A 58310-nucleotide genomic window follows, 5' to 3' on the forward strand; every position below is an offset into this window, starting at 1 on the left:
TCTGGGTCATGCGACACCCACGGGAATGATGTCGTCCACCTTGAGACGAAGTTACGCGTGGGGGTGAGGGAGGGGGTAGTGTCTTTCTTCGGCTCCGATGTTTGACTATCGCGATCGACATTCTCACCTGGGCGATCGGGCTCTAACTGCTCTGGGGCTGGAGGAAGCTCAGTTTCCGTGCTACTGACAGGTGATGAGTGAAGGGACTTGAAGTGTAATTTCTTCTGTCCCTTTTCTGGGATCAGTTTTCGTTTAGGTGGCATGTTTGTTATTTTCAGGGAAAGCGCGAAGGGAGGCAACTCTCAACTGGCTTCGAGCATTCAGAGTTGCGAGCCTTGGAAACTCTTTGGTACTAGAGGCACAAAGTGTCTAATTTCGTCTGCTACACATCGCTTCGCAATACATCGATAAAATAGCATTCAAACTACTGTAAATTGAGAAGTACTGACGATGTCCGGATCAAATGATAGAATAATCGGACATTGACCACTTTGTGACAAAAACAATAGGACATTTGTCCTCCTGCATGAAAAATGTACAGGACATTTGAAAAACATATCCTCATATGTCCGACTGATGTCCGACATGGATGTGAGGCCCTGACAAAGTGTGAATATAACCATCCTTTTCAAAGAATTGACAGACAATTGTAAAAGAAGTATAAGTCATATTGTAGTTGTCTGCAAGAAGGGGATGGGCCCCCAATTATACAAAGGATACATACTTAATTGTCTTACTGGGATTGGATTACTGGGATATTTTCCCTAGTGACCATTTTCGGGAATTCCCGAGCCTCCGCCTCCGTTTCACTTTTGGCAACGTTAACTCGAACTGTGACGCTCAAAACGAACTAGTTTCTGCCCATGAGTTGATCAAGCACACAACGGGGTCCGGGGCCATGCCGGGAAAAAAATGTGTCCAAAGAAGCCAAACAGGGCTATCTGAGCTTAGAAATTGCTCAATCTTTCTTCTTTTTTTTTTCTCTCCATTTTTTTTGGGCGGAAGCAAATTAAAAAATTTGATGTTAACATTTTTTGGCATGAAACTAACATTTCAATTTTAAATTCCACCGTTCTTACTGCTTTGCCACCAGAACTTTTTTTTTTTTTTTGGGGGGGGGGGGGGGTCGCAAAGAGTTGTATTTTTTTTTCCAAGTGACCTGGGGCTTACTATAGATATTCAGTGTCCTGAAAATCTCCTGTCTTTTGCAATCATATTACAATTGTCTTTGGCGATCCCTTTTGTGAACGACTTGAACCCTGTGTATGTTAAAACATTAAGTCAAAACTTGACTAAATGTGGAAAGAGGGAAATTAAAAACACTGAGAAAGGAAACACCTGTTGTATAATCAATGACAGTTGGTAAACAAAAGTTCCATGGCACTTTGATGAGCTGCAACAAGGCTTGGTGAGTAATAATGTATTCTGCCGTTGGTAATAATATATTCTGTGTTTAAAATAATGTACTCTGTCTGCAGTAATAATCTATTATGTCTGCTTTTCAGAGAATCCCAAAAAATATAAGGAAGAGCTGACTGCTCTGCGAAAGAAATGCACTGGTGGCTAATCTTCTGGTATGTTTAATCAGAAAGATGATATACTCCTTTTGCCATAACAAAGCTCTCTCTCTCTCTTTCTCTCTAGGGGGAGGGCCAGATCAAGAAAAGCTTATCTATGCCTATTCTTGTTACTCTCGAAAAATAAACAATTCTCTCTCTCTCTCTCTCTCTCTCTCTCTCTCTCTCTCTCCTCTCTCTCTCTCTCTCTCTCTCTCTCTCTCTCTTTCTCAGCTCTCAACCGGTGCGGACGTGTCTGCGAGAGCTGCGGTTTTTGATGTAATTTACCTAGTTCAACTGTGCTTCAAGTTCCCAAAATTGATGTGCATGGATATAACGGTGTGTATGTTCTTCTTGTGAAAGATGAACTTGTGAATTTATTTTTCTGTGGAGATACCAGCATCTTTCTTTGTTCTGTTTATGTGTGTATTCGCGCACTGGACATTGTTCAAGCTGTGCTAACATCACGCGGCTCCAGCTAGCGTCAGCATGAAGCAACTGGGCGCCAGACAGTGTCTGTGACTGTACTTCAGACTTGTATCCGGTTACCAGCCTCGCTGTCTACCCTGCTTAGTCATGGTTGACTGACACTAATTGTTGCCATCTGTAACTTTTGTGCTGGCTGTGTGGACACAGTGTGTGCTATTCCGGGTAAAGGCCATCATGGAGATTATAACGAGTATAACAAGTTACATACACTTGGCTTGATTTCATATAATGTAATGATGTCAAATTCCGATGGGGTCGTTCGTGACAAAATACAACTAAAAACATGTCTATAATTACTCGCTCAAAACTACAGAGATCTTTGGAATTTATCGAACACAAAAAGGATCACAATGAGGTAACTTTCACATGTAACCCCTGTTGCTTCCCGACATGGAGGGCAGTCATCCGATACAGATACGCGATTGACTTGCCTTCCCGAGGTTACTCCACTACATGGACAGATTACAAACGCAAGAGCGGACATGTTGAAATTATTGACCGTGAAGATGACTACTCGGCGTCATCTATCGTCATCACCCCCACCCCAGCGCAGCTGGACCAAACCACTGTTCGTCTGCACCATGCGAGCAAGAAACTGCTGACCATGCATTTCTATCCTAAGACCAACATGTTTTTGGTCCAAGGCAAGCTGTGCCAGGACTGGGTGAGAGATGACTTTCAACGCTTGCAGGGAGTGGTACACGGGCTGATGGACCTAGACAACATGTCTGGCAGTGCGTCACACGCCGTGTACAGCACCGTACCTCTGGACACGCCCCCTACTGCTGTCAATGCTTCCAGCGCTATCGCTGATGCTACTGAAGGTGGCGATGACTCGGACATCAGCGTCTCAAGCGACGACAGCACTGTCGCAGCTGCAACTGAAGGCAGTGACAACATCGTCTCGAGCGACGACAGCACTGTTGCAGCTGTTACTGAAGGTGGCGATGACTCAAACATCAGCGTCTCAAGCGACGACAGCACTGTCGCTGCTGCTACTGAAGGTGGCGGTGGCATCAGCGTCTCGAGCGACGACAGCACTGTCGCTGCTGTTACTGAAGGTGGCGGCGACATCATCGTCTCGAGCGACCACAGCACAGTCGCTGCTGTTTCTGAAGGTGGCAGTGACATCGTCTCGAGGGACGACAGCACTGTCGCCGCTGCTTCTGAAGGTGGCGGTGACATCATCGTCTCGAGCGACCACAGCACTGTCGCTGCTGCTAACAACAGCGCCCCAAGCATCGACAACAAACATGCCGCTACTTCTGACATTGATGGGGACGGTGACGCTTCCACCGATAGTGCAGACACTTGTGTACATGACATGCTCCGCGCCATGGTTGAGAAATTAGCCTCTGAACGAAGAGATCTCAAGGTCCAAACGGACAGAAAGATAAAGGCAAATGAGGATGGGCGTGACAGAGAGGTGAAGGACTTAAACGAGCGACTCACAACTCTTTCCAGAGACAATGAGGGCTTAAAAAAGCGCTGTCAGGCTCTAGAGAGCAAGGTGAACGACCTGCAGAAAGAGAATAAGACTGTCCAGCGCTCACCGTCTCCCGAAGCCCCACCCCTGCAACAGTCACCTCAAGGCAAAGTCGCTCATGCTCAGCCAATTAGCGTGACCACGAACTACGGCCGCTACGCCCATCACTCACTTGACACGGCAATCATTACCGAGCCTGAGCCCCAAGCTTGTAGCAGTCAGTCATCCCCGTCCTCCATGGTCCGCCCGCGGACAGGTGCTACCAAATCAACCGAGACGACAGACACTCAGAGGCAGACAACTCTCCGCCTCCCGACCTCCTGCACGTGTCTGCTTATTGGAGATTCCAACCTTCGACGCGTGTCCAGGAGACGGCTTGATCGGTCAGGACAAACGGAGGTGAGAACCTTAAGTGGGATTACCACCCCTCAACTTACCACCGTCATTGCCAGCAGCAACACTTTTCCTGACGTTAGGAAGATTGTTCTGCATGTCGGCACGAATGACGGCATACAAAACACGAGTGAACTTCAAAGCAACTATAAGACGCTATTATCTGAAATATCGCTACGCTTCCCTAATGCGGTCATCTTTGTCGCAGCCATCCCTCCACAGGCTCAGCGCAAAGTTACACGGCAGATTCTGCAAGTTAACACTAAGCTCGCGTCGCTATGTGATGGTGTAAAGGTGCAGTTCTTGGCACTGTCGGATATCTGGCGCATTGACAGTGACGGTCAAACTGACCCAGACATATTGCAAGACAAGGTCCACTACTCTGCAAGGGGCCTGTCTCTACTCGTAAAGGACATCAAAGCCATCGTTTTTGAGAAGCGACTAGGCAGAGCTTCGTTTGCAGACGTCGTTCGAGGCGGAGCGCCTCAGCCCATATCACACCAACCACTGCAAGAGAAGCAGCAGCAACAGTCACCTCACCAACAACAGCAATGGACACCTCATCAACAGCAGCAGCAGCTGCCACATCAGCAACAGCCGCCGCACCAGCAACAGCGGCAGCAACAGCAGCAACAACAGCCGCCGCACGAGCAACATCGGCAGCAGCAGCAACAGCCGCAACAACAGCAGCAGCAACTGTGGCAGAAACAGCCGCCGCACCAGCAGCTGTCGCTGCAGCAACAAGAGCCGTTGCTTCTCCCTCGGCTGCAGCAGCAGCAGCAGCAACAGTCTCATCAACCACCACTACAGCAGCAGCAGCATCAGTCTCATCAACCACCACTACTACCGCCACCGGCCAACCAACCATTTACTCAACAGCACGTCAGCCATCCCAGTCTCCCCTTGTCTCCACGTGGGGAACATCAATATCCTACAATGTATTACCCCCCTTGGATGAACGCCTTCAGGCAATATCAACTCAGCCCCTTTATGCACCCACACACCCAGCCGTCCTTCTATGGGCAGTGGCCCCCCGGGATGCACCAAGCATCCTACTAAGTAGTTTCAAAAGGCTAATTCAAGCATGTACGTAGGGCGTGAGTGTATGTGCGTATGTGTGAGTGAGTGTGTTTGTGTATTTTATCAATTGCGGTGTCTAAGCTCATGTAACAGTAAGTACACTAATAAGTGTACCTAAACGAGTGTGATTTCGCACATGTGATTTCATAACTATTAACTATGCCGTTCAACACCTCCAGACATTGTGTTAATTTTGTCCACGACCCCCCAAGTATTCTGCTGCTTTTAACTGTGTGAAAACTTCTGCATCCAAACACGCGTGTGTTTCTTCTTTGTGTGTGTTAATCTACGATTCAGACCCGTTTGCGGAGAGACTATGAATGCCTCTGCTTAAAGAAAGTGAAATCGTGTTGGCGTTGTGGGGATTTAATGTAGCGCATCGTTCATCCCTGTTCGAACTGTTCAATTTTATTTTATCATATTCTGTGTGTGTATGAGTGCAGTGCTAGCAGGAACTATTATAATTGCTGTGCATCGAACGCTTATAACACTTCGCAGAATTTTTTAAATTCTGATTTACTACTTCTCACTTGTTACTGAAGTCGTAATTTGTTTGCTTCACTTTTTACTCTTTGTGCATTAATTTTTCTCCGTGTTTGTTTATTGATTTCATCTCTGTTTAATTTGTTCTCAGATTTTTGACTCACATGCGAAGCAAAAGTGAGTCTATGTACTCACCCGAGTCGTCCGTCCGTCCGTCCGTCCGTCCGTCCGTCCGTCCGTCCGTCCGTCCGGAAAACTTTAACGTTGGATATTTCTTGGACACTATTCTGTCTATCAGTACCAAATTTGGCAAGATGGTGTATGATGACAAGGCCCCAAAAAACATACATAGCATCTTGACCTTGCTTCAAGGTCAAGGTCGCAGGGGCCATAAATGTTGTCTAAAAAACAGCTATTTTTCACATTTTTCCCATTTTCTCTGAAGTTTTTGAGATTGAATACCTCACCTATATATGATATATAGGGCAAAGTAAGCCCCATCTTTTGATACCAGTTTGGTTTACCTTGCTTCAAGGTCAAGGTCACAGGAGCTGTTCAAAGTTGGATTGTATACATATTTTGAAGTGACCTTGACCCTGAACTATGGAAGATAACTGTTTCAAACTTAAAAATTATGTGGGGCACATGTTATGCTTTCATCATGAGACACATTTGGTCACATATGATCAAGGTCAAGGTCACTTTGACCCTTATGAAATGTGACCAAAATAAGGTAGTGAACCACTAAAAGTGACCATATCTCATGGTAGAAAGAGCCAATAAGCACCATTGTACTTCCTATGTCTTGAATTAACAGCTTTGTGTTGCATGACCTTGGATGACCTTGACCTTGGGTCAAGGTCACATGTATTTTGGTAGGAAAAATGTGTAAAGCAGTTCTTAGTGTATGATGTCATTGCTAGGTTTAGTTATTTGACCATGTCAAGGTCAAGCATGTGAGTCGTATGGGCTTTGCCCTTCTTGTTTTCGTTTTTTTGATAAATGTCTTTGATGACGTCATATCCGGCTTTTAGTGAAAGTTGAGGCGGCACTGTCACGCTCTCATTTTTCAACCAAATTGGTTGAAATTTTGGTCAAGTAATCTTCGACGGAGCCCGGACTTCGGTATTGCATTTCAGCTTGGTGGCTTAAAAGTTAATTCATGACTTTGGTCATTAAAAACCTGAAAATTAAAAAAAAAAAGTTTATAAAACGATCCAAATTTACGTTCATCTTATTCTCCATCATTTTCTGATTCCAAAAACATATAAATATGTTATATTTGGATAAAAAACAAGCTCTGAAAATTAAAAATATAAAAATTATTATGAAAATAAAATTTTCGAAATCAATTTAAAAACACTTTCATCTTATTCCTTGTCGGTTCCTGATTCCAAAAACATATAGATATGTGGCCATTTCTGCGAAAAGGGACCTTGTTGACAAATTTATCGATTTTGAGTTTTGGATTTTATTTGACAGACTGTTATATTTAGAACGTGATGTGAGAATTTCAGACCTTCAAATTGATTTTTCACGGAGTTATGACCCTTTTTTGGAGATACCCCCAAAATGACTTAAAATGGCCAAACTTTTAAAAACAAACTTTTGCTGGGAAATAGTAAGTTCAATCATCTGCCGTTATTACTTGTATGGTTTTAGGTCAAAATAATGTTTAATTCCAGAGTTATTGCCCTTTTTGTAACGTTACCCTAATTTTTACTTTTTCGTCTTTTTCTATCATTCTCTCCTCCCATGCAGAAGAAACAAGTCGCGTAAGGCGAAATTACTACATTTAGTCAAGCTGTGGAACTCACAGAATGAAACTGAACGCACTGCATTTTTTTCACAATCACCGTAGTCCGCCGCTAGTGCAAAAGGCAGTGAAAGTGACGAGCCTGTTCAGCGCGGTAGCGGTTGCGCTGTGCTGCATAGCACACTTTACTGTACCTCTCTTCGTTTTAACGTTCTGAGCGTGTTTTTATATCTATATGTTTTTGGAATCAGGAACCGACAAGGAATAAGATGAAATTGTTTTTAAAACGATTTCGTAAACTTAATTTTAATCATAATTTTTATATTTTTAATTTTCAGAGCTTGTTTTTAATCCGAATATAACATATTTATATGTTTTTGGAATCAGAACATGATGAAGAATAAAATAAAAGTAATTTTCAATCGTTTTATAAAAATATATTTTTAATTACAATTTTCAGATTTTTAATGACCAAAGTCATAAATTGATTTTTAAGCCTCCATGCTGAAATGCAATACTGAAGTCCGGCCTTCGTCGAAGATTGCTTGGCCAAAATTTCAATCAATTTGATTGAAAAATGAAGGTGTGACAGTGCCGCCTCAACTTTTACAAAAAGCCGGATATGACGGCATAAAAGACATTTATCGAAATAAAAAATAAAAAATCTGGGGATTTTATACCCAGGAACTCTCATGTAAAATTTCATAAAGATCGGTCCAGTAGTTTAGTCTGAATCGCTCTACACACACACAGGCACAGACACACACATACACCACAACCCTCGTCTCGATTCCCCCTCTATGTTAAAACATTTAATCAAAACTTGACTAAATGTAAAAACAATCAGCCATATGATTTTTTTTCTCGAATATTTCTTCTTCGTTCATACTACATACCCCGCCATGTTCTATTCTTTCTTCACCCACGCACATGTATACAAACACAAACTATTTGAGGCTGTCTGCTGAAAACAATACACACACACTTGTCGACTTGAAGTTGTGGTACTTCTAAATTTCATAACAAGGATTAATTGTTCAGTTTCCTTGGTAAATACAGCTTCCAGTTGTAGAAAGTAACATATGATGCTGTGTGTCCTTGCACACGTGGGTCTGTCAGTCTGTCCATCACTTCACTGAATTGAAAATGTCATCCGTGCACTCTGCTATCGAACGTCTCCCTTTACTTTCAACAAACTGAAATGCCAATCAGGGTCGAACTTGATGTGGCCGACGATCAAGACATTTTCAAAATGGATTTGTGCTGTTCATTCACACACAAAACTGCATGCCTAAGTATTGATGCACCATGCCGAAGACTGAAGTTGCTACCCTCCTCTGTACCCCTGCCTCATTCGCAAGGTAGACGATTTGCTTCTCTGAAACAAAGGCAACCACAGAGTTGATCAACATATTATTTACTAACCACTATTTGCACAGCTCAAGTCTGGTTTTGGGTACCTGTCCACTTGCCATTTCTTAGCTGGTATGGTATGGTGACATTATCGAAAATGTATTGTGTGTGTGTGTGTCTGTGTGTGTCTGTGTGTGTGCTTCTTTGTTGGAGAAAACAGCACATAAACACAAATATAACTGTATTGCTCCCCCTTTTTGACTCACATGCGAAGCAAAAGTGAGTCTATGTACTCACCCGAGTCGTCCGCCCGTCCGTCCGTCCGTCCGTCCGTCCGTCCGTCCGGCCGGACGTCCGGCCGTCCGGAAAACTTTAACGTTGGATATTTCTTGGACACTATTCAGTCTATCAGTACCAAATTTGGCAAGATGGTGTATGATGACAAGGCCCCAAAAAACATACATAGCATCTTGACCTTGCTTCAAGGTCAAGGTCGCAGGGGCCATAAATGTTGCCTAAAAAACAGCTATTTTTCACATTTTTCCCATTTTCTCTGAAGTTTTTGAGATTGAATACCTCACCTACATATGATATATAGGGCAAAGTAAGCCCCATCTTTTGATACCAGTTTGGTTTATCTTGCTTCAAGGTCAAGGTCACAGGAGCTCTTCAAAGTTGGATTGTATACATATTTTGAAGTGACCTTGACCCTGAACTATGGAAGATAACTGTTTCAAACTTAAAAATTATGTGGGGCACATGTTATGCTTTCATCATGAGACACATTTGGTCACATATGATCAAGGTCAAGGTCACTTTGACCCTTATGAAATGTGACCAAAATAAGGTAGTGAACCACTAAAAGTGACCATATCTCATGGTAGAAAGAGCCAATAAGCACCATTGTACTTCCTATGTCTTGAATTAACAGCTTTGTGTTGCATGACCTTGGATGACCTTGACCTTGGGTCAAGGTCACATGTATTTTGGTAGGAAAAATGTGTAAAGCAGTTCTTAGTGTATGATGTCATTGCTAGGTTTAGTTACCCTAAAGGTCTAGGTCAAGCATGTGAGTCGTATGGGCTTTGCCCTTCTTGTTTTTTAAAGTACTGACAAATTGTAAAGTATTAATATGTCTTTACCTACTGAGCAAAGTCCCAAGGGTAAACCATGCTGATTTCCTTGGAACTGGAACCGGCTGGACATTGCTGTTGCCCCATTCTGTCGAACACCTGCTTTGTGGCCAGGCACTTCTGTCTTTTGTTGTTGCACTGTCCGGTGAATTGCTGGACTTGTTTGCTGTTCCACGCCAGCAAACTGAGAGAAAGAGAGTAACATTGGTTAAATAAAAAAAAAAGAGGAGTTTTGTCGCGGACAGTTGTATGTAGTTATAAGGTTCCTTGGTCGGGCGTTGCTGACAGGTACCTGTGTCAAGGTGGGAAGACCTGTAGCTGGGCTTAGCTCAGTGATTCGCGCCTTGCACGCTTTGCACGCATTGCACGGGACGTTCACGGTAGGCTGCGCGCTATTTGTAGAGTTCACCGGTTACCTGGTTGCTGACTGTGAAATTCATAAGCATTCTTTTTTCTGTCTCGGCCGAGACCAGATGTTTGTCGAACGGCTTCGAAATTCGTGTGTGAATTGTCGTTTGAGTTCGAAGTTATTTTCAGTAGTAATGTACGTCTACTGTGGACTTTGTTAAAGTCGGTTGCGTAAAGTGTACGCGATGATTTTCATTAGCCTGTGTGAGGTAAGTCATATTTCTTGGTCTAATTGGATAGACTTTTGTCAGTTTTTGCTGAAGGTGAATTAGCGGCCGGTGGCAGGGGACAGGGAACCTACATTAGTTACCAGTTGTACTGTTTTGTCTCGTCTTTGTGTTGTTGTAAATAGTGTTCATCATAGTGTTTAAAAGGAAATCATTATAATGGTAAATTATATGGTAGAAGGAAACCAAAGTCTAGTCATTGTGCTTCCTCCTCATCCCTAATAATGATGTCTATTGGAGGAGGAAGTCACGTGTCTTATATTTTTGGGGAGATTATTGACTTTGGCCTTCTAGGCTTTCAGTGTTTACTGTCGAAGACAGACCGGACGGGAAGGTGCGAACCCTAGCTTCACAGCATGGAGGAGGCACCACCACGCTGCTGCTTGAGCAGCCAGTTTGGACTCTCGCATCGTCACCCCCACGCTGCTGTGTGAGCAGCCCCTCTGGATCTTCTCCGAGGCTTCATTACGCTGTTTTGAGCAGCTATCTTGTAACGTCACAGCGGCGCAACCACGCTGCTGTTGGGCAGCAACATCGAACCGGCGCCGTCGCTGCAGAGTGTGTGCCGTGTGACAGCTCTTAACTGGGCTGATTCTCTCACCCCCGCGACAGAGACGCAGGTGTCGACCCGAGGGCGCACCCCCCCCCCCCCCCCTGAATTCGTCGAACGTGTAGATAAGTACTTTCTTACGATAGATATCATTTATGGAATGAGGAGGCCCTTTATGACGTACGTGCTTTGTGTTTGACTATCCTGATTGTCTCGTATGTCGTTTGTTGACATTATTTTGACTGTTGTGTACTTTCTCATGTTCATTATGTTCATCTTCATGTATTCGTGTTAACCCTTCCATTGTTCCATCCATCGTCACCCCCATATTTCACCCAACTGGGAACTATTAAATACTTTCATTTATTTACATTGGTGTTCTGTGAGTGCTGTGTGGTGTGGCCAAAGTTTTTGTGTGAAAAACTAAACATGCAAACGTGCATGCACGCGACAAGTTTAAAAACATACTACACGTACACACATACCACCACCACCACCATCATCATCATCATCATCATCATCATCATCATCATCATCATCATCATCATCATCAAAATCATCATTGTCATTATCATCTCTCTTCCTCTATCTACCCCTCTTTCTCTCTCTCTCTCTCTCTCTCTCTCTCTCTCTCTCTCTCTCTCTCTCTCTCACACACACACACACACACACACACATACAGAAACCCTCACACAACACACACAAGCTGCGCGCGCGCGCACACACACACACAAAACACACACAGCAGTCTCTATATATATATGGTAACTTACCTGAAATTGTAGCCTGTCATAGATCTAAGTGGAGACAGCAAACGGTAAGAGCAACAGGTTCTCATTTACGATGTCCGGGCATTCAAACGATCAGGAAGAGGAAGACCTTGCTTCGCAATAGGCCTATGCTCTTGGAGAACTCTTTAACCGATTAGTAGTGTGCGTTGTCATCATGAACCTTTACAACACCATCGTGATCAAAGTAGATCTGCTTCGACTTCGGAGTCACAAAATAATGTCCGGGCGAAGTGCAACAAAATTATTCTGAATTAACAGCATTGACCTCGTCAACAAAATCGTTGTCTTATCCCAAAGTGACTTCTGTCAGCAGAACATTCCGTGTTCAACTGAGAAGACTGACTTGCCCTTCCACTATCAGAATTCACAGCTGCAAAGAACAGAATGCCCCAGTCAGTAACCACTGATCTAAATATCAGTAACTTTAGCAAGGGAAGCAACTAAAGATGTAAACGGGGAGTAACTGTTCTTCATCGGGCAACTGCATTTGTCGTCTGCTTTTTCGTACAGTGCTACGGTCGCGTGAAAGTCAGATCTACCTGAACTATGCGTATAGCTCTTTCTCACAAGCGAGGCCGGAGGTGTGCACGAGTTTCGTCCCTTTGGTTCGGTAAGTTCCGGTGAAGATGGAGGCGGCAGTCGAGCGCATGAACGTGAAAGAATTGAAAGATTTTCTTCGGAAACATGGCCAACTTGTCAGCGGAAAAAAAGAAGAATTAGTGCGCAGAGCAAGAGGCACGTTTCAGCTGCGAAAAGATGGCAAGGATGCTATCGATAATGCTGTGGAAACAAATGATTCAGGTAAGCATTTGACAGACCACTTCGACTGTCAGTGTCACGAACTTGTAGCCTTTGTTTGTAAAATTCGAACTGATCGTTCGTAGTTTGAAGTTTGTAATTACAGTCAAATTCTAATGTTCTTGACTCTTTATTCATCCGTCCTTATTCATACACCATTTTCATTGTAAATTGCGTGAAATCTCATTTGTTTAGGTCGTTCATGGATTAAGTTCAATTCTTCAGTTTCACCATTTAAAATGGTTGCATTTTTTTATTTTTGTTGCCGTCTTATTTTACTGAAAAAATGTTTTTATACGAAACAATTATTTTATGGTGTTTGGATGTTGTTGTTTTTTTTATTCCAATAGATGTACCAGGAAATTATTTTCCTTCCATGTCTGTCAACAGATTGTGACATGAAAGTCTTCAGCCTGCAAGGTTGGTGTAACCCAGAAGCTGTTGCTTTGGCAGACTGGCCCGACATCACTGACAAAGAGCTCTACAACTTTATGGTGTACAAGTGCAACAAAGCCGTGGATAAGGGGAGAAAAAACGCACGGAGGCAGCTGAAAGCCCATGTGTTCTATGATGATCGTCATGTTCACTCTGTCAGGTTAGTAAACTATTTGCTTATTATGCTTGATGTGGACAACAATCTTGCTTGTGGTGAAAAGCAAAATGTATACATCAGTGTTTAATACATGTATTATGCCCATGTATATGCTGTATGCAATGCAGGCTGTTCTGTAGACAACACCTCAACATTATTACTGATCATTGTGTTCTGAAACTTCAGCTCAGAACTATAATTGAGAACAGAACATAAATGCCAAGGTTAGGTTGATACTTTAGCAATCCAGGTTTGTTGTAATAGTTGTGAAGTATACTATTGATATTATTATTATTTTTATTATTATTATTATTATTATTATTATACTTTGACGTGGTGTACTGTTGCAGCTATCATCCAGTCGCCAAGGACTCTGACCAGTGCTATCTGAAGTGTCTGGTCATTCCCAGTGCTGCTTCATCCAACACCAGCAAGTACCCTGACAGGAAGGTGTGGCTGAGTGCATCTAAAGTCACCGGCCAGATAGCTAAAGCCTACTGTGACTGTACTGCAGGGTAAGTTATTATGTAATCACATTTAGTTGACAAAAAATTGGTTTTTCTCTTTGGAGTAACAAAGAGGCAAATACTGCTGTGCGTTTGTTTTTTAATGATTTTTCCCCTTGTTGCCATACAGCTCCAGTGTTTCCTTCTTTTGGATATGAGTCATCTCCAGGGTCTAAAATAATTACATACTACTATTATTATTTTTTGCAGACACAATTGCGTCAAAGTAGCAACAACAACAACAACAACAACAACAAAAACACGGCTGAAAGCTGGTAATTTACCAGTCATTTGACTGTTCTTTCAACTCCAACTTCCACATTGTATGTTTCAGGCGTGAAGGTTCCTGTAACCACGTGTCCGCTTTCCTGTACGCGTTGGTGGACATCACTGCGCACAAGCAGAGTGGACTGGATGCTTCGACATCTGCCCAGTGCAAGTGGAATATGCCACGGAAGAGGAAATTGAGCCCGAAGAAGGCTGCAGATCTCCAAAGGAAGAAAGCAAGACTAACTGCAACTGTCTCCGGAAGCAACGGCATTAATTTGCATGACCTTGCTGCAAAGCTTAAAAGCTGCAATCCGGATTGTGGATTCGTTGTAAACTTTTTGGCAAAAGAGATGCCTGCTGCACAACCCAAGTGCATGCCATCCAATCCTATGCCGGACTTTATGTTTGCGGACTCTGTGAACTTGAAGGCGGAAAAATGCACGGCAGAATTTGAGAAATTTGCAAGTGAGCAAAGTGTTGGTGAGGAAGACATCTTACTAATTGAACAAGAAACCCGCCAGCAGTCTGAAAGCACAACCTGGGCAGAACTTCGTCATGGGAAGCTGACATCAAGCATATTTGGCCAGGTCTGCAAGAAGAAGGCTACTACCCAGCCTGATGGTCTGCTGAAGACCATTCTACGCTACAGACCAGAACTAAGCAACGACCACATCAAGTGGGGTAAGAGTCATGAAGCGGCAGCCAGAAGAAAGTACACTCTGCAGATGAGAAGCCAGCATCATATCAACCTACAAGTTCGGAAGTGTGGACTTTTGATTGACAGTGATATGCCATTCCTTGCCACCAGCCCAGACGGACTGGTCCATTGTCAACACTGCCAGCCGGTTCAGGGACTTTTGGAAGTGAAGTGCCCTTCTGTTCACAGAAACAAGACCCCAGAAGAAGCGTGCAGTGACAGTGATTTCTGTTGCCAACTGATTGATGGTCAGGTGCGCTTGAAAGAAAATCACAACTATTTTTTTCAAGTCCAAGGCCAGATGGGTGTTTCAGGAAAACTGTGGTGTGATTTTGTGATTTGGACACTGAAAGGAATGTCGGTTGAAAGAATCCCTTTTCAGCCTGATGTCTGGGTCACAATGAAAAGCCAGCTGAAATCTTTTTATGTGAACGCAGTGGTACCAGAGCTGTTTACCAACAGAGTCAAGAGGGGACTACCTCTCTTCTCATGAGATCTATCATTTGGCAACAAATCACTGTCACTGAACACGTGCACTGGTACCATTTGGAGAGATGATCTTTTCACAGAGACATTTGTGATTTGTGACTAGTCTTGGCCTGTTTTGTATTCTCTGTGAGAATTGCTATTTGCTGATATTTGCATGTCCACTTGTTGGGTTTGAAAGGTTGAGTAAGCTAATTAACCCTTTGTCTGTTGAGCACAGCTATACTGTTTATACACGCGCTAGAACCTCCATCAATATCATTTGTATGTTTGCTGTCCACAGGCTCTGCTGCTATTTGTTGGAAAGGGCTGTTGCATTTAGGAATTTTTTTTGATCGCCAGGAATTTTTTTTTTTAACTTTACAGTCATAACTAAATACAAATTCAAGAGCTTCAATTATTCAAGCATTGTATGTTTAACTTACATGATTATGAAGGACATTTTTCAAAATAAAAATACATATTTTTGTTTGTTTGTTTTGGTCAAAAGGCATTATGATGTAAGGGTGACCGAATAATATTTGTTCACTGGGCAGGGAAAGGGTTAAAATGGAAAGTCCTGTTTAACATGTGTTAAATGTTATCAATAATTATTGAGCACACGCGGAATTTGTGCGTGAATCAGTGAGTCCTTTTGATGCTTGGTAGTCATGCATTTATTGTTGTTAACTGGATGTGCGTGTTGTCTAAGGCTAATGTCAGACGGAGCTCACGAAACACGAAAGAAAAGCAAAACAACACACAAAAGCAAAACAACACACAAAAGCAAAACAACACACAAAAGCACCATGTTTTGCTTTTGTTCGGCTTTTGTTTCGTGTTTTGCGAGCTCCATCTGACATTAGCCTAAGAACAGTTTCACATTACCAGTTCATGGCTCTTTAATGTTACTTCAGTTGTTTTACTTTACATTGTTTACCAACTTTGTTAAACTGTTATTGTTTGTATATGTTTTAGATAAACAAAACCCAAACTGTATCAACTGCGTCTGTTGAAGTGTGTGTGATTATCTGTAAAACAAGTCATTCATCAAGCTTCAGATTCATCATGTCTTTATTCTTTGAATACATAATATATAATTATATAATACACTGCATTGTCGTTCCTCGGCAAATATTTCAGCCAACTGTGATTAAAAAACAAAATGTAATCACACACAGGTAATAAATATTTTTCCCTTAAAAACATAAAAAGCATAGATACACACCACACAAACCCTATTTATAATTTCATGTACATAATCCCACGTTACAAAATAGTGCACTCCTTACAACACACGCTCACACCTGGTTGGTTTGCGTTCAACTTCTCAGACATACTTTAACTGGATACAAAAATTTGGAGTACAAACCAGCATCAGTTTTCATGCATACTAGTTTTATAATTTCTGTCTTCCATGCATTGGGAATGTAAGCATCAGTGAGTGACATACACAGAGTCAATGACTGAGATTTATAGTGACACTAGAGACTACAGTCATACTGAGACACGGCAGTCCTTCTTACAGCTCATGTGCCTGTTACTGTTTCACACAGACAAGAGCAAAATGCACTAATGATTGAAGGAAGTATGTTGTACAACAACATTCTTTTACACTTTTATGTACATGAACAAATAATACCCATCTGATTAACTAGACGAGAAAGTCACTCTGTCAAGTTGCACAATATCTTGTCATTTTCTAAAAGAAAGAGTAACACACTGTCTTTGTGTCAGATCTGTGGGCAGGAACTATCAGACTGAGAATAATAGCGTCAGGTACAGGTCACAGACATGTATGTCAACAAGCACATCACTGCAGAGTAGGGTCATCTTCATCAACATATTCATGGGGATGAAGAGGAGGCAGTAAAGTTGTCAAACTGTTGCAAATTCTCCAAACTTTAGACACATTAGCTTTCATTGTGCCTGTGAGTGAATTAAGAATTCTGTAATTTTTCACTCTTTCCATGTGCCTTTCAACATGAATTCTGACGTTGGCAATCCTTCTAGTCAGAACAAGATCTACAACCGACATCTGCTTTGCTTTGTTTTTCTTTGGAGGAATTATCAGCTGCATACCCCTGGGTGTTGTTAAATCTGAAATCAGAAACCCTTTGTCACCCATGATGGCATCACCTTGTTCACACAAGTCCAACATCCCTGATTTGGCAACAAGCTGTTTGTCACTGATAGATCCTGCCCACAGATCTGACACAAAAGACACAACCCCGTTAGGAGTCACACCAACTAGCGCTTTCCAAGTCATGTGTGATTTATAGTGGCTGTACATCAAGGACTGGTCAGCCAGTGACCGTGGTGTCTCTGTAAAGAGCTCTGTGCAGTCAATGATCACCCGCGTCATGGGGAATCTCTCCTTTACATCACTGGGCATGGTAGCATTCACCTGACCTCTGGTAGGCCAGTAGATGAGACTGGAGAGACGACTATGCAGGATGTCCACCCATTTGTTAATGATCCTTGAACATGTTGATTTGGGGATGGAAAATCTAAAACTCAAATCAGTGATAACAAGTCCCAATCTCAGCCTCATAAGAGTCATTAAAAACTGATCTAACAGTCGCAGGCTACACTTTCGAACACCTGATTCACCCTTGATGACCTCTTCAAAAACAGCTACAGCTGTCCCTGTATTTGGCATGCCTGTGTACGCCCTGAACACTTCTTCATTTTGACTAACATGTTCGTATCTTAATGGAGTATAGTTCTGTGAGCAAAAATCTGTCTGAGTTTCAGCTGAATTGCCTGGCATTCCTACGCACACAAATGGTTCTGTCTGCACAGATGCATCCACAAAAGTAGTGTCTGGTCCAACTTTTTTTGTTGAATGCGTGGGTCTAAAAATTGTGGAGGTTACCACTGGGCCGGCGTAGTCATGCAGCGAGACTGAAAACGCAGGCAATGACAATTCACCTTGCAGACAACTTTGTTGTTCCTCAAATGAGTCCAAGGGTTGTGCAGCATCAACTTCAGGCTCTGGGATTTCAACTTCAGCTGCAGGTGCCTCATCATCTCTGTTTATCTGTCAACATAAAAAATAGCGTCACCTCAGATTACTTGGTACAGTACACCTTGGCTGCCATACACATAATTTGCTGAATAACACATGGAAAAACTGCCTTTATATCAAATAAATGTAACAGCAAGTTAATGCAGTAATTGCAAACTATAAACTATAAAAATACACAACTAAACAAGTAGAGTGTGCAGTGAGAAATCTCAAAGTGTGATCGGATGGCAAACTAAGACTTCCAAAGAAGAGGTTGGATAGTGCACATTTTACACAAGTATATTCTTCAAATATTTTACTAACCGTGGAGAGTGGAAAAGTTCGATTCGGGAAGACGGATGGGACATCGTCACCAAATACAGGTCCACGTTTGCCAACGAAATGTTCAGAACAAAGACGGGGATTCTTGACCGTGTTGTAATCTTGTCGGATCAAACGTAGGCGCTGCTCCCAAGCTCTTTTCAGTTGCTTGTTTGTTGGAAGTTTATGTAGCCTGACAACTCTTCCTTCAATAATTTTTCCACGGTAGTTATGGCAAATGACACAGTACTGCTTTCCACCACCACACACTCTGAGCGAGCTTTCTTTCAGTGCAGACGCCATATGATGTAGAAGATACCGGAACTAACCCAGCGTTTCTCCTTCGTTGAAGAGCATGGAAAGATAACTCGTACTTGACCAGAAGTGAGAAAGTGCTATAGATCCGTCTAGTGAAATGTAGCTGTGTGATGATTTGGCTACATCACTTTGCTGAATGTGCTTCTAGATGAAAGTTTATATTAAGCTTACTGTCAAACATTAAAAAAAAAAATAGGTAAGTTGTTTTAACTTGACCAAAACTAGCGACGAATTTTTTTTTTCTCGAAGCACAACAAAACACTCTGTCGGCATTTTCGGCATCATCGCAGTCAATTTGTTCGATGTGTTTTTCCTGAGGAGGAATGGACATAAACATTTGTAGAAGTTTGTAATGTTGATCCCAAGACTATTTTCCATTACTTTAAATTGCTGTTCATTGTACTATCGCTGATAATTCATTGAACATTTTAGAAATTCAACTTGAAGTGGGCATCAGTCAGCACAGCAAAGTTTGTTTACATTTTGCTCTAACTTTGACCCCGCGTTTCTCCAATCAGAGGCTTAGCTCAACAAGGTCCCTTTTCGCAGAAATGGCCACATATGATATGTTTGGATTAAAAACACGCTCAGAAAGTTAAAACGAAGAGAGGTACAGAAAAGCGTGCTATCCTTCTTAGCGCAACGCAACTACTACCCCGCTCTTCTTGTCAATTTCACTGCCTTTGCCATGAGCGGTGGACTGACGATGCTACGAGTCTTGCTGAAAAATTGCATTGCGTTCAGTTTCATTCTGTGAGTTCGACAGCTACTTGACTAAATGTTGTATTTTCGCCTTACGCGACTTGTTAGCTGATTGTTTTTGTAACTTGTGCTGACTTTAGTGCTCCTACTGATTAAAGTGTCAATCATATGAGCGGTCAAAAACGCTCCGTTTGTTTTCAATCTAGAACATTGAAACTGTGCACCCCCCTAGGGTCTGATGATCTCCCGACGTGACTCTAGTTCGGCTGATCCTTGTAAAATGTTGGGGTCACATTGGGGTCATGTTCGATTAAAAAAATCTTGTCGTGGAGGTTATCCCAGGCGGTTTTTGAGTCACTTGAGAAAAAGTGACTCTATGTAATCGGTCAGTGTTAGTCTGTCCGGCCGGCCGTCCGGCCGGCCGTCCGTAGACACCACCTTAACGTTGGACTTTTCTCGGAAACTATCAAAGCGATCGGGCTCATATTTTGTTTAGTCGTGACCTCCAATGACCTCTACACTTTAACGATGGTTTCGTTGACCTTTGACCTTTTTCAAGGTCACAGGTCAGCGTCAAAGGAAAAAATAGACATTTTATATCTTTGACAAAGTTCATCGGATGTGATTGAAACTTTGTAGGATTATTCTAGTTCTTTACATCAAAGTATTTACATCTGTAGCCTTTTACGAACGTTATCAGAAAAACAAGGGAGATAACTAGCCTTTTCTGTTCGGCAACACACAACTTAACGTTGGGCTTTTCTCGGAAACTATAAAAGTGACCGGGCTCAAATTTTATGTGAACGTGACTCATTGTGTTGTGAATAGCAATTTCTTCCTGTCCATCTGATGCCTCATATAATATTCAGAACTGCGAAAGTGACTCGATCGAGCGTTTGCTCTTCTTGTTTTTAAAGCTAGAGCTTTGAAACTTTGCACGCTCCAAGGGTTGGATAATCTGCCGATATGACCCTAGTTTGGGTTACACTCGTTGGATATTTTGGATGCAAAAGCATCCCAATTTCACACAATTGTAGGTGATGTTAATCAGCAGACAGTAACAAAATGTCACAGCGTGAAAAAGTTTACTGGAGAAGATTTTTTAATACTAAAAATATACACTGAGCTATCAAGAAAATAAGTCTTGATCACATCAAGCAATGACATTGTTTAATTTGGTCACAGCTTTGTGTCTGTGTATTTTAGGCTTGGCTAGACTATTGCTAATGATATCATGTTATGATGGCATAGTGTCAGAAAAGAGGTCATGCAAGTGTCTGGGTACATCTATTTTGGCCTGGCCAGCCAAAAATAAATTTGGTCAAGCAAATGCTTATTATGGTTCAGCCATATTGGAAAGACACGTTACACTAAATCAAATAAAAGCACATCATCACAACAAACGTACAACCAGGGATTAATACCATTTTCAAAGGTTATGTGAGAGTAGTTAATGGGAAAAATACACCCTTCAATTTGTTTGTCCGATAGATTTCTCGGGTAGGAAGGGAGAGAGTTATCTGTTTTATCTTAAAGTCTTTTTTTTTTTTTTTTGGGGGGGGGGGGGGGGGGGGCGGTCCGCTGTAGTGGAACCTGACGAAGGCGAGTCGTGGAAGCATTTGCTTTTCTTTTTGCATACTAGGTTTTCACTGATAGCCCCACAAGCAAAATGCTGAAGGATGTTGGTCTGCTAAGCGTGTTTACCGCTCATTGCCAAACCTAAGAAAGCTTGTTAATTTCAAAAAGGTATTTTAAAAAGTCAAACCATTTGACCTACAAATTTGGCACATTGTGACACGATCACATCTTCGCTGAAAGTCATGTATTCCGCATTTGAATACAATTTGCTGATAAAAGTGCCACTTCAGATATGAAATACTTGGCGGAATACATGTAAACGTTATTAGCTTTTTTGTGAGTGGCATTTTGGGGGTCATTCTGCGCATGTGCACTATGTTGCAGCACCCAAACCCAGCACAGCGCCCACAGACACGGAATCGAGTTCACCGAGCACTCTGATCATCGGTCTGGGTGTGGCAGGAGCTGTATGTGCCGTCATGGCAGCAGCTGGTGCTGGAGTTTACTTCAGGAAACGTAGGTCAGGAGGTATCCAGACAACGCCCCTCCAGACAACGCCCCTCCAAACAACGCCCCTCCAGACAACGCCCCTCCAGACAACGCCCCTTTAAACAACGCCCCTCCAGACAACGCCCCTCCAGACAACGCCCCTCCAAACAACACCCCTCCAAACAACACCCCTCCAGACAACACCCCTCCAGACAACCCCCCTCCAGACAACGTCTCTCCAGACAACGCCCCTCCAAACAACGCCTCTCCAGACAACGCCCCTCCAAACAACGCCCCTCCAAACAACGCCCCTCCAAACAACCCCCCTCCAGACATCGCCCCTCCAAACAACGCCGCTCCAAACAACGCCCCTCCAAACAACCCCCCTCCAGACAACCCCCCTCCAGACAACGCCCCTCCAAACAACGTCTCTCCAGACAACGCCCCTCCAAACAACCCCCCTCCAAACAACGCCCCTCCAGACAACCCCCCTCCAAACAACCCCCCTCCAGACAACCCCCCTCCAGACAACGCCCCTTCAAACAACGTCTCTCCAGACAACGCCCCTCCAAACAACCCCCCTCCAAACAACGCCCCTCCAAACAACGCCCCTCCAAACAACCCCCCTCCAGACAACGCCCCTCCAAACAACCCCCCTCCAAACACCCCCCTCCAAACAACGCCTCTCCAGACAACGCCCCTCCAAACAACGCCCCTCCAAACAACGCCCCTCCAAACAACCCCCCTCCAAACAACGCCTCTCCAAACAACCCCCCTCCAGACAACCCCTCTCCAGACAACGCCCCTCCAAACAACGTCTCTCCAGACAACGCCCCTCCAAACAACCCCCCTCCAAACAACGCCCCTCCAAACAACCCCCCTCCAGACAACGCCCCTCCAAACAACGCCTCTCCGGACAACGCCCCTCCAAACAACCCCCCTCCAAACAACGCCCCTCCAGACAACGCCCCTCCAAACAACCCCCCTCCAAACAACGCCCCTCCAAACAACGCCCATCCAAACAACGCCCCCCCCCCCCCAGACAACGCCCCTCCAAACAACCCCCCTCCAAACAACGCCCCTCCAAACAACGCCCTTCCAAACAACCCCCCTCCAAACAACGCCCCTCCAAACAACGCCCCCCCCCCAGACAACGCCCCTCCAGACAACACTATCATTATCAACTTTTGATATGCTGTGAATTTTTTTATTTTTCCTAACCAGTTTAACCAACATGAGCATATCTTTGTCATTACACAGATATTGAGTATTTGGAACCATTCATATGCTGTTTTTATTGACTCACATGCGAAGCAAAAGCGAGTCTATGTACTCACCCGAGTCGTCCGTCCGTCCGTCCCCGCCGTCCGTCCGTCCGGCCGGCCGTCCGGAAAACTTTAACGTTGGATATTTCTTGGACACTATTCAGTCTATCAGTACCAAATTTGGCAAGATGGTGTATGATGACAAGGCCCCAAAAAACATACATAGCATCTTGACCTTGCTTCAAGGTCAAGGTCGCAGGGGCCATAAATGTTGTCTAAAAAACAGCTATTTTTCCCATTTTTGACTCACATGCGAAGCAAAAGTGAGTCTATGTACTCACCCGAGTCGTCCGTCCGTCCGTCCGGACGTCCGTCCGTCCGTCCGGACGTCCGTCCGGACGTCCGGAAAACTTTAACGTTGGATATTTCTTGGACACTATTCAGTCTATCAGTACCAAATTTGGCAAGATGGTGTATGATGACAAGGCCCCAAAAAACATACATAGCATCTTGACCATGCTTCAAGGTCAAGGTCGCAGGGGCCATAAATGTTGTCTAAAAAACAGCTATTTTTCACATTTTTCCCATTTTCTCTGAAGTTTTTGAGATTGAATACCTCACCTACATAAGATATATAGGGCAAAGTAAGCCCCATCTTTTGATACCAGTTTGGTTTACCTTGCTTCAAGGTCAAGGTCACAGGAGCTCTTCAAATTTGGATTGTATACATATTTTGAAGTGACCTTGACCCTGAACTATGGAAGATAACTGTTTCAAACTTAAAAATTATGTGGGGCACATGTTATGCTTTCATCATGAGACACATTTGGTCACATATGATCAAGGTCAAGGTCACTTTGACCCTTATGAAATGTGACCAAAATAAGGTAGTGAACCACTAAAAGTGACCATATCTCATGGTAGAAAGAGCCAATAAGCACCATTGTACTTCCTATGTCTTGAATTAACAGCTTTGTGTTGCATGACCTTGGATGACCTTGACCTTGGGTCAAGGTCACATGTATTTTGGTAGGAAAAATGTGTAAAGCAGTTCTTAGTGTATGATGTCATTGCTAGGTTTAGTTACCCTAAAGGTCGAGGTCAAGCATGTGAGTCGTATGGGCTTTGCCCTTCTTGTTCCCATTTTCTCTGAAGTTTTTGAGATTGAATACCTCACCTATATATGATATATAGGGCAAAGTAAGCCCCATCTTTTGATACCAGTTTGGTTTACCTTGCTTCAAGGTCAAGGTCACAGGAGCTCTTCAAAGTTGGATTGTATACATATTTTGAAGTGACCTTGACCCTGAAGTATGGAAGATAACTGTTTCAAACTTAACAATTATGTGGGGCACATGTTATGCTTTCATCATGAGACACATTTGGTCACATATGATCAAGGTCAAGGTCACTTTGACCCTTATGAAATGTGACCAAAATAAGGTAGTGAACCACTAAAAGTGACCATATCTCATGGTAGAAAGAGCCAATAAGCACCATTGTACTTCCTATGTCTTGAATTAACAGCTTTGTGTTGCATGACCTTGGATGACCTTGACCTTGGGTCAAGGTCACATGTATTTTGGTAGGAAAAATGTGTAAAGCAGTTCTTAGTGTATGATGTCATTGCTAGGTTTAGCTGAAGGTCAAGGTCATGTAAAGGTCAAGGTCAAGCATGTGAGTCGTATGGGCTTTGCCCTTCTTGTTGTGATTTGCTATATTTTGAACAGGTAATCTTTTTTCTCTGATGGTGTTTGTAATGTCGGAGGATGAGCTTATTGATTTGTTCTTATCCATTTTGAATATTGTATTTTCGACAAATGTGTGCCATAAATAGTTGTAAAAACATTTCCAAATTTGCTGTGTTGAAAGTTTCAAGATTTCTTAAAAATGTGTCACGTAATAGTACATGCGTTAGAAATTTGAATATAAATAAGTTTGAAGTTTTATGTTATGTTATTGTTCGATTTCATGAGCTATGTTTTAAATTTAATACATATTATGGTAGCAGGAACAAACGTTTACAAACTTTTGAGGTTACATATGTTATAATTTGTTAAATGTTCTGAGTGTCTAAGAATGTTTAAAAACTTTGTTATGTTGAAAAAATATGTTTCAGACCGTTAGATACAAAATAAATTTAAAAATAAAATAGATGTCACAAGTTCATGTAGTACTGTTCAGTTGCTGCTCTTCTTGCTTTTCTCACTAGCTGGACAAACAATTAGCAATGGTTTAGTTGAATTTTTGTTTGGACATTGATGTGCTTTTGTGAAGTAAACTCAGAAGGACTGAAAAGTCTCATCTTTTTTCTGTGTGTGCCCAAAAAGAATGATAACACAATTTTGGTCGAATGCTTCGAAAGTTCAGAGCAAGAATGTTAGTGATGATGCCAATGAGAAATAAGGGTGTCACGACAGTACCGCCTCAACTTTTGTGAAACGTCGGACATGGCGTCATCAAATGGTTAACAGAAATGAAAATAAATGTGTGGAAATATCACCTGGCAAAATTCAAATAAAAAGTTTCATGAAGATCATTCTGTTCAGTAGTTGATGGGAATCACCACACACACACACACACACACACACACACACACACATACACACACATACACACACACACACTCACTTACACACACACCCACATATTCATACACACACACACACACGCACGCACGCACGCACACAACCACACACACACACACACACATTCATGGGGATGCATCCTGGGTTATTTTCCTGTGTCATAACCCACGCAACTCGTGCGTGCTCGGTCTTATGCTTGCGTGCACAAACAAAGAAAGATAAGGTACTGGCAAGTCTGCACATAACAAAAGAAAATAATAAGTCTGAACACAATCATGTTGACCCGGGAGATCAGACAACTCTTCGTCCTCAACCCAATAGGCGAAGCCGATATTCAAACACAGATCCCTCCAAACGGAAGGCTGGCGTCCTACCCACGAGACTAAGCGCCCGTCTGTCTGATAAGTTAGCATCTCAAACAAATATCAGTTTTCACCAATACTCCCCAGCGCTTGGTTCTTACCTAGTTGGGCACGTCGTCTTGCACACCTCATTTACAATGCAAGCCTGTTTATGACAAGCTGCGATTGCTCTACTTGCTAACACTCCAAACAATCTCAGTGTTATAAAGCAATAAATGTTATTGCTATTTTCCACTCTACTTGTCATTTTTGGCTCACGTAAGTGTAGCCTATGCGATGCTAAACTGTGTCTGTCTGTGCGTGCGTGCGTGCGTATGTATGTATGTACTAGAATGAATACCCGCTTCGCCGGGTAGCCGGCTTCGCCGGGAAGAAGTACTTAGAGCCGTACGCCGGCTTCGCCGGGTCCGAACAATGGACCCGCCAAGCTTAGGTCCCTCCCAGATTCGTGGAATGGGAACAGCACGAAAATGATTCAGTGGCCATAATGCCATTCCTGACCATATCGAGTCCCATCCTTGTCGACGAATGTAACCGTGTTAATCACCTTTGGAGGCGAACTCCACTCAAACAGGACTGAGCAAGTTATGGCTTCTAAAAGGAAGGCCAGTACATAAATTTACACAAAAGCCGCCAGACCACATCACAAACAGAACTGAACAATGCACATGTGTTGCTCACATAGAGACACACACACACACACACACAAAAACCCACAGAGAAGCCGTATCTATAGAGAGATAGATGACAGTGTATTTTTCGCGTGGCTATAAATTGATTCGACCTTTGCACTTTTACAGTGAGGATAATTTACGGGTCCAATTTACGTTCTGGATACTGCGTTGACCTTCTAAAAATAGTAACAGTAACAGAACGCCGGGAATATCCGAAGACGCTCCACTCACACTATAGTGCACCATTACGAAGGAAGGGAGGTAAACGCTGAAAACCTGGAGAATATGAGAAGATAAGGAAGAGTTACTTATAATGGTGAAATGAACACAAAAACCAAAATCGATTCAGCGCTGCGCGCTGAGAGCACGTGTTGAAATATCTCATCGATGATATTGTGTCCGGGGTGTAGCTGAATACGGTGTCCAAATTTGAAAAAGATCCACCGAGAACTTTGGCTTTGGTGTGTCGGTATGGGGGCCCGGGTAGCTGAGGTGGAACCAAAATAGCTGAGGTGGAACCAAAATCGGTTCAGCGCTGCGCGCTGAGAGCACGTGTTGAAATATCTCATCGATGAGGTTGTGTCCGGGGTCTCTCTGAATAAGCCCACCAAATTTGAAGCAGATCCATCGAGAACTTTGGCCGTGCATGGCAAATACACAAATACACAGACACACAGACAGACACAAGTCGTATATATATATATATAGATAGATGTATGTCTGTGGTAGAAACTTTAACATTTGACTAGTCGGCATGTGTGTAGTTAAAGCGTGTATCCAAAGAAAACGGGTGGTGGGGGGTTTTGAAGGGGTACAAGCAGTTGACTGGTTTCTGTCGTGTGTGGTATGTAGACCAGGTCAGGTGTCAAGACCAGGTCAGGGGTCGCGCGAAGGATTGTGGTATAGATTCACTTCTCCAGTTCTCACTTCTGCATTCGCCGATTCGGGGAAGACGATTTTATGTTGTTCGGTTTCTAAGCTCCAGAAAAGTAAATAAAGAAGATGCCAAAGGGAGATTTCCTACAATTTGATCTGCACAGCGTTTTTCCAATGTCCACGCGAGGAAGAGCTGTCGAAAGCGCAGTGTCGATCTGGCAGCCGTATCCCGGTAAGTACAGAGACAGATCTAGTGTCTCCCACTCTGATAACGTGTCACCTACTGTTAATCCGTTTTGTTTTAATTTCTTTTTATTTCAGCAGACACGGATGTCAAACACGGTGCTAGGCAGTCACCTCTAGTGAAATGAGTTGATCTAAAGTGCCTGTAATGTTTGGATGTCTTTAATTGTTCGTGGTTCGATTTATGTTAATTTCAAGACTTGCAGTAGAGTCTCAAGTTAAGTTTACTCTGCCGGAAAAAAACTGTCCATCATTTACTTGAACATGCAGATATAAAGAAACGGAATGAATCTGTTCTCAAAGTCAAAATGATCACGATTTTTTCCTCAGATTCAAAACATGCACTGTCATGGTTTTGTCTGTACAATTTAGTAAGTCTTACCTTGCAACAACTTCCTTGAACTTGAAAGACAGTTTTTGAATGCTAGATCTGTATCGCGTTTCATTCCAGACTCGATTCTCTCTTTGATTGTACTGTTTGCTGTTTACGCACTATCATGATTCGCTATGTAACGTTTGGTAAGCTTACCTTGCAACAGCTTTCTTGTCTTTGTTGGCATTTTCTTTCAAGGCAGTACAACGTAAGATTAGATTCTTTCGGACAGAAGGTAGAATGTGAGTTTTGAGACAACGACAGTCCAAAGAAAGCTTGCTGTGGCATTTGTTTGTAAATCATGGTACATGTGTCACAGTGATTCTGTATTTTGTCTGCGGTTGATATGGTTTCTTTTTTCCTCTCTTGTTTTTTCCCTCCTGAGTTGATCGTTATCATTTAAACAAGACGCTCAGAGAGTACCTCCGTTGCTCCTTAAAATGGAATGTGAATAGTGTGTTGGTTGTGTTGACCGTCAGTATTATTTTAAGAACCAGGCTGCTCCAGTCAGTTGACATGTTTCGCATTTTGTAGGGTTACCATGCTGCATAGGTAAAGTGGCTTGTATAACCTGACTATTCTGTTTCAAAACACTGTTTATATTTGTGTAGGTTGTAGTCATCATAACTAATCCCATTTTGCCATTTGTTTCAGAAAGGAGGTTAACCTACAAGATCGACGCTATGTCAGTAGTGTCCCGAGTAGCGTCCCGAGTAGCGTCCCGAGTAGTGTCCCGAGTAGTGTATCGATGAAAAATTACTTAAGCTAACACTGGACTTGCAGATGTGTAATTGCTAATTAGGGCAGTAGTGTACGTGCTGAACACTGGTAGTGTGAACAAAGCAAAAATAAATCTACTATTCAGACTACCTTGTGCTGAGTGACCAATCAAGTTCCTTTAAAAAAAAAAAAAACTTTTCCATCCTGAAACAAATTGATCACATGTGAACTTAAAAGGGGCATTACTTTTCATAACATGATCATGTTGATTAACACATATCTGTTCAGCTATTTGTATACAGGTTTAAAAGTAATCCCAATAAAAAATGCATTTAACAGATGTTTTGATAATGTCCATTTATGAAGAGATTCTCACATCTACATAAAACAACTTAGTTTTTTTTTTAAGCAACACGAGTGACAGCAATGCACAGCTTCTTCTTCTTCTTCTTCTTCTTCTTCTTCTTCTTCTTCTTCTTCTTCTTCTTCTTCTTCTTCTTCTTCTTCTTCTTCATGGGCTTAGACTCCCACGTTCACTCATGGTTTTAGCACGAGTGGATTTTTACGTGTATCACGACCGTTTTTACCCCGCCATTCAGGCAGCATACGCCGATTTCGAGGGAGGCATGCTGGGTATTTTCGTGTTTCTATAACCCACCGAACTCTGACATGGATTGCAGGATCTTTTCCGTGCGCACTTGCATGGTCTTGTGCTTGTGTTTACACACGAAGGGGGTTAAGTCAATGGCAGGTCTGCACATAAGTTGACCTGGGAGATCGGAAAAGTCTCCACCCCATCAGACAGCAGCGACCGGGATTCGAACTCACGACCTCCCTATTAGGAGGCCGACGTCTTACCACCACACCACTGCGCCCGTCACAGCAATTTTCAAACACAACACCCACACAGCAAAACGTATTGAAACTGTTTAGCAAAATAATTGTTTGTACATATCTAATGTTATATTGTTTTTTAGGTGCACCCAGGCGTTTCGGTACAGAACTACCAGGCCTAACTTTAACATCAACACCCACTTCGGTGCACTTTCACGTCACAGCTTATCCACTTCCTGACAAATTCATTTTTAAATTCGTGTGGAATTCAGAGGTCAACATCACCAACATCACCACCCCCAACCCTGACATCAAGTTCACTGGATCGTGTCGGGAGGAGGACAAGGTCTACCTGTCCAGGTGTAAGGTGACTGTGGTGGACATGGTGCCATCGGCTGCAGGGCTTTATGAAGTCACGCTGGACAATGGTCAAGGAAAGGGTGTGTTCTTCATGCAGATCAGGTTTGGTGGTATACAGATCATGTTCTTTTGTACCTCTGTTTTCTGACAAGTTAACACACCAACAGGCACAGATACACTGACACATACCGACACGCAGACACACTTACGCACACGCGCACACACACACACGCTCTCACACACGCACACACACGCACACACACACACACACACACACACACATGTGTGTGTATGTGTATGCGCATGTGTGTGTGTGTGTGTTTGTGAGTGTGTATACATGTGTGTGTGTGTGTGTGTGTGTGTGTAATTAAATCATCCATTAAAATCATTATACATACATAGAGAATACTACATGGCTTGCTGTATCGTACCAGATTTACACAAGTTGTTTTTTTAAATATTGAACTGCGAGCGATTTTTTTTTTTGGGGGGGGGGGGGGGGTTGTTTTTGTTTTGCTGTTGTCGGTTTTTGTTCTTCTTGTTTTTGTTTTTCTTCTTCTTCTTTCTTCCATACCCCATACCCCCCTCCTACAGTTTGTTCTTCTGGTTAATAATTGTGTTGTCCACCATCATGAAAACTTGTGTAACTTAGCATTGTTATGGTCACGCCAAATAATCATTTGCTTGAGTTCGTGTCCTAGCTGCATTTTTGTCAATTGTTTCATGTCATGTGTTTTGAATAAAATTGTGTTTAAACCATCAGCAGAATAACTCCCCGACACTCATGTTGACTGCCTATGTATGCATACATAATATCTAGCCACAACCACTTTCTTTTGAATTCGCGATCAATCATGTCGCTTGGCAGTGCTGTGGAATTTTCGGTTCGCATAACAAAAGCGAATGTATCAGCTCCAGACGACAGCATTGGGAATGTGTTTCGACCCAAATCTATACCCACCCTTACTCGACAATATAAATCAGTATACATTAAAGCAGAGGGGCATAACTATATCCCATGCCCTCACAGAAAAAAAGTCTCTCAGTCACAGCGGGAGGTTTCAACGTGCATGCGGTAATTTCTTTCTGTGCTCTTAGCCGTCCATTCACCGGTGATCAGAACTCTCATGGAAATCGTTGAATTTCTTAGAACCAAGTGATGGCTTCAGGCACCAAACGTCGACGCTCGAGCAAAGCTGATAGCGAGCTCGGTATGTCGGAGGTAAGTCTTTTCTCTGGTGGTACATATTATTTCAAAGCAGACCAACGGACTGCATTGATTTCAATTTCAAAAATTGATTTCAATTAAGGTTAAGTACACGTAACTTATTTCTGTTGATTTCCACTGTAATTACTGTTTGAAACCACACATTAACAACAACATCATGGGGCGTATCTCCTCAAAGCTGGCTGTCGGATGGACATGCGGACAATCAAAACATTGTTTAAATCACATACTCATTAGGGAATAACTGGTTTCAAGCCCAAATCGTGAGAACAAAGGTCCACTAGGAGGGGTATTTTGGAGGATGTAATCTTTATTCTGTGTATGTTCGTGGTAGTACAGATTGATTTGTGGGTTGATTTATTGATTGAATATTGTTGTCATTTATTCCAAAGAAGATCGATCAATGATTGATTGATAAGTTCATTCATCCGTTTATTCATTCATTCATTTGTTCAGAGCTGTCGAAACACTGTTAATCAATAGACGAATCGATCCCAAACCACAGGACTTACAGCCGGCGAAGCTCCATGTTCTCTGTGCGAAATACCGGCACGGTTAACGTTGGCCTAGTGGTAAGGCGTCCGCCCCGTGATCGGGAGGTCGTGGGTTCGAACCCCGGCCGGGTCATACCTAAGACTTTAAAATTGGCAATCTAGTGGCTGCTCCGCCTGGCGTCTGGCATTATGGGGTTAGTGCTAGGACTGGTTGGTCCGGTGTCAGAATAATGTGACTGGGTGAGACATGAAGCCTGTGCTGCGACTTCTGTCTTGTGTGTGGCGCACGTTATATGTCAAAGCAGCACCGCCCTGATATGGCCCTTCGTGGTCGGCTGGGCGTTAAGCAAACAAACAACACATCTGTGCGAAATACCTGGGAGGTTCAGAAATACAGGCGAACAACAAAACGAACAATTCCACTTCTCTTTGGATTTAAAATAAATTCTATATTCTGCCTTATCTAGTTCATTAATTGGACCTTATTTTTTTTAAACTGATTCCTTAGTTTTGTTGTGGTGATTTTCGGGACACTCGTATATCTGGGTGGGGATGTAGCTCAGTCGGTAGCGCGCTGGATTTGTATTCAGTTGGCCGCTGTCAGCGTGAGTTCGATCCCACGTTCGGCGGAAATTTATTTCAGAGTCAACTTTGTGTGCAGACTCTCTTCGGTGTCCGAACTCCCCCCCCCCCCCCCCCCCCCCGTGTACACTACATTGGGTGTGCACGTTAAAGATCCCACGATTGACAAAAGGGTCTTTCCTGGCAAAATTGCTTTGGCACAGTTAATAATTGTCTACCTATACCCGTGTGACTTTGAATAATAGGCCGTGGAAGGTAAATATGCGCCGAAATGGCTGCACTTACTGGCTGTATAAAATTTCATCTCACACGGCATCACTGCTGAGCGCCTAGAACTGTACCCACGGAATATGCGCGATATAAGCCTCATTGATTGATTGATCTGAACGCTTTGCTAAAAGCTATTGAACCTATGCAGGCTTTAGTTATTGATATCTATTGTTGTGTTGATTTTGTATGGTTGATTTAAAAAGTGCCTGTTGTGTGAGTGTGAATTCTTATTTGTGTGTGGACGTCAGTGTGTTGTTACTAAAAGTGCAGTCCTTCCCATCAAAACTGCTTGGCTCAACATCGTACATCTGGTCAGGGTTTTACATGGAATATATAAGATCATCTCTCCACGTTGACACATACATTTGTGACCCTCCACCACGAAATGAGTCGCATGTCACCTCACGCGGTTCTGCGCTAGGCATAATATAAGTCCGGGGGGTGTCTAGTAACAGTGTGAGGGTCACCATAGTCACATGCTTATAACTCGAAAAGTGTTCACTCTTTTGTAAAGCGGTTTTCACCAATCAATCAATCAATGAGGCTTATATCGCGCATATTCCGTGGGTACAGTTCTAGGCGCTCTGCAGTGATGCCGTGTGAGATGAAATTTTATACGGCCAGTAATTGCAGCCATTTCGGCGCATATTTACCTTTCACGGCCTATTATTCCAAGTCACACGGGTATAGGTAGACAATTATTAACTGTGCCTAAGCAATTTTGCCAGGAAAGACCCTTTTGTCAATCGTGGGATCTTTAACGTGCACACCCAATGTAGTGTACACGGGGGGGAGTTCGGACACCGAAGAGAGTCTGCACACAAAGTTGACTCTGAAATAAATTTCCGCCGAACCTGGGATCGAACTCACGCTGACAGCGGCCAACTGAATACAAATCCAGCGCGCTACCAACTGAGCTATATCCCCGCCCTGGGGATAGAGAATAAAAAACTCTTTAAGAATATGTAAAAATATGAAAATCATGAAAAGGTGACATGCAACTCATTCCGTGGTGGAGGGTCACATTAGTGATAACAATCAACGACCGGGGTTCTTTCTGTGCAGAGGTGTTATATTTTGAAAAAAACATTTCTTATAACGAACACGTACAAGTGTCAACTTCTTCTTCTTCTTCTTTGTTCATGGGCTGAAACTCTCACGTTCACTCATGTTTTTGCTTGAGTGGAGTTGTACGTGTATTACGTATATAACCGTTTTTATCTTTTATATTTTTTTTATATTACCTTACTGGGAGAATGCAAGTTTCCAGTACAAAGGACTTAACATTTTTTTTTTTTTATATATATTTTTTTTTCTTCCCCCCCCCCCCCCTTTACACCTGTTCCTTGTCCCGGTGTGCTCTCACGCCGCCCCGTCCCTGCACTCACTGCTCCATCCACATCTGGATTTCGTTCCGCTGCCAGACTTGTCGATTTTACAGACGCTCCAGGGAGGGATGTCGGGTCGTTGCGGTATAGCACTTCTGCTGAGTCACTTCGACGGTGTTCAGTAGTGGGTCTGTCCCGAGCTAACGGACGCAGCCCACTACCTACTATGCCCCCTACTAACGACATTGACTGCTAAGTCGCGGAGCCAGACTAAGTGAGCGTCCCCTCCAGAGAGCAGACCGCCACCACGTCCCTCCGTCGACCCCCCAGAACGTCACACGTTGAAGACTGACAGCAGAAGTACTATTCAGGGAAGGATGGAACAGGAACACTGAGACCAAGGTCACCATGAGAGCTCCGGGCATGAAGGGCCACAAGAGCCAGGACAGTTAATTATTTTGGATGATTAATGAGATGAGGATGATTATAATGATGATGCTATGGATTTCCAATTTGGTTTGAGACTACGTGACAGGGCAGCACTCTACGCTTACTGTCATAATATATCCTGGTGTCAACCAGGCCAGAGAACTGCAGCACCTGCGGTGTTGGTCAGGTAAACAGTCTCCCTCAAAGTCGCATTCGTTTAAGTGAATGACACTCGGCTGTGTGATTCCAGCCTTCCCATAGGAACCATAGCACTTCCACTCTGGGTAGGAGCCGACCGTAGCCCGAAAAACCCACATGACCCTGATGGGATTCGAACCCACGACCTCCCGGCCCGCAGCCCGATGCGCTAACCACTGCGCTACGGGGGCCGGTTGTATAACCGTTTTTACCTCGCCATTCAGACAGCCATACACTGATTCCGCGGGAAGTGTCAACTTCTTCTTCTTCTTCTTTGTTCATAGGCTGAAACTCTCACGTTCACTCATGTTTTTGCTTGAGTGGATTTGTGCGTGTTTTACGTGTATAACCGTTTTTGCATCGCCATTCAGACAGCCATACACTTATTTCGGGGGGAAAGTGTCAACTTCAACTTGATTCATGAAAAAACCTCAGATCTGTATGTGTATGTGTTGATGGTCACTACATCAAGCAGTCAGGGTTTTGGTTTTTGGTATGTGTCAAAGCGGACGGAGGGTCTTACTCTATGTCCACGCTTTGAAAGAATCTGAGAAGCGTGTAGTAAGTTGAACTGTTTTCCTGGGAATGACTGTCTTTAAAGGCCTCTGGTCAGGCTTTGACATGGGATAAGACAATCCCTCCACTTGGTCTATTACCAAACATCTACACCTTGACTGCTTCCCATTGTGAGATGGAGTTGTTTGTGAGGCATTAAATACGGCTCTAGTACTTAATACAATTTTTATTTCATAAACCACTGTGCACAAAAAACACCCAGGGTGTTCAGTTTTGGTATGTGACTAAGCGGAGGGTTGGTCTTATCTCATTTCAAAGCCTGACCATATCTGAGACGGCGAGGACGACAGTGTTGACGAGGCGGGGTGGGTACGCGTCAAACCCAAACGGGCCTAAAGCGAATTATAAAAGAATCAATTGTCAACACTTGCCGACCTGAGTTTCCTCCGTTGTGTCAATTTTCCTACCTAATTCTGCGTTCAAGACTACGTCCTCTGTCTTTCTGTGAGGTGTGTCCGCCAATATAACAGTCTTTTCATAGCCTGTTTTGAGATCTAAAGGCTTTTATGTCGAGTCGCCAGATAGTCATGTATCACCTTTCCCGATAGTTAAACTGACAAGTCATAAGCGTTGGAGGGGGTGGAGGAGAAGGGGGCGGGGGGGGGGGGGTGGTGGAGGTGAGGGGTTAACGCCATTCCCGTATCCTGGTGATGAGACTTGCGAGAGCAAGCATGTGGTTTGGCGAGTATGCTTCTTTGTGATCTTTAGTGCCCTTTTAATTAGGTCTAGCAACTGATAACTGGTATACATAGTGAATTGTAAAGCTTAGCAAATTATGAGTATTGCTTATGCAAGAGCCGAGGAGAAGTTGTCAATAAATTACGCCACTGGTGCAGTCGCGGAACGTCATGTTATTCATAGCCAAGTGATTCTGGGAATTCCCAACATGAGCTCATAAACTGAAATCGACTTGGTGTTAGAATATGGTTGTTTAGTTTGTGAGTGTGTGTGTGTGTGTGTGTGTGTGTGTGTGTGTGTGTGTGTGTGTGTGTGTGTGTGTGTGTGTGTGTGTGTGTGTGTGTGTCTTTTTGTCGGTGTGTGTGAGTGTGTGTATTTAGCTGTGTGTGTGTGGTTGTGTTTGTGAGTGTGTGTGTTTGTATGTGTTTGTGTGTGCGTGCGTGAGTGCGTGTTTGCCTGCATTATAAAGATCAATCAATCGATCAATCAATCATTTAATCAATTTATCAATCAATCAATATTTCAACGAGCTAGCTATCTATTATTCTATCCGCCACAGGCATGGCGAAACGACGTTCTCAAATGGTACCCAGATCTGGACACACGGGCGTATTTCGTGCCCCCTGTCTACATGAAGCGCATCAACTATGACGTGGAGCACATCGCTCAGCAGCAAGTGGCTGTGCCCAGAGCAGCCGTCGAAAAGACACCAAAAGGAACCTTCGAGGTGAACGAGAGCGACGAGCTGGAGGATCACGAACAGCAGCGCATTCTTCACTGTCTCAAGAAGTTCTGTGAGCGAGGTAGCGCATCTGCGCCCGGATATAACGCAGATTATGAGAAGGTTAGAGAACCAACCAACTCACCATCAACATTACCTACTTAATTCTGTTATGGGCATGCACTGCATTGAGAACACAACACAGCACATTATCACAGGAGTGCTTCAGTTCACATTAAACTCCCCCCAAAACAGAGTATGAAGGCCTAAATGGCCACACACGTAAAAGCCATCGAGTGTGAGTGAGAGAAAAACAAAGTTCACATTAAAGAAACGTTTCTCTCTGTGTATGGCATCCAGTATATCGCGATAAATCCGTCCTTTTGCGAAACGCGCATCCTTCCACATACCAGACACATGCCAAAAGTATAGAGTTTGGTTGCTTCTTATGGAAGAGTTTTTCTGAGTCAAGTTTATAACTGACATCTGATTTCTGGCTTGTGTCAAAGTGGAAGGAAGCTCTTATCCCGGGGTAGGGGGGGGGGGGATACTTGAAATCTCTGTCACCGAACTTATTTCTTCGCGACGCAGGTGATGTTCGTCCTGTCCCAGCTCCAGTTCACCAGCTACCTGGCAGAGCCTTGCTTCGCTTCTGCAGCCAAGAAAATGCGTCGACCCGAGGACCTGAAGAAAGAGAACAAAGAAAGAGGAGACTTTGACATCCTCATCATCCACCGACGCTACGGGCTGATGGCAGCTGAGATCAAGTCTGTGGGCACACTGTTCACTGGGAAGCCGGATTCCCAGGAAAGCGAGGACAAGACGTTGGTAAGCAGACTCAAGCGGATCATCAAACAGCTGGACAAGTCTGAAGACGTTCTGAAGCACGTGACTGGAGACATGCAAAACAAACCTCGGGTGACCAAGACCCTGATGCTTCCCAACATCACCACTTCTCAGCTACAGCGGGTGTTGAAGGACAATCCCGACATCAAAAAGGTAAATTCATAGATTTGTGTGTACATGTGTGTTGTTTTAAGCACAACAAGCTCTGAGATATGACAAATATTCAACGCTAACTTCACCATCAAACAGGTAAATAGTTGTGTGTTGTTTTGAGTCACTGATACCCAACAGCTCAACATGCATATCTGAGCTCGAACTCCAAGAGCACGGTAGCAAAATATGAAAGACTTTTAACAAAAACTGAAAACTGGACTCTCCTTGGAAGATTCAGTTGTTTAATTATTTCCTTGACTTTAGTGATTATTGGGGAGACACATGGGATGTTCAAGAGTATTGACATGCGTTTGTCGTTTGACAATGTGCTTTATTAATTTTGTTCTATGGCCTTTGACAATGTCATATGCTTTCTATGGCAGGAGCTGTGTGCTTGTTTTGGCATAGCCGATACTGAAGACCCCGTGTGTCTGTGTCTGACGTCGGATCAACTGTCAGACAGAAATAGTTTCTGGGAGGTCACTGATGACGTCATAACGGGAATGGATCAGTGGTGGAAGGCCTTGATGACGAGCAGAGGCGAGGACCCCGCTATGACGAAGGATGTGTATGAAGAGCTTGTGGCCAGGTAATTAAGTCATTAAACAATCTTTGATGAACAATGAAAGTTACGATTCCTTCATTTAAGAATATAGTAAAATGAGCAGTGATGTGTCTTTTTTCATCTGACACTCTCCCTCAAGAGGGACTAATCATCAATGGCAAAGAAGAAACTACTTTTTTCCTGTTTAAAGGAGGATGCAATTCAGATCCTGACTTGTGCATGCATATTATTTACACGAAGCAAATTACACGAGGAGAAACGCTTTCTTAATTAAAGTGGTGTTAAAATCAGGGTGTAAAATAGTAAAAAGCAAAATGCGTGATTACATTATAAGCCTCCTGAACAAAATAAACAGAAGAAAACGCTGCCAAACTTGTATCAATAACAGGTCGATTGAATAAGTGATTGTACTGGTGATGTAGATTGTTACAGGTGCAGGTAGGTAACTGCTGACAGAGACTGCATGTTGGACTTTGAGACACAAGACTACACTTGTTCTAGTGGACCGTACAATCCCTTTTATATTTCTAATTTGAAGCCTACCTTGTATGGATATGGACACCTACCTCTGCCAAAAATATGGGAGGCATAATAAGTAAGAATGCAATGAAGTCTAGTGCGGTACTTAATTGAGCCCAAAGTCGACTTCGCGAAGACTTTGGGAAGTCTATTTATCGAAAACTCAGTCCTAAAGCTTCGGGCGGCCAGCTTCGTGAAGTGTACTTCGTATAGTCGATTTCGGTCAGTTATTATGAGGCTTTATGCACATCAGTCGATGATTGTTCAGATTTGCAGGCCCAGCAACAACAGTGGAGGTGTTCTGTCCGTCAGCAGTGAGCAAAGCCTCCAAGGTGGTTCGCACTGAGGGGGAAGGGGTGTCGGAGACTGCTGCTCGCTTCATGGACTTTGTGCTGCACCAGGGGCAGGTCCAGATTCTCAACTCTGGTGAACGTCTCGTCTACCTCACAGGTATTGGTTGCTCTTGTTATTGTTCTGACTCCCACTTTTATTTTTATCTTTTTCTTCTAAATAAGAAATCGAAACAATTGTGATTGCGCGTGAGAGCGAGAAATAAAAAGACCAAACAATACCGTACTCACGTGTTTGACAAAGACCATACGAAAAACAAAGCACGACGTTTCGACCACTGGGGTCTTCCCCAGGCACAAAACACAGAAAACCCGTGGTCGAAACGACGTGCTTTGTTCTTCGTATCGTCTTTGTCAAACGTGTGAGTACAGTATTGTTTGGTCTTTTTATATAAATCAACTATAAGTGTCAAGTACAAAAGGGTGAAGATATCCGGACGGGGTGGCATTCGGCGTCTTGTATCATTTGGACCTAATTCCTCCTCTCTTTGCCCTTCTTCTTCTTCTTCTTCTTCTTCTTCTTCTTCTTCTTCTTCTTCTTCTTCTTCTTCTTCTTCTTCTTCTCCTATTTTTGCCTTCTCTTCTTTGTTCTTCTTTTTTTCTTCGCCCCCCCCCCCCCTCCCTCCGTCTTCTTCTTTTTCAACTTCTAAGTTCTTTCAAGCTACAAGTGTCAAAAATGCTCGTGCCATGGAGGTGCACGTTTCTCTGTTGACATTCCATTGATACATATTTTCAAACAAACTGCCCCATGACTGCCATTATACGTATCAGGTACGTATTTTGCCATAAAGAAAATAACGCACAAAACTCGGACAAGGGAAGCAACCGTTGTATATTGCCCTTCGCATTTGCACCAAGATAATAGCCTCCCCTGGAGAATTTTTTCTCAGTTTTGGTATAGTCATACATAATTTGTATGTTATGATTTTTTTTGTTTTTTTAAAAAGTAAACTTTTTCCGGCAGTCAATGGAAATTAGTATAATAAGAAATTTAGAAAATGAACACCCAGGTGCTACGTTGCTTTTCGGCGTAATACGGTCTGAGAGACGTTATTTGTTTTTTTCTCCTGTTGTAAGCAATGTTTATGTCGATGTATACGATCGCTATAGCTATGTCTGTCCTTGCCAATTCTTCAGTTTTTCTTTTATTGAAACAGACAACACAATAATTGGACAAAAAGCCTCCTAATTCGTAAGCATGTGCACTAATGGAGTTTAATATCTAAAATAAATAGTTACGATGGGAAGGAGTATTATAGCGGTGTTGTAGATGGTGGTACTTTTGGTAAAGCCATCTCTACGTTCTAGGACCTCCTGGGACGGGAAAGACGGTCATGCTGATCCTCCAAGCGGAAAAGTGGCTGAGAGACGGACATGATGTATGTGTGGTCAGCATGTCCAACGAAAGCATGGCAGCCTCACTCTGGATGTATCACAGCTTACAGACAAAATGCCCTTCATTGGTGAGTGCAATAGTCATGATTACCCTACATACGTGAGAGAGACCACTCACGAGACAACAATATCGTTTAATTCTCCTGGGCGCAGAAAGTTAAAAAGAAAAGTGCGCACTTTCCTGTGAAAACCTTCAGCCTTCTGTGCTATACTGGCTTGTCACTTCAAGCAATCAGGGGTAATCGGCAAAGATGTTGTGAAATTCCGCAGTGCGTTCAGTTCCATTCTGTGAGTTCTCGAGATTGACTAAACGTATACATTTTGCTTTGCTCGACTTGTTTTCTTTTTCCACTTAAATTTATTGTTAAAGTACTGACCTGTAGAAATTCCCTTTTTTGTCGGAATCAATCAATCATCAATCAATCAATCAATCAATCAATCAATCAATCAATCAATCAATCAATCAATCAATCTTTCCATGCATCAATCCATCAATCAATCAATGATTAATATATGCATTTATAATCTGTTCACAGGCACACAACGTCTATTTTCACGCCAAGCCTGTGGAAGACAAAGAAAAGGCCGGTATCAATGTTTTGGTGAATAATTTAGCCTCGCGTACTAAAGACGATCATCTGTACGTCATAGTGGATGAGGTGGATAGCAGGTAAGACGTTTCTTTCTAAGACTGTCTAAGTTCTGCAGCAGCTAGGTGTTCGTGGCGGCAATATAATGATATGACGTTTTGCAACACCACATAGCAAGAATGATAGCCATGGTAGTGACGTTGCTATTTGTGTTGCTGATGCTGGCATTTAGGTAGTTACAGCATTGTTTATCATCATCATCATCATCATCATCGTCATCGTCATCATCATCATCATCATCATCATTATCATCTTACGGCATTTTTACTGAATTCTTTGTCATGAGTGTTTCAGTGAGTCTTGCAACAAGCTTCTTGTACTTGTTCTTGATGTTCTTCTTGTTCTTCTGTTTGTTGTTGTTCGTCTGGTTCTTTTTGTTTATCTTCTTCATCATTATCTTCCGTAGCACAAGATGAACTGGATTCTACATTGTATATTTTGACAGTGAGTTCCCTGAGTTGTGTGACAAGCTGGTGAAGCGTGTATCGAACCTCCATCTGTGGGCCGCCAGGGTAGGTCACGACAAGATCCCGAAGTGCTTCAATGAGTTCCCTCTTGGCGTTCCCCTGCGTTCCCCAGCTGCCGTCGTTCGGGAAGTAAGGCGTGTTTTGTGTATATGTCGTGCCGAATTCACGGAATTGCCGAATTCGCGGAATCGGCAACATTTTTGCCCATTTCGCGTAATCGGCAAAACGCTGCCCATTACGTGAAATCGGCAGCGTTTTGCCGAAAATGCGGAAAGGCTTCTAAAATTTGCCCATTTCGCAAAAGCGACAGCCAGTCTGTTACTTTTTGTGTCACCAGAACATTGCATTAGCATTGCTTTACCTCCCTACCATGTTTTGTATGGTCTATGTTGGTCTGTGTCAAGCATAACTCCGGAAATGCACAAAAACTACACTTTCTGCAATAACTTGCCATAACTTATCGATTATTGCAATATCTATCCATTCGAGTATCTAGTTCTCTAATTGTGATGATATGCCAGGCATTTGAGAACTTTAAAACCAAAAGGTGGCTGCCGATTTCGCAAAATGGGGAAATTTTAGAAGCCTTTACGCGATTTCGGCAAAACGCTGCCGATTTCACGTATTGGGCAGCGTTTTGCTGATTACGCGAAATGGGCAAAAATGTTGCCCATTACGCGGAATCGGCAATTACGTGAATTCGGCACGACATCTACACACTCCTATTCATCAAATGCTTTACATTTTCAGTAGACAAACATCTGACAAACAAGCAAAGTGAAATATCAACTGCCAATAAGTGAGGCGTTTTCGATGTATACTCGGTCCTATTCGTGAATTTTATCAACAAACAGTCATAGCAAACAAATATCAACATTTTGTTTCTATGCTTCACTTTGTTTTTCTTTTCTCTGCACTTACATCCCGCTCCTGCTATATAAGTGTCTGTCTGACTTTTCGCCTGTCTGTCCTTTTGTTTGTTCGTCTGTCTGTTCGTCTGTCTGTTCGTATGTCTGTCCGTCTGTCTATCCGTCTGTCTGTCCGTCTGTCTGTCCGTCTGTCTGTCCTGCCTCTCTGTCCTGCCTGTCTGTCTGTCTGCCTCCACTGATTATGTTATCCCCCTGTCTCTGTCTGTCTGTCTGTCTCTCTGTCTCTTTCTCTTTCTCTCTCTCGATCCCTCTTGTTCACTCCCTCCCTCTTTAACTCTCTCGGCTTGTTCGGAGCAACACTTCGTATGCTATCTTAATTTTCCATCCACCTTACCTGTCCAGATTCTGATATCCGAGATAATCCAGAAGTACGGCCAGGTGAGGAAGTACGAGGAGAACGTCTTCCCCCACACTGACGGGCCTCTCCTCCTTGAATTACATCACGAAGGACCTGACCATCTTGATGACGTCATGCCACGCGACTGTGAGGCCTGTGGCACTCAGCTGGCGTCAGTGCTGAAAAACGAACTCCGTGTCGGTGGTGGGTTAAACATTTGCAAAAGCTGGAATTACATCTCTCCCTATTTTCACTCCCACTCCCTCTCCCCCTCTATGTCACACACACACACACACACACACACACACACACACACACACACACACACACACACACACACACACACACACACACACGCGCGCGCACGCGCACACACACACACACATAAACACACGCGAACACCCCCCCACACACACACACATACACACACACACACACACGATTTAGATTTAGTATGTATTTGTGTGCTTATCTGATATACTTTTCAAACATTCATATAAGTATAAGTATGTACAAGGATAATCATTATAATAAATAGTCCTTTTCATGAACAAGGGTTGTAGGTAAAGAAGTAACTGTTTGCTTATAACTCTTCCCAGGTAAATCTGAATTATCGTATCTGCATTATCTTATCTGCATTATCTTATCTGCATTATCTTATCTGCATTATCTTATCTGCATTATCTTATCTGCATTATCTTATCTAAATTATCTTATGCTTTCTCACTCCAAGATACTAGCTCTTATGACAATTACAGCTGTTGTTGTTTGACAACTATCCACAGAAGAAAACCAGCAGACCTCAGCATCTGGCAGACCAGACCCCTTACAGTACCGCGACGTGTTCTTGCTGAGTCTGTCGGGTTTCACAGAGGGGAAGCCTGGCATTATCACTGGTCTTCGGCAAGCGGGAGTCCCAGTAACTCTGTTGGAGTACGTTTTTGTTGAACACGATAACAAGGAAAATGTACTCGTCAGAACAATTTGTTGGTGACGTCAGACTCTGTCTGTATTCTTCTGTGCTTGTTCTCTTCTTTTTCTTTCTCTGTCTACTCTTCTTTTTACATTTAGTCAAGTTTTGACTAAATGTTTTAACATAGAGGGGGGAATCGAGACGAGGGTCGTGGTGTATGTGTGTGTGTCTGTGTGTGTGTGTGTGTGTGTGTGTGTGTGTGTGTGTGTGTGTGTGTGTGTGTGTGTGTGTGTGTGTGTCTGTCTGTCTGTGTGTGTGTGTGTGTGTGTGTGTGTGTGTGTGTAGAGCGATTCAGACTAAACTACTGGGCCGATCTTTATGAAATTTGACATGAGAGTTCCTGGGTATGATATCCCCGGACGTTTTTTTCAGTTTTTCGATAAATACCCTTGATGACGTCATATCCGGCTTTTTGTAAAAGTTGAGGCGGCACTGTCACACCCTCATTTTTCAATTAAATTGATTGAAATTTTGGCAAAGCAATCTTCGACAAAGGCCGGGGTTTGGTATTGCATTTCAGCTTGGTGGCTTAAAAACTAATGAGTGAGTTTGGTCATTAAAAATCGGAAACTTGTAATTAAAATTATTATTTTATTAAACGATCCAAAAACAATTTCATCTTATTCTTCGTCATTTTCTGATTCCAAAAACATATACATATGTTATATTTGGATTAAAAACAAGCTCTGAAAATTAAAAATATAAAAATTATGATCAAAATTAAATTTCCGAAATCGATTCAAAAACTATTTCATCTTATTCCTTGTCGGTTCTTGATTCCAAAAACATATAGATATGATATGTTTGGATTAAAAACACGCTCAGAAAGTTAAAACGAAGAGAGGTACAGTAAAGCGTGCTATGAAGCACAGCGCAATCGCTACCGCGCCAAACAGGCTCGTCACTTTCACTGCCTTTTGCACTAGCGGCGGACTACGTTCAGTTTCATTCTGTGAGTTCCACAGCTTGACCAAATGTAGTAATTTCGTCTTACGCGACTTGTTAGTTTCTTGTTGTTCTTTTACTTATGAAGACGAAAGTCGAAACGAGTCCATGTTCATTTGTTCTTGTTCTGTTGCGTACATTTTTATTGTTATCTTGTTATAGTTCCTCTCTCCTGCAGTCCCTTGTTCCTTTCTGTTTTTAATGCATTACAAAGAAAGATTTTCACAGTGGCCACCTGTGCTGATGTGCACAACAAAGTTACCAACTGAGTGGGAGCCATGCATCCGCTGGGTCAGTTTGTTTGAAAATGAGGTGTGTTTGGGAGTTCTAACCAATCAAGCCGCCCAGCTGCCTGTATATACCACCCGGTTCTAACTTTCTCCTACACTTCAGCCTTGGTCCTGTTAGGGCAAGGGCGCAGCTACATTGTTATAGTGAAGGGGACAAGATCTCCATGAATTAAAAGCAATGTATTGATTTTGGAAACACTGCATGCAAATAAATGCCAAAACTCTACACACCTTACACGTTTCTGACTTTCTTTTCAATCCAAAACAATCATTTGAAACTATTTTCAAAAGCTGGAATCCGGATTTTTTGACGGGAACATTCATCCTTGTATATTTATAGACCTATGTGAGTGTGTGGACTGCAGAACGGTTTAATAGCTTCGATACAACATTTGTTGATGACCTGATATAAACTATCTACGCAGTTTCCAGGCAACCTTAACGGCTAATGAACGTGTGACGTCAGTTGCAACCATGAAAGATGACTGTGTCGTTGCTACAGATTCTCGCTACATCACTGGTTTGGAGAGAAAGGTGAGAAATTATTAAAAGTGAAGTCTTGGGTATAGCTTTGATATATATGTTTGTTGTTGTTGTAGTTAGGTGTGTATTTGTGTATATATTTATTTGTGTTGTGTTGAATAGGCAGGTATGAACCAAAAGTCCACCCCCAAAACAAAAAACAAAAAACCCAAGAACACAACAACAGCAGCAAAAACAACAACAACAAGAACAACAACAACAACAACAACGTGTTTGTTTAACCTTGTTCAAATTTCAATGTTATGGGTCTATCCTGTTTTCAACCCCCCTACCCCCCAAAAAAACAAAACAAACAAAACTTAAATGACAAAAAAGAGGGGGGGGGAAGGGGGGGGGAAGGGGGGGGGGAAGGGGGGGGGGGGAAGGGGGGGGGGAAGGGGGGGGGAAGGGGGTGTGTCAACGGCTAAGATAGCTTAAACTTTGAAATGTCCTCATGAAATAGTCTTTGCTGACCCTCACAGTTTGGTCGGCAACTTCACTTGAGGTTGCAGCTTTCCGATTACACCCTTTTTCAGATTGTAGCCTGGATACAGCCATCAGAATCTGACTCGCTGTCGGTCCACTTCGACAGGCTGGTGGCTTTCTCCAGGACTTCCGGTCAGCTGATCACCATAACGACACCAAGACCACCAGAACAAGCAATGGTCAGCATGTTTGAAGACGTTTTCTCAAAGCTCCCTCTCTCTCTCTCTCTCTCTCTCTCTCTCTCTCTCTCTCTCTCTCTCTCTCTCTCTCCCTCTCTCTCTCGCTCTGTCTCGCTCTCTCTCACTCTCTCTCACTCTCACTCTCTCACTCTCTCTCTCTCTCTCTCTCTCTCTCTCACACACCCTCTCTCTCTATCTATCTTTTGAAGGTGACTGTCTTATCCTATTATGTTTACTACGAAATGTTATAGATTTACAAACTAGAAGGAGTAGACGATAATTTCTTCGGTTTGAGGTATATTTGGCTGTAATACAAAAACAAGTTGCGTGAATCGATATCAAAACATATCAGTCGGTATCAAACTAAAAGATCAACACGAGAAACATGTCATCGCCGAGACTCTATTTAGATAGTCTCGGCCATCCCGCCCCGGGGTCACGCTCGTCTCCGCGAAGCATGCGACCGCGTACGTAGTACATGTACTGACTGAACCTATTTCCTTTCATTTTGAGCCCATGTTTAGAGTAAACACGACATATCTCTGTATTGTTGAATTCAGGAGAAGATGAGAAATACATGCAATGCAATCAATTTATAGACTTCCGAAAATTCGATTTCAATGACAACTTTAATGAGCAAACTAATGAACTAATTTTGAAGCTTACAAGCTGAAATGCAATCCCATAGTCTGGACTTCGTCCAAGATTGCTTGACCAAAATATCAATTTGGTTGAAAAATGAGGGTGTGACAGTGCTGCCTCAACTTTCACAAAACGACGAATATGACGTCATCTAAGGTATCTCTCTAGAAACTGAGAAAAAAAACTTCTGGGGATACCCTACCCAGGAACTCACATGTGAACTTTTATAAAGATCGGTCCACAGTTTTCTCAGAATCACTTTATACATACACACACACACACACACACACACACACACACACACACACACACACACACACACACACATACACACACACACATTACATACATACATACATACACACCAAAACCCTCATTTAGATTCCTTCTCTATGTTAAAACATTTAGTCAAAACTTGACTAAATGTAAAAACGCCCAATGGTATACCAAAACGTGTACCTTACTTTGCGTTCAAGACAGTTGAAAATGGGTATATTTTAAGGCCCCCCTACACGATATCCCTGTGACAGTAGTGCTCAATTGTAAGTGTGTTAGCAATAGCCAAACGTAAATAAGTACCTCCTTCGGCTTAGAGAGCCTGAATAAAATAGTGTATTTTGTGAATATATGTATTTTGCTGGAAACTGCAAAATAGGTACTTTAGTTGGGTAGGGGGGGGGGGGGGGAGGGGGCTTTCGGGGTTCCAAACTGTCAGAACAGGGTTGTATGCCTAAGATGAAGTTTTAACAATATACAGTTTTTGAACTTATGAAGTTGTGTTTTCGACAGGCGCAGAATGCAAGGACAATGCTAGAAGGTAAGACACCAATGGAAAGATGCCTCTTTAAACCTGCATGTTGCAATGTTTAGCTTGAATTACATATTGATCAAACAGACGGACGGGCACGATAGCTTAGTGGGTACGACGTCGGAGTTTCAGCAGTCATACTCAATCTAAAGCTGATTGTTTCATTTGAAAACTATGCAACGGAAATCAAAACCATACGGCAACATTACAATGGTTTGGGTTATATAAGAAGGCTTATCATCAAACAGCAAAATTCGTAATGTTCAAATTGAATTATCGAGCTAGCTTATTCTCTGTTGAGAAACTGGTCGAAATAGTCGGATATTCTTTGTTTGATATTGCCATTCAACCAGACGACCTTAAGATGTTATTTTGTAAAATGAGCCTAGAATGACATCTGCTTGAAGCCTTCATGTGTTGGGCATTTTGGACATATATATTATATATTTGTGCTTGCTTCATGTTAACAAAAATTTGATAGGTTATTTATACTAGCATGTTCCATCCTGTTCTAAATATGTCTTCAGAAAACAAAGCAATTACAACCTAGGTAAAAACAACAACAGCAAGAACGCAAAACAACCAAACAAAACAAAGCAAGAATAAAATCTAACAACATTTAGACAATACCATGAATATGAAAATGTTATTTAGAGGATTTATCAATAATACCATATTTATTTAAAAGATGAAATTTGCATGTTCATTTCAATATGCTTGTTATTCTATTTGCAAGGAGATTAGTTCTGCATTACTCTTACTTACTCTATTGCACGTGTCGTATCCTTTTAGAGCGCTTACTCCTTTTTTTGTGTGAGTTGGGTAGACCTTCAGGCTTGACATTTTAATGCTGTTTCTTTTCTCTCACAGAAATTCAAGGGTGTACATCTTACAAGGAAAAGGAAGAGAAAATTCTGCAGCGTGCCCGGACCCACATTACTGAAGAGGTGACTCTTGCAGTCGATAGTGTGCTGCAAGTCTACGTCCTGCAGAACATGGGAGAAGAAGAAGAAGAAATAAGACATTCCATATTCTTCGATTTGAGACAAGGTATGCTGAGTGTTTATTTCATTGCAATATGGCTGAGAGGTTATTTGCTGGGAGATGAACCCCTCTCCCTCTCCCCTCAACCCCCTTTCTATTTTTGATACATATTTATGCTCTGTGTTTTTCTGAAGGTGGGAATATTTGAGAAAACAGAAAAGGGAGTGGGGTGGGGGTAAAAGAAGAAAGATCCCGTGAACACGAAAGAACCCTTCAGAGACAAAGCCTGCTCTGAACATAAGACCCGTTTTGGAGCAATACAACTCCTCACTAATAGAATAAAACAGCATATCATGATATCCAATCCACAACCCGGTTTTTTTCTGAGGGTAAATGTCACGTGTTCATTGTCAATGCTTATTCTCTCAGGTGCCAGGAGATTGGTTCTACATAACTCTCACTTACTCTATTGCACATGTCGTTCGCATTTAGAGCGCTTACTTCCCTTTGTTTATGAGATCTTCTTCTTTTCTGCATTTAGGTTTCGGTACCGTGGAAAGGGGTGAGCGCATCGTGACAGCAAGATTCGCAGGTATCTTCACGATTCGTGCAGATGACTTACCCATCATCTTGAGCCCTGACGTCATGCAGGTGATGATGCTCTTTACACAGGGTCGGATCCAGGCGGAAGTCAACAACTCTGCAGCTCTGCTCAAATTTCACGAATTTGCAAAAAAAGCGTTTGGGCTTTAAAAGAGCACTGCTGAAGCACTCTGTTGTAATGAAAGAATGTAAGGTGATGGGCTGTAAGGATGCGGTGTCATAGAGTCCTGTCAGGTAACCCTCATGGGAATTCGGGTTGTTTATCACTGGGGAAAGCGAGCTGCCATACTGTACCGCGCATCCTGTTTTTTTCATTTAAATGTCTGCATGTGTGTATTCATGTGTCCAAGCCCGAAGAATTTCGCTGTAAACTTAAGGTCTTTATCGTGCGCATACGTGCACACGGCGGTGTTCGGACACTGAGGAGAGTCTGCACAAAGTTGGCTCTGGAAAATAAATCTTTCGCCGAACGTGGCGGTCGAACTCACGCTGGTAGCAACAAACTGGTTTCCAGCCAACACCACTACAGACTGAGCTATCTCCCCGTCCCGTAAAGGAGCACTGTTTGGGGGCCCGGGTAGCTCAGGTGGTAGAGCACTGGACTTATGATCGAAAAGTTGCTGGTTCGAATTCGGGCCAGGACAGACACGGGTCAACTTTATGTGCAGACCCAGAGACGGTATCCATCTCCCACCCCCGTGTTACCACAGTTGCACGTAAAAGACCTCGGACATTCTGCCATTAGTGCAGATGGCTGATATCACCTAAACACACATTCACTTGTGCATCTCATCTAAAGTCGGGTTAAAACCCGGGAACATGCCCCTAATGGCTTTGCCGTAAGGGCGTAACACTTGAATTTCTCCCCCCGGAGCACTGTTTCCTTTTTCGTGTAATAGACGGTTCCGATATAGCGGCAACCACTCTCTGTGTGTGCAATACTGAATACTGGGTGGCTCAACAATTGTGTCGTCAAAGGAATAATGAATTAGGATGCGGATGCACGCACAGCCTGGTGGTGACCCTACCAGTGATTGTCTACCGTTGATATGACAAGGTCAGAATTCACAAACTTAGTTATGATGATTAATGTCTTCGACAGTTCGTCCAGAGATGTGTCTAAGGAGTGACAGATGTTTTCGTGACGTCATTATTTTCGTTATGACGTTTTCTTGACCTGTTTTCCCTTTTGATGTATTTCACTTCGGAAGAGAGGGTTAAGAATAGACGGTTTGGTTTGCTTAGTTGGTGTTATTTCTCATTGAAGAATCAAGTAAAACTGCTTCACTCCTTTTCTACATTTTAATGTTGATTTTGAACCTGTCCTTCCCTGTTGAATAAGAGAATGCGAAACAGTGAACATGCTTAACACGGCTGTTCCCAGGGCTTCATTTCTGCCCCTCTAGCTGCTAGCAGGCTGAGCTATATTTAGCACCCAGCCTTCCCCCACAGCAGAGATAACACAGCAGCAGCAGGCTCACTGAGTGCCATACACTGATAAGTCCCATCTTCTGGTGTAGGGCAAAGGCATTTTGGTATAACAAGCAAGCGAGCTTAACAGAATTTGGCTGCAGCTGCTTGTTGCCAAATGATTCCCTCTGCCCTGGCTATTTTTAGCTCGCCCCTTCCCCAGCTAAAATGCAAGCAAGGAACAGCTGTGGCTTGCATCGTGTGAAAATGTCGTTAAGAACATTTAATTCATTTTATCGTTTGTTTGTCTGTTGTTGTTTTTTATCTGCAAAGTTCTTTTATGGCAAGTGCAAATCAAATATTAATTTTCCAATATGAATGCGTTGTGAAGAAAATCCTGTAAAAAATGTGTAGTTTAGTTTTAGAACTGAAATGGTGTTATATTGTATTATTTCTGACACATTTTCAGGAGATTTGCTTTGTTCTCTTTTTTTTCTCCTGATTTTAAATCAGTCCGTCATGAATTCATGTTTCTTGGCAGTGGTGATTGTGAACAGAATAAGTTGTACATATTTGTTTATTTTGGAAAACCTCTTTAGGTAGAAGTGCAGAACGAGTAGTTTTGAAATCATTTGTACTTTTCTACAACATAAACATTGTCCATATTTAGTTTTGAAATTGACGTTTAAAAGAAAATTAAAACTTGCATGTACCTGTATTTTGATTTCATTCTGTCCAGCGAGGTTGCTGCAGGTAAAGTAAATGTAAATTGAAGCCAGAATGTTTATCACAGCAGGTAGTATTTTAAGTAAAGTTTAAGTTTGTATGAATTTGAGTGTTTCAGATTGTTTAATCCAACTTGTCTTGTTCAGAATGAAAATGTGAGGTCATTTGTTTTTACGGTTTTTATATATTTTATAAGTAGGAATGTACTCAGCTTGATGTGTATTTGCACAGAAGATAGATTTTAGAAATGGTAATTATTATATGCACTTACATGTTTTACTGTGCACTAAGAATACTGTGATGGAAGCTGATTACCTTGAATGCTTATCAAAAGCACAAGATATTTTGGACGTTTAATCTGGTACTAGGGTTTTACGCATACTACAGCAAAACATGAAATGTGTGGAAAACGTCCAAGTTGTTTCCGCCGATAAATTCATTAATGTTGTGGAAGATAATGTATATTAATGGTGCTTTGTTTCATAAGAATAATGCTGTTTCAAAGGCCCAGGAATGCAGAATTGTTTTTTTGCAAATTGTTCTTCATGTGCTTTATTGAATAAATGTAAGACATTGAATTTACCGTTTAATGAACAGTCAATTAGATGTGTTTAAAAATGTATATCACCTTAGCTTTTGTATGGATGTTAGATTGCAATTACACTTACTTTGATATGGTTATTTGTGATCCTAAATCCAACCATGTGTGTTATTGGTTAACTATTGCGTTTTATTAACTATAGTCAGAAGCCAAGTGTCGAATTTCAGTTTTCTCGTTTAAATTTTATATCATCTTGTTACTGATATGAAGAACAGTTTGTCCAAATTAATGTTCATGATCAATGTTGGGGTTATTTTTGAATTTTAACAATACTTGAATATGTTTACCACCTTTGCTAAAAAATATAACTTTTATTACTAAATGAAAAAGGCTCAATGTATTTTGGTTTAGGGAACATTTTCAGTTTGCAAGCTGCTGTGACTGAGACGGCAGGTTTTGTAACCAGCTTGTGAATAGTATTTGATGCAATGCTTTAAAAATAGGTTGTGTTGTGTAACAGTACTGGTTGTGTTTGCTATGATGTGTGTGTGTGTGTGTGTGTGTGTGTATGTGTGTGTGTGTGTGTGTGTGTGTGTGCGCACGCGTGCGTGTGTGTGTGTGCATTGTTTTTTCATAGTTTGTTTCTGTGAAAAATTGGAACCATGCCCTGGTACGACCTGTGAAGTTCCTTCTTGAGCTTATTACTTCAAGTCTTACCCCTAACATCAACAGAGAAAGAGCTCATCCTCACCCCCTATTACTACCCCTCCCCCCCCTCCCGCCCGGGCTTCCTTCCCACCTCCGAAACCCACAGTCTTCACAACACGTAAAATCCTGTTTTTCTGTTGACCAAAACTTTGACATGTATAGGGGCATGTGAACCATGCTTTTGTTGTTCTTTTCCATCATTCAAATGATGTCATTGTGGTTAATGAAAGTGTCTGACCTCACTTCAAGCTCTCTTTTTCTGGTGATCAGGTTTTATGTGCTGTCTGTTGGTACATTTTGATTTGGATCTCTGTTTGATATAACACTTTATCCTACATACGTTTGAGATACCACTTATGACATAACAATATCGTTCACCACAGTTCATGTGAATGTCGTCACGTACAAGTAGCATATCAAACAGAACGTTTAACCAGATAGATCGGACACCCCACGTGAATATCGTTGACAGAGACGCAGTGGGACAGCTCGATTGCGTAAGCGCACGTGTTCGCAAGCATTTATCAAAATGGGTTAGTGTGGTTTCGGAGTTTCTTTACCCCCCATATATGTTCAAGAAAAGGTACTTTAAAGACAGCCAAACATGTGTCTGCTTTGTTACGTTATCTTGCTGCCAAAAATACCATAGAAATATATACTGTTCAAAAAAAGAAACGCATAGCTTGTAATATTTGGTTAATTTAGTTATATGGCTACAAGGATATCCACCAAACTGCAGAAAATGTTTATCTGGTCGTCGACCTTTCGTCCATTGCCACAAGTGAGCTCTGCACGTGACGCATGCGTTATCAGTGGCTACAATGTCAAAATTGCTCATTTGGCATGACCACTCGTCATGCTTCAGTGTAATCTCGTGAAACTCGGGGAATATTGAGCTCTCACCATGTCTTCCAAAACCCATAAAAGCGGATTGTTCGCCACAAAGAAATCAGACGACAATTCAGCGACGAAAGATGGCCCGATTGAGCAGAGAAGACCGCCAAATTGCATTGGGTCGTTTACAAGCAGGCCAAAGTCAAAGTGCAATCGCCAGGCACTTCCACGTGTCCCAGAGCACCATCAGTAGACTGTGGGTCAGGTTTCAAGCCACTGGCTCCGTTGCTGACTTGCCACGAGCGGGAAGACCAAGGGCGACAACTGCTGCTCACGACCGCTTCATACGGCTCCGCCACCTCCGGAATCGTTTCCTGTCGGCCTCATCTTCTGTCCAGGCTCTCCCCGGGCCACACCGATTATCGGACCAGACCGTGCGGAACCGCCTGCATGAAGCTGGTTTGAGAGCTCGCAGACCTCACAGAGGAGCTGTCCTCACCCGCCGCCATCGCCAGAACCGAGTGCAGTGGGGCAACCAGCACCTTCGCTGGACCGTCCGGAATCACTGGAGACACGTGTGGTTCAGCGACGAGTCCTACTTCCTGCTCCAGCGACATGATGGTCGGAGGAGGGTCTACCGGAGAGTAAACGAACGTTACGCGCCCAACTGTGTGGATGAGGCACCCGTTCATGGTGGTGGAGGCGTCATGGTGTGGGGGGCGATCAATACCGCTGGAAGGAGCACCCTGGTGCACGTCCAAGGGCGCATAACTGCCCAGCGATACGTGGAGGAAATTCTGCGCCCACACGCCCTTCCTCTTCTGGCTGACCAGGATGCCATATTCCAGCAGGACAACGCTCGCCCGCACACAGCACGACTCACCACCCAGTTCCTCACCGACCACCATGTCCAGGTGCTTCCCTGGCCATCCATGTCGCCAGACATGAACCCGATAGAACACCTCTGGGATGAATTGGACAGACGTGTGCGCAGGCGAGAAGAAGCGCCGGCAAATCACCGCGATCTATTGCAGGCACTTCGGGAGGAGTGGGACACCATCCCACAGCAAGATATCCGGCATCTGATCCAGTCCATGCCCAGAAGGTGCCGGGCAGTTGTTGCTGCTCAAGGCAGTCACACCCCCTACTGACTTGACAGCCTCGGCACCCAATCGTATTGATTGACTGATTGATTTGAAGATGCAAATGAACTGTGTGTGCATTCAACTGTGTCCATACCAAATTTCAAACAAATAATCTAAATATTGGATTTTCTGTTAATTTTTTCGAAAAATAAAACAAATTTGGCAAGTAGCAACTATGCGTTTCTTTTTTTGAACAGTATATTTTGCAAACAAAACAAAAGTTCCTCTTCTGTAATGTGTCCAGTTCAATATCGGGTGCCTTTGCCTCTGAACTTTCCTTCACAAAGTCTATTTTTTTCCTTTCTAGGAGAAAATCATTCTCAGCGTAGTGGTTAGTGAACTGCGGTAAGAGTCGTGAGGTCGTAGGTTCGAGCCCAACCAGCGCGGTATTTTTTTTCTAACTTTGTTTCCTTTCTTTACTCTCCTTTCTTTTGTTCCACACATCAAACAATCAGTCTCATTGGCTTATACTTTGACAATCCACGTTTCACCCGAAAGCTCAAACCCATTTGCCTTCTCGATTTGTTACATGGGGGAACAGCGTTATTTATTCCCCAGATCGTTATGGAATGAAAACTCTTAAAAATGATGACAATATTGTGTATGGTCTCTTCTCATGTGGAAGAAAACTCGATCCCACGTCAAAGTCTGAAAAGCAGGAAATATCTGTATTAATTTGTTTTGTGTTAGCTGTTTTTGTGTGTGACCTGCTAAGGATAGTATCCAGGATCATCATCGGCTGCTTGCCGACTGATGAGAAAGTCAACAGCGTTGAGAACTTCCTCTATTCTGAATTGGACAAGGTCAGCCATCTTATGCTTGAGGGCATCGCCGTACCCAACTATGCCACCCTGGCAGATCACATGGTCCAAGTAAATACGGCTGCTGACTGTGCCCAAGCAACGCAGCAGTCGCATGGGTGTTAGGGTGTGTGAGTGGTAATTAAGCAGTGATCGTTTCTGTTTTGGGGAAGGCGTGTCCCACCTTTCTCCGAACAATATTTTGAGAGGGCTATTTCTCTTTATGCTCTTCTCAGGTTGACAAGCAAATGTGAGGCTTCCATGCAGTAGAGCCGGATGTCAGTCACAGGAATGTCTGACATAGCTGCCTCGTTTGCCGCCTTGTCTTTTCTTTGGAGTGGCAAGGAGCAGTGGGTGTTCTGTTTTCTTGAAGCCATTGCTGTAGTCAATGATGAGCTCAGGCGGCTCCAGGACTGAGGTGTACGACAAAATTGCCACACAAACAGGAGCCACCCGCAGTGTTGAACTGGTTGAAGCTGAGATGTGTTGTGATTTCAACGAATCAGAACCCGCGGTTTGTTCTCTCCCGTGTGGTTGGCACCCACTTTCAGTTCGTGCACCACAGGCCAGGATCCATGGAGGGGAGGGAAGAGTGCCTCTTACTGCCTGTTTCCCCTCGGAGAGGCCACTTGCAACCCAGATGTCCTTCACTTAGTTATAGAAAGGGAAGACGGCTTGGTATGTGTGACTCTTTCCCTCCTTTGACCTGTACACCATGTGTTCAGTGGTTCCTAGGTCTGGTGTGAACACCTCTCTAGCTGTGTTTGCGATGCAGTGCAGCCTGACAACCAGCTGTGATGGGTGGCAACCAGACGATTTGCCGGTTAACCCATGTGTTCATTGCACTTCGAGGGACCCCCAGAGCTGCCTCTCGACTCTTTCCAGCTTTCCCCACTGGCTGCCAGGATCCGCAAAGAAGGCTTCTTGGCCGTAGCTGAGGCAAGATTTGACCAGGGCCTGAAGAAGATGGATTAGTGGCTTGCCCGCCCCCCCGTGGTTCTCTGCTAAGGATTGTAATACGGTTGAGAGAGGACTGGGCTTTTCTCACCAGTGAGTCATACCCAAGAATTTCGTTTTGTCTGAGGGTGCCAGCGTCACTCCATTTAGAGTGATGTTAGTTGTTTTGCTTGACCACCTGCACTACAGTGAAAGCCATGAAGACTGTCTTTTCAGTGGACAGTGTGTGCGCCTGTAGCCAGCAACCTGCTTTACCTTGGATTGATACCGCCCTAGTCTGGTCTTGAGACTGATGCTTGTCTCACAGCTCATGGTTTCTCAGAGGGCCATAACATCAGCAAAGAATGATATTAAGGTTCCCTGAAGTTTCATTTTTGCCGCATTGTGCAACATGATGCTGAACAGGATAGGGGCAATGATGTTACCTTGAGGAAGGATGTGTGTGTGTGAGTGTGTGGGGGGGTATATATATATGTGTGTGTGCGTGCGTACGTGTGTGTTGTGCGTGCGTGCGTTCATACGTATATGTACTGGTATGTGTCTGAGTGAATGTGTTTTAATGTGTGTGTGAGTCGACACTTTTCCTTGCAGGGGAGGGGGGCTTGAGGATGTGCTCTTGCTCTGCCAGACGATATTAGGGGTAATGCATGGGGTAAAAATCTTAACGATGAACTTTACCATTGTAAAAGGGCATGGTCCCAATTAGTCACAAAGACAGATACAACCAACCAACCAGCCAAACACACGCACGCACGCACGCGCACACACACACACATACATATACACACAGACACGCGCGCGCACGCACACACGCACGCACGGACACGCACACAAATTTCAATAAATACTGATTGATTACAACCTGTCTCAGTCACAGCTTTACAATAATTTTAATTTGCAAATTGAAAAAATGTCTTCAACCCAAATACATACTGAGCATTTTTCACTTAGTAATAAAAGTTATTTCGACCAAGTATTATTTATAACAATAACAAGACGATAATAAACAAAATTTCGACACGTGTCTTCTGACTGTTGGTGAAAATAAACCGCCAACGTTTAGCAAATACCAGGTGTGATTTATGATCACAAAGAACCATATCAAAATACAGGGTGACCCCCAAAAAATGCAACCCACAAAATTGTTAATAACTTCCGAATTTGGAACCTTTTTTTGAATTTGCCCAAAAGTCAGATCATTTTGTGGATTGCGCATGGATGAGCTGAGGTTAATGTACACCAACTATGAATTAACTCGGCCAGTAGAAGTTATCAGAATTTTTGGTGGTTGCATTTTTGGGGGGAGACCCTGTAAGTGTAACTGAAACTATGTTAATAAATCCAACGTCGGACCAAAATCTTACAACCATACTTTTTTTAAACACAAATAACTGTTCATAAAACTATATTTAATGTCTTACAATTATTAAAAAAAAGCAAACGTAGAACAATGAAATGTTGCCTTCCTGGGCTTTTAAAAGTGCATTATTCCTATGAAAAAAACCCACCTTAATATACATCATCTTCCACAACATTAATGGATTTGTCAGAGGAAACAAACTTTGACATTTTTCATGTTTTGATTTATTATTCCTAAAACCCTACCTTCCAGATTAAAAATTCAAAATAAAATGTGCAAACAAATGATTGCACCCATTTTTGTACCCCAACTAAAGCATTGATTATCTTGTCAATTTATTAATTAGCATTCAAGAGAAACAGCTAAAATCAAAATATTATCCGTGCACAGCAAGAAACATAGGTGGATATATTCATTCCAATTTAACAAAATCTACATTCTTGGCTAATGCACATCTGCAAACTGACTTAATACCTACTTAATTACAAAGTATTTCAAACCTTGAACATGACGCTACGGTTTTTTCCCGAACATGAAAACCTTAGATTAAACAATCTGAAACACCCAACTTCGGTTGTCTTCACACTAAATTAAACTTTATTTTAAATATCACCTGCCACATAATACAAGCACTCTAGCTTCGATTTACATTTACTGGCGATAGATTACCCTTCCTAGACTGAACGACACCCCCTTACAAGTACATACAACTTTTACTTTTCTTGTAAACTTGAATGTAAAACATATGGAAATTATTCTCTTTTGTAGAAAAGTATAAATGATTTCAAAAGCAGTTTATTCTGAACACCTCTACCTGTATAGTTTCTCCAAATTAAAAAAAATGTGTGCAACTTATTCGTTACGCAATCAGAAGAGCTCTGCCTCAGAAACACAAAACAAATTAATGGCTGACTGATTTAAAGTTGAAAAAGAACG

At 42.8% G+C, this 58310-nt stretch overlaps 4 protein-coding genes across 4 annotated transcripts; 3 read left to right on the plus strand and 1 right to left on the minus strand.

Annotated features, from left to right (window-relative positions):
- The first annotated feature begins 12773 nt into the window (after positions 1–12773).
- LOC138973437 (uncharacterized) lies at positions 12774–15328 on the plus strand. Its single transcript, XM_070346155.1, has 3 exons — positions 12774–13098; positions 13446–13610; positions 13936–15328. Exons 1-3 carry the CDS (start codon positions 12854–12856, stop codon positions 15059–15061), a joined length of 1536 nt encoding a protein of 511 aa, XP_070202256.1. The 5' UTR covers positions 12774–12853; the 3' UTR covers positions 15062–15328.
- A 971-nt stretch (positions 15329–16299) lies between these two features.
- Positions 16300–18758, minus strand: LOC138973438 (uncharacterized). The gene is made up of 2 exons (XM_070346156.1): positions 18368–18758; positions 16300–18076 (listed from the first exon to the last, which is right to left on the minus strand). The coding sequence occupies exons 1-2, from the start codon at positions 18665–18667 to the stop codon at positions 16847–16849; spliced, it is 1530 nt and encodes a 509-aa protein (XP_070202257.1). The 5' UTR covers positions 18668–18758; the 3' UTR covers positions 16300–16846.
- A 12003-nt stretch (positions 18759–30761) lies between these two features.
- LOC138974627 (uncharacterized) lies at positions 30762–39661 on the plus strand. The gene is made up of 6 exons (XM_070347351.1): positions 30762–30968; positions 36089–36373; positions 36842–37249; positions 37633–37838; positions 38602–38783; positions 39648–39661. Exons 1-6 carry the CDS (start codon positions 30906–30908, stop codon positions 39659–39661), a joined length of 1158 nt encoding a protein of 385 aa, XP_070203452.1. The 5' UTR covers positions 30762–30905.
- A 334-nt stretch (positions 39662–39995) lies between these two features.
- On the plus strand, positions 39996–52086 carry LOC138973439 (uncharacterized). Its single transcript, XM_070346157.1, has 10 exons — positions 39996–40146; positions 40615–40748; positions 41174–41324; positions 42467–42665; positions 43247–43394; positions 45095–45203; positions 45728–45856; positions 47288–47315; positions 48177–48356; positions 48832–52086. Exons 1-10 carry the CDS (start codon positions 40018–40020, stop codon positions 49041–49043), a joined length of 1419 nt encoding a protein of 472 aa, XP_070202258.1. The 5' UTR covers positions 39996–40017; the 3' UTR covers positions 49044–52086.
- Positions 52087–58310: the final 6224 nt, after the last annotated feature.

This window comes from Littorina saxatilis, linkage group LG8 (genome assembly GCF_037325665.1).
Source record: "Littorina saxatilis isolate snail1 linkage group LG8, US_GU_Lsax_2.0, whole genome shotgun sequence".
Classification (NCBI taxonomy): domain Eukaryota; kingdom Metazoa; phylum Mollusca; class Gastropoda; order Littorinimorpha; family Littorinidae; genus Littorina; species Littorina saxatilis.

Excerpts from the sequence above, each read along its gene's own strand:
- LOC138973437 (XM_070346155.1), top strand. The coding sequence starts at position 12,854 with ATGTACCAGGAAATTATTTTCCTTCCATGTCTGTCAACAGATTGTGAC. Across the intron at positions 13,099-13,445 it reads CGTCATGTTCACTCTGTCAG|CTATCATCCAGTCGCCAAGG; the intron begins GTTAGTAAACTA and ends GTACTGTTGCAG. Across the intron at positions 13,611-13,935 it reads TACTGTGACTGTACTGCAGG|GCGTGAAGGTTCCTGTAACC; the intron begins GTAAGTTATTAT and ends TGTATGTTTCAG.
- LOC138973438 (XM_070346156.1), bottom strand. The coding sequence starts at position 18,667 with ATGGCGTCTGCACTGAAAGAAAGCTCGCTCAGAGTGTGTGGTGGTGGA. Across the intron at positions 18,077-18,367 it reads GAACTTTTCCACTCTCCACG|ATAAACAGAGATGATGAGGC; the intron begins GTTAGTAAAATA and ends TTATGTTGACAG.
- LOC138974627 (XM_070347351.1), top strand. The coding sequence starts at position 30,906 with ATGGCTTCAGGCACCAAACGTCGACGCTCGAGCAAAGCTGATAGCGAG. Across the intron at positions 30,969-36,088 it reads GCGAGCTCGGTATGTCGGAG|GCATGGCGAAACGACGTTCT; the intron begins GTAAGTCTTTTC and ends TATCCGCCACAG. Across the intron at positions 37,250-37,632 it reads ACAATCCCGACATCAAAAAG|GAGCTGTGTGCTTGTTTTGG; the intron begins GTAAATTCATAG and ends TTTCTATGGCAG.
- LOC138973439 (XM_070346157.1), top strand. The coding sequence starts at position 40,018 with ATGCTGATCCTCCAAGCGGAAAAGTGGCTGAGAGACGGACATGATGTA. Across the intron at positions 43,395-45,094 it reads GTCCCAGTAACTCTGTTGGA|TTTCCAGGCAACCTTAACGG; the intron begins GTACGTTTTTGT and ends CTATCTACGCAG. Across the intron at positions 45,204-45,727 it reads TCACTGGTTTGGAGAGAAAG|ATTGTAGCCTGGATACAGCC; the intron begins GTGAGAAATTAT and ends ACCCTTTTTCAG.